Raw genomic sequence first — 50838 nt, 5'->3', positions numbered from 1 at the left:
GGTTAGGTACAAAGATACGATTCCTGCATAGGCGGAGCTTTTCAGAGCATTTGTGAATGTTGGCATGCAGATGTGAGCAAGCAGTGCAGGTTACATAAGGATTTGGATATGCATGTAAAACGTGCAAGACTGCATCCACGCACCCGTTTAGGTTGTGCTTTTCTGCACTCCTGCCCTCGTGTTTGCATCCAGCCATGTCTCCGTGCACATAGGCAGATGCCTTGTTTGTGCGTGTACCAACATACTGCGGAAAGCCAGGCGTGAATTAATTGATGTGGTTTCAGCCTCATTTCACGTGTGGTCTGAATCTTGCAGCTGGCACGGTTTGGTGGAGGTGGCTGGGGAGGCTGCATGGGCTCTGCGTGCTGGTGAGCTCATCTTACATTACAGGGCAGCGGGGGGAAACTGGGTGGCACGTCACTGCCTGGGTTCATTCGTATTTCCTGCGCACGCTTTGCAGGCAGACAGGAAGGACTGGAGGACTGGGCTTCCTCAGGCAGCACTGTGTTTAGACAGAGCTGCCTACAAGGAGGCTGGTGCCTGGGCATCTGGCAGCTGCCTGCTTGCCACAGTGGGTGAGGTTAGGAACACGCCGCCGGCTGTGGCCAAAATGGACCTGGAGCTCACCGGTTCCCTGGGTAAAACTTACCAGCGTGGCTAGTTTCATGTGGATGGATTTACCAGAAGGTGAGGAAAAGCTTAAAATAAAAAAAACCCCAACCCAAACTCCCACCCCCACAAAAAACCCCAAATCCCTGCCCCCCAAAAACCCAGCACTGGTGTGTTTAATGTCTCTGTGCTTTCAGCTCCTGAACCACTGCTGAGCGTATGTTTGTAAACGGCGTCTATGTGTGCGGGACTGCATGGGGAGAGCACTTTGCTCACAACCTCTCTGCTGTGTGCTGAAAAAAAAGTCCCCAAACACTCCCCAAAAATGCCAGCATCACCCGGAAGTGCATAAAATGCTCGCAGGGCTGCTCCTTTCTGGGAGGGGACAGCATATAGTTGCAGACTTTGCGGGGAAGCAAACACTATCTGGGGATGCTTGCTGCCAAGCAGCAGCGAAGAGCGGCCGCTGAGAAAAGCTGCTCCCTGGCTTTGAAGGCATTTTAAGCAGTGGCTAGGTTTCTGGCTGGGCAGAGGAACTCCGTCCTCGCGTGGGTGGTGGCGGCGGGTGACGCCGGGCCGGCTTGCGTGACGTTGCATGTCGGCTGACGCCCGTAATGCGCAGACGTGAAGCAGCTCCTGGCCAAAAGGCAGCGGGGCAGGGCAGAAATGTTCAAACGTTTCCCAGGGTAGGGCAGCTGTGGCCCTGCTGCTCGGCAGAGGAGGAGGAAGGTGCGCAGCCCCTGCCTTCCCCCTTCCCAGGCTTCTGCCTTCCTGACGGGGGTGAGGAGTGGGGAGCCCCACTGTGCCCAGGGGACGCTGTGCTGCTTTTCCAGCCAGGAAAGTAACATTTTGGGGTTTTTTTATATGTGGCAAAAGTAACTACAAGGAAATGAAATGCATCTAAGTCAGTGAAATAGGGTATTCATCTCCTGCTTGGGGGGTGGGCGGTGGTGGGGAGAAACCATCTTAAAGTGGTCCTTAGCTTTCCTGAGGGTAAATTCAGGTGAATTTATACTTTGGCTTTATACCTTAAGACTTCTCTGTCTCTTTTCTGATTTGCTTAGATAATTTATTCACAGTTCAGCTTATCAGATGGTGAGTCCTGAAAGAGCTGGTCACTTTGACCAGCCTTTGCAGTCAGGAAAATGGGTATTGGGGCTCCAGCTTTTCTAGATACTAGATAGATCAGGTCTTACCTGATTAACCTCTTAATGTTGTGAAAAGCTTAGGAAAGGCTTCTGGTCAGGTAGGGTCTCCTAATTGCCTATAGAGGCAGGAGGGATTAAGGTTGGCTCTCTGTCTGTTCCAGGTATTGGATCGGGGACTTTCCAGGACCGTGTGTGTGGCGCTGCCATCTCTGCCTGCCTGCTGCGTTCTCCACCTGAAAACATCACTGGGGGCCAATTTTATGGTAGGTAAACTGTACTAGATCTGAAATAACATTTACAGTAAGAACATGCTGGGTTCTCCCCCATCCCCTCACCCAGACACCTCAGCCCCCAGGGGATGCCTGCCTGGGTTGTGATTAGTGCTGAGACCAGGCAAGCGAACATGAAAGGTGCGTATGGCTGGTAAGTGCTAAAGTTGTGCTTCTCACCAGGCCTTAACTCTCAACTGGCACTGGCATTGCTGTCCTTAGTTGCCCCTCACACAGATCTGCAGGACATCAAATGTAAATGGCAAAGTTTCACAGTCTAATAAAACAAAAATGTTTTTTATTAATTAGGTGAAGACCACAAAGCCCTTAAAATAGCAGCCTATCCTACCTAGCACGTTTCGTCAGCCAAACCCAGATCATCCCCCCACAACAAAGGCACTGAGCATTGCACCTCTCCCATCCTTCAGTGGGATCCCTGGGCTCAGGCAAGGAACACCAGAGGTGCAGAGTCCTCCCTCTGACCACCATGGAGCCCACAGCTCACAGCCAGCAGGAGGCACCTACCCCTTCCAGGACAGAAGCAGCAGAAGACCTTGCCCTCAAGTTAAATGCTGCTGTGAGGGACAGGAATATGAAAGATGTGCTGAAGCTGCTGGAGAAAGGGGCAGATGTGAACTCCAAAGCAGAATGTGGCTGGACGCCACTGCAGAGTGCCGTGCAAGCTGATGAGGAGGACCTGGTCCGGCTTCTGCTGGACAAGGGTGCTTGTCCACATGCCAGGAAGGACAATGGTGGCACTGCGTTTACTGAGGCAGCAATAGCAGGAAACGTGAAGATACTGGAGCTCTTCCTTGATTGTGGGTTAAATATTAATGACCATGATGACAATGGCTTCACAGCTTTCATGGAGGCTGCATGGTATGGGAGGGAGGATGCCTTGAAATTCCTGTATAGCAAAGGAGCAAATGTGAATTTGAGGAGGGCAGTTAGTGAGGAGAAAGCGAAACTGCATAAAGGAGGTGCGACAGCACTGATGGATGCTTGTAAGGAGGGCCACTTCTCGGTTGTAAAAACTCTTGTCCAAGAGATGGGGGCTGATGTGAACATTTGTGACAACAAAGATAGGAATGCCTTGATCCATGCCCTCAAGGAGGGTTGTGCCAAGGAAAGATATGAGTCAGCTGTCTCCATAGGCCATTTCCTGCTGGATTGTGGTGTTGATGTGAACAGCAAAGATGAATGTGGGAAAACTGCCCTCATCCTAGCTGTCGAAATGAGGAGCCCAGGTTTGGTGAAAGCTTTACTGGAGAAGGGTGAAATAGATATTGATGATGCAGATGAGGAGGGCAACACAGCACTGATGGTGGCTGTAGAGAAAAATGATTACGATATAGCAGAGTTGTTGTGTGAAAAAGGAGCAAGGACTGACATTGGGAACCTTATCGCTGTTGCAAATCGGAACCGTGCTCATAACATGGTACGTCTTCTTCGCCAGTATAATGCCAGGCTTGTTTCAGATACCCTCAAAGACTGGGAGCCAAACAGCAAACGCTGGAGGGACCAGCTGAAAAAACTTTATAACATATATCGCCCTATGATTGGCAAATTGAAGATATTTCAATACACCCAGCAGAGAATTCAGAACACTTCCCAGGGTGGCATCTACCTGGGGCTCCACGGTGGAACGGAGGTAGCAGTAAGAATAAGCCGCAGTACAGAGGGTGACAAAGAGAAAAGGTTCTTCGAACAATGTGGTAACTGTGAACATCTACTGAAGCTCTTCCAGTTTGAGAAGGCAGGAGGCTACATGTACTTGTGCTTCCCCCTCTGGGAGAAAAACCTTGAAGAACATCTGCAGGAACCAGAAGACCAAATAGGTTACAAAGATGCTCTGAGGATGATCTTCCAGGCAGTGAGAGAGCTGCACTCCCTTGGATTTGCTCACCAGGATCTGCGTCCCAGCAACTTCTTCATAGGTTATCTTTTGCTTTCTCAGTGTTTTCATTTTGCTTTTCTGTTGCCTGTAGTTTAGAGAAGAAGATGCTTCATAGCTGTCTGTAAAAAACCAGATGTCTTTATGCAGAATGAGGTGTCTGTGGCATTAGCTCTCCTCTTTGAATAAGTATAGCTGTGCTCACAGACAGCCACAGAGGAGCAAACAGAACAGCTTTACATGTCTCATTAGATCTTCCCTCCTTTCCAGACAGGCTTTGCAGACAGATCAACCCACAACAGATCTCTTCAGAGATTTGTTTTCTAAAGAATGGGCCATCCAGAAGTCAGTGACAGACTGTATCAAGGTTTTCCACCATTATTTGTTAACAATTTCTCTTATTTCCTCAGACTTAGATGGCAAAATTTACTTGGCGGACTTTGATAATAAAAGAAAGTTGATTGAAGGCAAAAAAGAACTTGTAAACTCAGATTTAGAGGTAACTTCCCTGTGAATCAATGTATGGTTTCAAATTTCAGGTTGTCTCTGATATTTTCTGTTGCTGTGAACCCTAGGGGAAGCCTTTCTGCATTCTCAACTAGAAAACACCTCGATTTTTGGGAAAGCCCATGTAACAATAGGTGCTGCATAAGAATAATAGTGATTGGGATGCAAGGCTGTGGCTGGTGCTGGGATATCCATAGATACCCTGTGAGCATGATTATGGTGCCTGTCTCTGTCTTTGTGCACACAGCTTCAAAGTTTGTGTTTGTGTGTATTTGTATACTTCTGCACACCTATAGGTGCGCATGTGTGTTCACATACGCAGTCTGCTCATTTAGGAATACCAGTCCTCTTCCATTTGGTAAGGAGTTTCATGCATCTGGCATGTGAGCAGTGATGTGTTTCTTTGCAGGCCCTCAGCAAGCTCGTGCTGTATGTTTTAACAGGGGGTAGGAAACCCCTTCAGCAAGTCAGTACTGAGGATTTGGCTGCTGATTCCTCAGATTACGAGGAGGCTTTGGATCTTGTAAGTAGCCTGGTCTCTCACGATGAACGAGGCTTGGAAGGTTTGAGCAAACATCCCTATTTCTGGAGCAAACAGACGTAAGTCCTGGGAGTACAAAGGAAACGCTTTCGGTACGGCATTTGCCTGTAGTGCTGGGAACAGCGATGTCTTGTAGCTAATGAAGCTCCTTGTTCCACAGCAGGTTCAAGTTCCTGAAGAGTATATGGAATAAAATCAAAGATCTCTACAACCGAAAAGCTGTCTTTCGAGCTCCTAACGCTACTGAAAGTTTTCCTTACCCATCATGGACCAAGGAGGTAATCCTCTTCTCTTTGGATGGATACAAGGTTTGAGGTAGACTTTCGGGCAGAAGCTGTTTCTGCGTGTTTCACAGCCCCTGTTTAAGACTGTAACTGGAAAAATTAGCCCCAAAGAAATACAGATAACTGGGGGAAACAAATCTAAACCACATAGTCAAAATACACCAGACTAAAGACATTGATGCTAAAGGGAGCTTCTGTTGACTGGGGTGGTAGTAGGGGATGGTTGTTATAGAATTAGCTGGCAAATCTTCAAGGGTGTTTATTGGTAATGCCTTAAAATAAGGACCTCTGGCCCTTGTTGCCAGCAAATTTCTGCCAAAGTTTTGTTAGATTGGCTCAAAAGCAGTGAGACCAGGCCTGCTTTTGGAGGTAGCATCCTGGAAGGACATGCTGCATCATTTGAGATCTGACAGTCTCAGTTCAGTATGGCAGTCTGTGTGGCCTTCTCAACAGTGGCACAGTTGAATCAAGATTCCCAAGTCCCTCCTGCTCTCCAGGCATGCATGAAGATCTCCTGTGCCATGTTGACAGTCTTAATACGAATGCCATGCCTTGGCAAGGCAGGAGAGGAAACTTAGCAGAATCGGGGGGCTGTACGGCGCATGCCCTGCAGAGTGAACTCTTCTGCTCATACTGGGAAATAAGCTTTTAAGGGTCACAAGATTTATCCATGCAAGATGATGTCCTTGCAGAAAGGCAGCAGCTGTGGTGAGTGGAGGTAGATGCACTGCTTTTGTGGTGTGTGAAAGGCAGGGAATAATCTACGTGCTTTTTTTCAGATTGACAAGGATGTTCTGGGTATCATGGAAAATCCTAGGAAAGGAAGACCATTCAAATATAGCAACGATGTCACAGACCTACTGAGGCTCATCAGAAACCTGGATGAACACCCAGATACCAGGTACATGTTCGCATCCTTGCCCCTGCCACAGTTGCGTTGCAGGGAGCATCTGGGTATCTGCAAGTGTCAGTGAGTTTGAGAGCAAAATCTTCAGATGGTTTTCCAGAAGGGTGAACACAACCAGGATGTGGGAGATAGCCGCTTTAATGAGATGAGCTTTAATGGACTATCTCCTCTGGCAGCGCAATAGTGTGTGAAAGCTTGTGCGTCATGGCAGCAAGCAGTCTGGAGTCAGTCCTCAAAATCACCTTCCTGAGGGTAAGAAAAGAAAGCTAGCTCACAGGATTAGACCTCCGACTTTGAAGCAAAATCTGACTCCCAGATCATCTCCCACATCACTCCCAGAACATCCTCAACCAGAGTGTTCCGCTCCAGAGGGATAGCAGGAGCCTCAGAGAACTGGTGGCAGCTCCCTCTGCACCCTTGCCTTTGCAGAGCAGCCTGTGGGATGGAGAGGTGTCTGCGACAGCTAAGGCAGGTCATGGGTCTACAGCAGAGGACACCATGAATGTGTGTTCAGGGCTGTTATTTTTGCTGCAGGCTGGTGTTTCTTGCTATACCTTCAGGAAGGTTTTTAGATCACTCTTAAATATTTGTATCATCCTTTATACCTTTGAAAAGCCTCCTTTATCTACCTTGCTAGTATTTCCAAAGTGCTGATGTTTACTGTGCTGAAGTGCTTTGAGATACGGACCAGGAAGCACCGGTCCTGTTAGAAGATCCTGTTAGGAGGCCTTGACTCCTAAAGAGCTGCCAGTCTCCAACCCTCTATAGTCGTGGGCGCTTACATGTGAGGTTAGAAGTGGTGTTAGCTCCTAGTGATGGTTTCACTGAGGCTGGTGGCCAGCACTGCTCTTCAGTGAAGATGCAGGTGGGATTAGACAGATGGAGGTGCTGGAGGAATAGTGAAAAAATGGATTAAGAAACTTATGGAAGGTATAGAAAAGTTGCAGCTTAAGGATTTCTTAGGAAACCTTTCCATGTTATCAGAAAGCCTCTAGAATGGCTTTTTCTCTGCAAGGGAGGAACCAGAGCATCCTGGACACTTGACTACTTGGGCAAGCTTTAAAAATCCATTTTGGTTTTGTTCTCTTTCAGGATCAGCAACAGAATAGGAGACCATGCTGAGTATTTCTTGAAGGTTTTTCCAGCACTTACCATTTATGTCTATAACAGTTTACGCCAGAATCCTGAATACAGTAATTTTGCAGACATTCAGGACCCTTCTCTGTAGCATGTCATTGCATCATATCCCATGTCTGAATCCAGTGTTACTGTATCCTTTTATTCCCTGTTTCTTCATCTGCAAAAGAGTTGAAGAAAGTTGGTAAGGAGATGAGAGAGAGCACATGCAGGGACAGAGACTTAGACTAAGAAATGAAAGATACTTCAGAAGTGTTTGGTGTAACAGCCACAGGCTTTGAAGAGGAACCAAGCTGAGTGCCAGCCCAGGTCCCCCTTGACTACCTCTGTCCCTCTGGGTTTATCTGTCTCTGTAAGGTGGAGATCAAGGCTTTCATCCTTATAGAGAGCAGGGAGATGTGGGACAGCCCCATATACCCAGCACATCTAGGAGGCAGGAGAAGAGCTCAGCCATTGCCAGGCAACATGGGACTCTCTGATAAAGGAAAAGGAGCTCGAGCTCCCTGCTAGGGCCAATATTCCCTACAGCTTGCACTGATGAGCTGCTCATCTACCCCTAGAAAGACAGGGATTCTCTCTTTTCAGTCTTTCTGAAACACAGCAGCCAGAAAATGGGGCCTAGGCAATCGTCAGGCTGCAGAGTTGCCCTTGGCCCGTTATCCCTCTCATCTGGTAGAGGCACACTCAGGCCAGCCGGCTGGGACCTGAAGGACTTCTGAGAGACGTGGGAAATGTTTCCACGAGGAATGGCCATAAGGAGCACGATCCCACAAAACTCTGCTACTGTGAGTAGTCCTGATTCAGCTGAAAAAGGTCGCTGACATCAAAGGGACCGCAGGGACTGGTTCCTCCTGGAAAGGACAAGCTCTGCCGTGGCAGGCTGGGTCTGCAAGGCAGGGCTATGCACAAGCACTCCCTGTCTCCAAAACAGTGCTGCTGTTGGTGTATTACTGTCCTCCTGCCAGACTTGGTTCCCTTGCACAGAGCTGGTGCCCATACAGCTGTAGCATGCAGCCAGCTCAGAGCTTTGATACTGGAGGCTGGGTGGCACAAACCCATTTCTGAAATCCCATGGCATGCAATGTGTGTCTGGTTGTCCAAAGGCTTACTTGTTTCTCGGCTAACGCTCTGGTTTGCACAATGATTGTGTGTTGCTTATGGAAATATTTTTCGCTGTTGAAAAGATTTTAAATTTTTTTCAAACTGAGATTGTTATTCTTTCAGTTAGCTTATGGAGAACCAAACTTGGAATAAACTTGCCTGGAAAACTAACTCTGACTACACCCATTTATGAATGAGGTCCCCCACTCCCTCTGCACAGAAAGAGATAGTCTGCAGCACTATAAAATACCCAAAAGGCTGGGATTTTTGGCCTTCCTGTGGAAGAGCCTCTTGGTTGTTTAGGTAAGATGGTGGATAGTTTTGTCACTGCTCAAATGAATTGCTTCTGGCCCATACAGGTATCTGATGGGAAAAGATGTTGGGAAGTACTGAAGGCTTCCTGTCCTTGGAAGCCAGCTGTCTCTTGTGAAATAATGGGCTGAATGGTGGGGTTTTTTGCATTGTTTTTATGGCGTGAGGGTGAGGATTTCGTGGATGAGTTGAGGTGCAAAGATGAGCGTCAATGCTCAAAACGTGTGTGTTTGCATACATGTAAAACTCTGGGAGTGGATATGTTTGACCTATCTCCTCTACAAATGAACAGCTGCCCAGAATGCATCCTTGAGCCCCCCGCATGTGTTTAGCTGTGTGTGCTTACAGATGTATGTACCTGCAAACCAGCAGGCACTGCTGTGCATGAGCTGGGTTGCAGACTGCCACGCATGTGCTCGTGGCTCATGAGGTCCATGTGCCAGCCTGCACCAGTGGTCCTGGCTCAGAGCAAAGGTCCTTCTGATGGTCTTGGGAACCTTTTAAAATACGTAAATATAACAAAAAGAAAGCTTGACTATGCAACTGTTGATGAGGTGCCATTAGAGAAAATGCAATCAGGAGAATGTTGAATCCTCTTGTGTCAATACTTTTATTTTTTCCTCCCTGCTGTTTTTCTTTTTGTTCTCTGTCTGTCTGGTGCCCAGAAAGCAGGAGGACACCCAGACATGTGTGTCTGGGTCTCAGCAGCATGGAGAGCATGGGTGCTGTGGGGACCATAGTGGCTCTGTTGAAGCGGTACATTTCTGCTCTTGCATGAGGAGAGGTGAGGCTGTGGGCTGGCCTCCTTCAGCCTCTTGTAAAAACATCATGTTTCCAGCTTGCTTGGACTTCCGTGTCTTCTTGCATTGCTCTGCTGTTTTGCTAGAATTTCCAAGGAAGGCTGGTGTGGTCTGCAGGACCATGTCCTGCCTTTGGAGAAGCCAGAGGTGCCAGCAGGCTGGTGTCAGAGTAGAAACTTGATCCATGCATGGCATCTGCAAGGCTTATTGCTCACAGAGCATCAGGCCACTGGAAGAGGGGGCAGATGCAGTACTGGGACCAATGCTGGGGAAAACACCAGGCTGCCTCTCCTCCTCGCAGGATCAGGGGGGATGCACGAGTGCCCGAGAGAGGCCAGGCAGGATGGAAAACCAGTGGCAAGGACAGCTCTGGACAGTATTGCAACTGAGTGGTATGGCAGTGCCTTATCTTGCAGCCTGGGGGTAAAGGTGTCCTGGGGAGCCGGGGGGCAGAGGCAGCTGCCAGAGATAGTGCTGCCTGATGTGCTGCTGGCTCCCATCTGGGAGGTGCTGCCTGCCATTGCCTTGTAACAGGCGGGCTTGCAGACCATGCATGGTGCCCAAGGGCATGCTGATTTGGCCCTGCACACTTCATTCCCCTGCTGTCATGCCTGTATGTTGTGCACTTGCTGTGCCTCTGCCTTTTTCCCCTGCTTCTGCTGAGTGACCCCAGGGGCAGGTGGCTCAACCTGATGTGATGGGTTCAGGCGCTCCCCATCCTGTCACTTGCGTGCTGAGGACATGCTGTGTGCACAGGGATGGCCCCAGGTCAATGTGTCTTGTCTGCTGCACTGGGAAAAAAAAAGTCTGCAGAAGCAATGGAGTGAAGATTGCTCTTAGCTGTGGTTTTGCTGTGATGAGCTTTAGGCACATCCACGAAGCCTTCTAGGGACCAGGCTAAGCTGGGCTCAGGCTGCAGAGCCTGAAGCGTTAGTGCAAAGCATGCAAAAATGCAGCTAGCTTTTGGGGCTGAAAGCTTTTGGGGAAAAATCAAGTTACAGCACAAGGGCAATTTTGAGAAGTTGGTCACAGTCCAGGTTGTAGGAAGGTGATGCCACTCCTAAATGCCTCACTTCTAGAAATGTTGTTGGACTTTGGGTTTGTTTGGTTTTTTGATCCTCCAGAAGCAAAGCGCTGATAACCATAACTGACAAATATGAAACATATTGCCATCTGCCTTGAATGATGCTGTGTTATTCCCAGGATGCAGTCTTCTAGGATTTGAGGGTTAAAAAGTAGCTAAAAATAGCTCAGAAGTTGCAAAGCTGAGAGCTTGCAAGGGAGCTTTGGTGTGATAGAGGTCCAGGTGTGAAAAAGGTCATGATCTTTTCTTCTGAGGTCCAAAGAACATGTGGGATTTCTGCAGCTTCCTGGTAACTTGGCAAAGCCACTCTGACTCAGTTTCACCTGGGAAAAATTAAGGTCTCTGATGTGATTTGGTTAGTGCTTTGTAAATGTACTGGCTTTTAAAAAAACATGCCAAGGTCCCGAGTCAGACATAAGCGGATTTTGATTGGAAAATCAGAAAGGGTCTGGCAAGACAGGCACCATCTTACCACACAGGGACAGCTGAGTAGTAAACCAGGTGGGCTCTCTTAGCCTTGTCACCCACTGGAGGTATTTAGTTTGTGGGGAAAGCACAGGGAGGGGCAAGGAGCTGAGACAAGGCTGTAAGGTGTGCTGAGCAGAGAAAAGCAATCCTGGTCCTCAGTGAGAAGCACAGCTCTGTGTGCAGCAGGGCTCTGGGGACCGGTGGTCTTTGAGGACCCCCATCTTCAGGCAAAGTATTTGCTGTGACTGCTTTCTGGCTTTAAGCACCTTCTATATGTCTTGTAAAAAGACCCCAAAGGTGTTGTGCTGTGCACCCAGTGTGATTTATTTACACTGTTACTGGGTCCCAGTATGGGCAATGCAGTCTTCTACAGATACATGTGAGGAAAGAGACTGTGGTGTGGACAAGGGTATCTCCTTGGGTGGAAATGTGTTGTGGCATGTCCCTGCCATGGTCACAGAGATGCAAGCTGCTGTGCTGTGTTACCAGGCAGGCTTGAGGATGCTGTGAGTTAGAATCATAGAATTCTTTGGGTTGGAAGGGACCTTTAGAGGTCATCTAGCCCAACTGCCCTGGAGGGAGCAGGGACATCCTTAACTAGATGAGGTTGCTCAGAGCCCTGTCCAACCTGACCTTGAATGTTTCTAGGGATGGGGCCTGCACTACCTCTCTGGGCAACTTGTTCCAGTGCCTTCACCACCCTCATTATAAAAAATTTCTTCCTTATATCCAGTCTAAATGTTGTTGCTTTATTTTTAGGTCTTATTGCTGATTAAGTGCAAACTATGCAGTGTGTTCAGGCTGATCAGCTTTCTTGGAGCATGCCCCTGTCCTGCTTGGTGTGGATGGTAGGGTGGGAGGTCTGTTCTTCCTCGGAGGTCTCTCCTTCCCTCAGTGCCTGCAGGGAAGGGAGAGATGTTGCGTCAGTGGCCACTGCTGATGGAGGTAGGTCGTGAGTGATCAGGGATGAACAGCACTGCTGTGTGCTCCCGTGGCAGGGGGGTGTTGAGGGCACAGAGAGGTGGGGGTTTTCTGTGAATGTTACTGCAGATTGTGGGGGTGACCAGCATCCTGCACACACCCACCCAGTTGGCCTTTGGGTTTTAAGGGGAGTCGTAGCTCTGCTGCTTCATGTGCTTGTGCTGGTGTGGTTTGTGGGAGGTAGACTGCCTCTGCAACCACCTACCTGTTCTGTAGGACAGGAGGCAGACTTGCTGAACGAGAGCCTTTTTTCAAGACTTCTAGCTGAATCTGAGAAAAACAATATGCACAAACTTCCTATCATGCAGGAAGCCCTAAAGCCCAGCTCCCGTCCTGGCAGCCAGAGCTCCCCTTGAGAGCAGGAGCACTCCTTTCAGCCCTGGCTCACCTTTTTGCTCCTCCAATGGCTCCATTTTCTTCTGGGGCTGTGGCAGCAGGATCTGGACCCCTTTCAGGAGCGTGAAGACAATGATGGTGTGATTGCCTGGTGACGAGAAGAGATGAAGCAGTACTGTGTGCCAAGTGCTCTGATAGCAAATGAGGGAGGACAGCAGGATGTGTTATCCCCTTTGAGTCCCATGGGGCTTGTACAGAGGTGAAGGAAGGGTGGTTGAGCAAGGACATGAGTTACCCAGATCTCCTTGACTGCACAGCTGTTTGGGGGCTGCAGGGCAGGGGTGACGTGTCCCACCCTGGCTCTGTGGCAGGCTCGGAGGGTCCTGGGTGGCAGACAGGATGCTTGCAAGGAAATGGCATTTGGAGAGACAGGGGGACATGTGTGCACAGCTGCCCCTACGCACAGATGTGCTCTCAGCTTTGTGCCAGCAGTGGTGGCTTCTTCCAAGAGGAGCTCCGTGCTCATGCCTATGAAGTGGGGTGCAGGCAGTACGTCCAGTCTCAGCAAGACCGGCCCCTCCGCTCTGTGTAAAGGCACAGACGGTGCCACAGTGACGCCTGGTGATGGGAGATGGAGTCATGTCCGGCACCTTCCCCAGCTGTGCACGCACCACTTCTGTGCAAAGCAGCAACTCTCAAGATAAGAGAAAAGCGAGACATGGACAATAGGAGGTTTTCTCTGGAATTACTAGCAATTTTAGTGCCTTTTAAAGGCAACAGAACCAATTTTTTGCCAGCTGAAAAGCAAGCTTTTTATCTAAAAGTCAGAAAAGCAAGATCCTCAGATAAGGTCATCTGTGAAAGTGTGATAAGGTGCAGAAAAGCGTCACAAGCAAAAGGTGTCATGGGCATTAGCGCAGTCAGAAACAGCAGCTATTTTGGGGTTGCATGCTAATTTGGTTTGCTCCTTTCTGACAGTCAGGGTGCTGCAGGGAGGGCTACCTGCAGGTTGGCAGGCAATGCAGAGCAGGAGCCAGCCTGCACCGCACCCCACAGGTACAGCTCTGCCCTACCAAGGCGTGACAGCATCTGCCCTTCCTATTCAACCAGGCTGAATGTGCCAGCCACGCAGGCTAGGGCAGGAGAAATGAGACAGTTTTGAGACACCACACATCCCTTCTTCCCATGACACATGGCTGGAGCTGAGGGATTTTATCTGCCTGGTTCTGGTTATTCGTCCCTGCAAGGTGCTGCAAGGAACTGTGGCTTGGCGATGAGAGTTGTCCCAGGGACATTCACGGCAGGATTAATGCCCATGTGAGAAAGAGCACAGTCGTTTCAACACATTCCCCAGCTGTCTCTCCAGAGCAGCATCTCAGCGCACTCACTCTCTGAGGCTCTGTGTAGTTAAATATGGGCTGTACTGCTTGGGCAGCGGTGGGATTGTCCTAACCCTTGCAACAGTTTGCACTGACTGAACATCTTTCCCCACCGGTTTCCTGAAGACCTTGGCAAACATGTGTTTTTGTCCCAGATTACACAGAAGCTACCTGCTGTGTTACATGATGCTTCTGGCTTATTGCTAGCTGGGAATACACGTGTGATGGGTTTGTTTTTTCTGGTGGCAACGGGCTTTTGCATTAAAACAGCTATGTCTGAGAAGGCCCTAGAAGTGCAGTGAGGCTCTGTAGCAAGGTGGAGACTCAAGCTGAACGTTGCATGTTATTCAGGGGAATACCCAAGGTGTGGGGTTGTTTGAGCTAACAGGCATGGCTTGGCAGTCTTGGAGCACACCAGCATGGGGGTCTGTTATGACAGCTCTGCTGCGGAGCAGTAGCTCAAGCACCTGCCTGTAGGTATCAAAATCTTGTAACTGCTGATTTTTAACCAGAACTTGACAGTGATAAATGACAGGGAGCAGAACATCGGCTTGCTGACACCCACTCAACCATCAAAGCAAGATTAGTATGTGCCTATTTTGGTTTCTCCTTTAATCAAAAATCAATTAGACAATTACCAAATGAATATTCAGCCAGGAGGCCAGGTTGTCAGGCAGACTGACAGCACTTAGCACCACTTTGTGTTTTTCAGTTTAGAGTTATTCCATGTATTGAAACTAAACAAGTGGGTGAGGAAGGGGAAAAAAATAATCTTTCTCTTTCTCCAGGGATGTCCTAGTGAGTGTCACCTCAAATCCTGATGAAACTTTTTCTCCATTCCAGATGTTCAAAGCATCCTCCCTGTAATGCCACTGAGCCTGGTGTTTGGCTGCATGGTGGTTCTCCTTTTCCTGCTCCCATGTGACTTGCAATCCAAAAGATTAGTTGCTTTATTTCTGTTTTAGAATGTGTGTTGAGACTATTTTTAACTTGGTTTTTGAAGTAAACAAGAGTTATGCAACAGATCTTTGCTCATGAATCTCTGCACCCACTTCCCTATTCCCCAAAGAAATGTCTAAAAACGACCTGGGCGATTTTGACTGAATTGGAGGGGAAGGAATGTTTTCAAAGATGCTTCAGTTTCCAGTAGGCCCGTACCACGTATATCCTCAAAGCTGTGTGAAGGAAGGAGTTTGGCATTTTTAAGGGGAACCCTGTGGGACACCAAAAACCCAGGTCTGGACATCTCTGCATTGGAAGAACAAGACTGAGAACAAATGTGGAGCAGGGGGACAAGCACTCAGCTTACTTGGATTGTAGACGTCAGATGATTTGGAGGAGGCTTTTGTATTGGGCAAAGAGATTGGCACCTTGTCCTTTGCAGAGACCTGAAAGCTCCTCATCACCTTCCAGGTGCAGAACCTGTATGAGAAATACTGAAGACAGCAAACCTCCAAGCAGACATCTACAGCTGAGCTCCTGGGGAGTGTCTCATCTGCATTTTCATTATGTCAAAGGAACAGGTGGCTGGAGAAAGAGGTTGGCATCCACAGAGCCTCTGCCACCCTGGGACAGAGGGGATAGGTACCTTCTCCAGAAGTGCATCAGGATGGGGAAGATGATGACCTTGGCCCTGTGGTAGAGGACACGGTTCAGTAGACCCTTGGAAGATAAACTCCAGATTAAATCTCTCTCTTCTTCAGAGATGTTTACCTGGCCGCAGAAGAGACCTTGGTTACCCAAAGCAGTTTGTGGCACTCCTGGTGGGCCCTAGAGGCATGTTTCTCTCCCTGACCCCACCTTGCATTTCAGCAGTCTCTAGGAAGAGACACTAGTTACATCCTGGCTGACTGTCCCAGAGCCAAGTGTGGCATCTCCCCTGGATTTCTGTGGAAAGCACTGTGCTGTGCTTTCCAAAGGGAAGACAGGCAGAGCCATGGCTACTATAGAAGGGGTGCATGCAGTGATGGTGGTGACATTGACCTCTGGAGACTGAAAGGACTGAATTGGTGGAGTGCAGCATCCATCCTGGTGCTTCAGCCCTGTCATTTCTCCAGCAGGTAGGGGATTTCACCATCTCCTTGTCCATGCACTTGTTCTCAATCCCTGTGTGTCAAGTGGTAGCATGGGTCTGGTGGTGGATCAGTTTCCAACCCATGGAGCCCAAGTGTAGGTCCCAAGCTCCAGAGCATGCTCTGAAGCTTTACAGCATGCTTGCCTGGAGCAGATCCAAACCTCTGCCTGGTTCCCCTTTCCCCACAACCGCTCGCAGCTGCGATGCAATGGTCTTGAGCAATGAGCAGACAGCAACCTTCAGCCTTCCTGGGTGGGTCCCAGCATCTTACCCGCAATTTGGGGGGAATATCGGAGTTCAGAAAGAGTTTGCTGATGATGGCAACTTTCCTTTTTAGAAAGGCAACTTCCTTTTCTGGCCGCATGTTGCGGGCTGCCAGAGCTTCAACTGAATCAGCCAGCCTGGAAAACCTGCAAAGGCATGTGGGGGCTTGCTCTGAGACAAGTGCTCTGACTGCTAGGCTAGACAGTCATGGTCTGTCTTAGCTCCGTATTTATTGGGTCAGAAAAAGCAAATCATGAGGTGTGGAAAGGGAACTTACTTGTCGATCTCCAGATAAAAGTGGAGGTCGTCAACGAGGAAGTTGATGGTAATGAGCTGGTGGTTAAACAGGTGGCGTTTCACTAGTACCATCTCCTTGTCCATTGAGGTGCTGGCAGAGGTCATGTGGGAGCGGAAACTGCTCACTGTGCTGCTGCTTTGCGTTGATCTGATGGGCAAGTCTGAGAGAGGGAAAGAGCTGTTCTGTCCTGCTTCTCCCAGCACTGGGTTTGAGGCCAGCTGGGCATCTGATGCTGAGCTATACCCTGCTCCTTCACCTCGCCTGTGCTTGCTTTTCCTGCATGCAAGTAATTTGCTGAGGGTCTTTCTACCTAGGTGGACTGCAGCCAGGCTCTCCAAGGAATTCAGACCCATCCAGTCTGCAGCCTTCCTCCTAGCTTAGTAACCCCCTCCATCCATCCTCCTCTTTGCACCCACAGAGTGCTTATGTTCGTTGTTTTCATAGGGGATGGCACAGTACATTAGATCAAAAGTCTGCCTGTCTGCATCACTGTTGTCCTGTCTCTGACAGAGGCCAGAAGCAGATAACTAGTGAGAAGGAAAGGTAAAACATGTGTGTTACCTCCCCCATATACAATATTCTCCAGGTTCCAAACATTTTCATTTCCAGGGACTTCTTGATCTAGATGGACTTTCTGTGTATTAAGGAATTTCAGTGGATTTCTTTTCTATCAGCTTTTCCAGCCTCCTCTCAAACGTGTGTAAACTTTCAGGATCTACATCCTTTGGCAAAGCACTCTGTAGTTCATCTCCCTGTTGCATGGAAAGCCATCTCCGTTTGTTTATTTTTGGCCTGTGTCACCTTAGCTTCATTTACTGCCTCCTGTCTTTTGCCGAAGGGATACAAACTTGCATATACATTATTGCTTGAGAGAGATGCAGCAGCATCATGGAGCACCTGCATCAGAAAACCAGATATTGCATGAATATGTGTGTATGCGTGTCGACTGTGCAAAATTTTGGACCTCATCTCCCAACTCCAGTGCCTAAGTGTGCAGACTTGGGCACAGCAATATCTGGTATCCTGAGACACCTGCTCTTCTGGCTCTTTACATGCCTCCAGCAGAGAAAACTAAGTCAGCATATGGGGACGGGAGATGAGCCATGGGTTTCCTCTATTTACTTCTCTGCCTAAACCCAGGACTGTCTTGGGAAGGAAGGAAGAGGGGGTGGCAGGAGTCTAGCCATACTTTCCTCCTCGTTTCGTAGTTCCTGCCGGAGAAAGTCCTCAAACTCTGCACGGTGTTTGTCATTGTCCATCTCCCTCCGGAACTTGCAGATGCTCTTGATGATGTCGTGAATGGCATACCAGGCCCACTGCTGCAGAGACACGGCACAGTGTGTGTCAGCCAGCGGTACAGCCCTGGGGAGACAGCCCCTGGCTGCAGTGATAGGGCTTGCTCCCAGACACTGCCCTCCCATTTGGACCCACCGCTGTGAGCTGGAGCACCAGAGCCCAGCCTTGGCAGTGGGATTTGTGACCCAGCGATCATCTTTGCTTTCTGATATTTCTGGGTTTCACTGGTGGCTGTAGGTGATAGTGTGAATCACTTCACCAGTCCTGACTAAATCTGGTGGAGTCTGCATGGAGCAGGACTCCAGAGCCTGTAGAAGTGAGGCTTTACCTATCAACTGCCTTTTTGCAACCCTCCAAGTCTGACTCTCTCACTCCATTCATATGAGCACTGCTTGACCCACAGCATCTTCTCTCTTTCTTGCCTGGACAACATCCTCAGCCTGCCAGCAGAGAGGGTCTTTCCTTACCAGCTTATCTGTCATGAAGTTACCAATCCCATGCTGCAAACGAAGGTTAGACCTATGTGTATCACTTGGCGGGAACAGGTCCTGGTACTCTTTAAACCTGCCAAATGGGAGATCAGAGAGAGAGAGAGAGAGAGAACATCAAGGGCAGCCACATGCATGAGGAGGGCAATGGTTTGGTGGGAGGGTGGCTAAGTAGGGGGAGCAGCTGACAGGTATAGCCCTGGCGCTGGGGTCCCACAGGACTTCCTTTCCTGGAGGAGGCTGGAGAAAGGAACGGGGGACTAGATCCCCTCCCTTGGGCTCTGTTCTTGCATGTAGCAGGCTTGTGGGAGTGTCCACCCTGCTTACCTGCAGCGTGTTTCCTCCTCGAGTCCAGCACTCTGCAAGCCCAACAGTGATTTGGTCCCCATGGGACAAGCCCTGCTGGCCTTGCACAGGCAAATGCATCAGCAGCTGCAACAGCAGTTTTGCTGGGGTGAGGGTCTGGCTGGGATTTTGATGCACTGGCTGATAGTTCATAGGGAAATACGCTTGTAGCAGTTGCTGTCTGTCACCTTGGGGTTCCCATGGGAAGGATGTGTTTGTGTAACCACTGGGCTTAGGAACCAGCTCAACCCAGGTCCTCACCATCGTTTTTCCATTGCTTTCTGGATGAAGATCTGTGCTGTCATCAACATGAAGGGGCTGACTACTTCGGCCTCATTTATTTCTCTGATGATAGAAGTGTGGCAGTCCAGCTGCTCCTCTGGAAGAGAAGTGCCATCATTGCCTCCACCTGCCAACCACCCCCGAGCCACCATGACATCTCTTCCTACCCTCACATCTGCAAGTGGCACCCTGTCGCATCTCTGTCTGCTGTTTGCTGAATTTGGTTGTCTCATCACTTTTCCTTTCTGTACTGTGCTAACTGCATACTTTGGGAGTGAAGCTGTGACTCCAAGAACATCGGAAGGAGACAAGATGGGGAAGCGCTATTTCTGCCACAGCAGGAATTGTGTGTTGCAGGTCTTGGTCAGTAGATCCTGCCAAAGAAGTAGACCACCTTTCTAGAAATACAAGTGGCAGTGGAAGGCCTCAGCAAATAAATGCTCTGCTGGATGGGAAAGGAGAGTTGGCAGGTCCCTGCAAGAGGATATAAAATCTGCAACTGGAATCCAGCTCAGGGAAAAGAGGCTTTAATCATGAATGGAGTGAAGTGCAGGGTGGGAAGGTGCCTACCAGCTGGGATTTCAGCACGGAAATGATTTCTGACAATGCTGTTAATGAGGAACCTCTTTGTCTTGGGGTTGGTCTCTGCAACTAGCTTCTCCACAGCCATCCAGAAACGCAGTGGTTCATCTGCATTGCGCTCCTCAAGGAACTGCTTGAAGAACTGCAGGTGGGCAGGGTTGTGCAGTACTGTCATGAAGTGCCTGTAGAGGAGGAGACACCAGGAGATGTGATCTCTGTGCCACCAGTGACCTGGAAAATAGCCAGGACCTCAGTGCTTGCTTCTTCAGCAAGATAGAGACATCTGAAGAAGAGCTAGAAACATGTGGACGAGTGGTGCGTGGGATCTGTGAAGCAGATGGGCCAGTAAAGGTACTGGTGGAGCACAGCCTACTTTGTCTGTCTTGCCCATAGAATCATTTAGGTTGAAAAAGACCTTTAAGATCATCATCCACTGAGCCATTGGGAATCCAGGGGGAGATTCTTCTGACAAGCTGTTTCTTTTCTGCCATAGATGCACCTGCCCAACAGCTTTGCTGCCAGGTATCCAAAGGAAGTGGTCTCAGCCTGAAGAGGAGGCTTCACCCAGGGAGTTAAGGAGAAGGCAGGGCTTTGGGCCTGTGATGGAGACCTCAGAACCTGCAAATGGACTGGGCAGCCCTGCAGAGACCAGGGGAGGGAGGCAGGTAAGAATGAGGCACCTGGAAGGACTAGTGGGAGGAGGAGGTTGTGTTCCCCTCTGGCACTTGCTGAGAATAAACAATTTGCCACTGGATGGCAGATGACTTCATGCATTTGGCCATGGAGAGGGCGTTCTGGAGCGGAAAACCCTTGCCACTTGCAACTGGCAGATCAGGAGATTATTGATAAATGTAAAGCCAGAGGACAGCTACATGGAAAAGATTCAGCAGAGCTTTGGAAAACCAGAGCTGGGAGTGGACTGGGATATTTATGAGGTTAGCAAGCCCTTATTTGAAGATTGGTGGACTGGGTCAAATATTTTCTTTGTTTAAGTGTGGCTCCTGAGACTGACTTTCACAATAAACAATAAAAGCTGCTCCTACTCAGGATTTGCGTCCTGGTTACCACTTATATCCCAATGTGGAGCTGTGAGGACTCATCTCTGGAGTATTCCCAGGAGGTGAGACATGAGCCACATGGACATTCACACAGTCAACGAGTACAGAGATTTAAGTGTGGTCACAGGGTGATTTTAAATGATTTTTCTGGGAATCTGAGAGCTTCCCAGGTGTAGCACAGGTGGCATGCCAGGGAGTGATTGAGGGTGAAGTGCATGAGACATGCACAAGATGTGAGGAGTAAATCTGAACTACGAGGCTGGTGGTGTTAAAACATTTTTCTCCTTTCCCTGGTAGCTCTACAGTTCAGACCCACAGGCCACCAATGCCTACATCTGAGAGAGCCCAATGATGAAGCAAGGAGCAGTGGCACAACAGGAAAGCACTGGGAAAAATCTGCTTCCTGAAAGAGTGGAAGCAGCAAAACCCAGCAAAGTCCTGTGCTGCAAGGTGCCAGACCTGGGTCTTCCAGATGGCTTCTCTACTGCAACAGTGGTGGACTTCATTGCACTTGATTTGGTTTTTCTCAGAGGAACAGTCTTCTTTCTGTTCTCGGGTTCAACAGCTGTGGGGACAGAAAAGGGTTGGCCCCTTCCTCAGGTGACAGCCAGAGACTGCTTACGGATGTCCATAGGGCAAAGGACCCCAGAGCCACCATGCTCATGTCTGCATGGTGAGCCTTGCTCAGGAGACACTGGGTGCTGCGGCAACTTTTCACCTCCGCATGGTTTGACCTCCTTGGCATCCACTTCAGAGAGAAGCCCTCCCACTCCCACCCTCTCTGGCTGGATTAACACCCCAAAACACATGCCTTTCAGGGGTGGCTAAGCCTCTCCTTCTGGAGATGTTCTACCAGATGATGGGATGCAAGCAGGGAAGACCTCTGCTTGTCCAGTCCACTAAGGGTATGCAGGAGCACCTGCAAGGGCGTGATGGTTGGGAGCCCACCCTGCCTCTAGCCTGCTCAGACTGGACTCACCAAGTGATGGGCTTTTGAGACACAGAAGCTCATTTTCCTTGCTTGGACTATCCACAGCCAGTGGAGGTTTCGGAACAGCCAGCTCCTTTGACATAATCCTCTGGGAGTCTGCATCAGATAGAGAAGAGGGGACAGATCCAGTGTTCATTCCTTCTGGCTATGACAGCCCTTCAGCACTTGCTCTGAGTGCTGTATTGTGATTGTTACTCACCTTTCCTTTCCCCTTGTGTGACCTGTTCCCATGATGTACCCATGACACGGCATTTCTCAGGTATGACCGAGGCCCCACAAGCTACCTAAGGGTTGCTACAGGTGACTGCTCTCACTCTCATTGCACTGGCAGGTGCCCAGAAACTTGATGTAATTCTTGAAAGATGATGTGAGAAGACGAAGCTGAGGTGTCACACCAGCATGGCCAGTCCCAGCATCCACAGGAGAAGGTCAAGATGTGGAAGTGGGGTGACAGTGCCTGTCACTGGCTTTGGGTTTCAGTCACTTTGCTGCAGCCTCCATTTGATCTGGTGACCCAGGCCAGTGCAGGGATATGGCATTTGGTGCCTCTGGTACTGGCAGGAGGGAATTTGGCCCATAGGTCACTGTCAAAGTTTGGATTAGAGCTGATGGCTCCCAGATACCCTGTCCCAACCCACTCCATGGTGTCCATGCCCTGTTAGCAATACAGCAATGCATCTGTGTGCTAGGGTCATTGGTCACCAAAGGTGCACAAAATATGCTTTATCAACCTCAGCGAGCATGTGCCACAGCAGAAATTCAGAGCCTCCTCTTACCATTGCTGCACAGGAGAGGTTCCACCTCTGCCTGGATGGACCCCCTTTTCTGGAGGTCCCGAGTGGCAATTAATCGCAAGTGCTTGGAGGAGAGACCTTCCAAGTTCCTCGTGCCATGCAAAGCCTGGCTCAGCTTCAAGGACTGGTGTATCCGCTGGGACAGGAGGAAACATTCATCTTTCCCAACAGCGTGGCCTTGCATCTTGGTCATCGGGACATCTCTCTGTGGAGACTACAGGGAGAAGAGCAGAGGGTGATTGCACAGAGCACATACTCCATCTGAGGAACTGCTCCTGCACAGTGTCCAACAGGCTACTTGCACGTTTTACTGTGCTTTAGAGTACAAACCTACCCAAGTTAGATCTCTGCTTTAGCTTTAAACTGTCTGGAAGAAATCTACGTGAGCACGAAGCTCAGCATAGACCTTAAACCTACCTGTGCAGCTGCTTAAAGCTGGCTCACACCTGCCTGCAGCTGGGACATACTGGGGACATGCAGCAGGTCCCCCAGGCAGTCCAGACAATGGCTTGCCAGCAAAGTCAGCAGCTTTCCTGAAGAGGTCAACATCCACCCAGGAGAGCTGAAAACAACCCTGGAGGTGTCCCCGTCAGACAGGTAACCTTGTGTGCCTTTTTGGTTGACTGCTATCCCTGGGACTGGCTCTGGCCAGTGCCCCAGGCGTGCCTCCCTTGCCCCCCACTGAGACCCTTCTGCAGGTTTTGGCTCTCCTCACCAGCGAGCAGTTTGCACAACTCACCAAGCAGCAGGGTCAGAGTGGCTGGTTTCAGACAGAGATAAAAGCCGCTGAGAGCAAGCACCAAAAATAACCCTGCTAATCCCCTGACATCAGTGCAGTGAGACCTGGAAGGAGTTTCACTTAGGGGATGGTGCCTGCAGAGAGCACGGCCTTGACTAATGTGCTAATTGCACTCCCAGACCAGGTCTGCGTTCTGAAGGTAATTTCCTTGACAAAAGATGCTTAAAAACCTGGGCAGCTAATTAACTTACAACCAAGAGCATTTAATGAATCAGGGTCAGGAGCTGCCAGCTGACTCTTCCAAAACGCTCAGCTCTTGCTGACTGAGACGCTGGCATCTCTGTGAGCCAGGTCTTTGGGGGCACTAGCCCTGACAGCCTCTCCTTTCCATTTCCAGGATCAGCTGCTGATTTTACATTGAAGTTTGGGGAAAAGCCTAATGGTTGGTTTGAAGAACACCGTCTACAGTGAGCAAAATTGACTGCATAGGTTGTGCAGGGTTGCAGGTGGGATGCTTGGGGGTTTCAGTCTATGAGGAGGTTTCCTGGTGTAAGGCCTAGCATTTAGGGCGTTGATAAACATGAGGTATTACTGGAATTTCTGCTGCCAGGAGGGATAATAGTCTGGGAAGATGAGTGCTTGTATGACTCTGCTATCTTAAATCATTACTTTACATAGTGGAAAAAAAAATATGGAAAACTTGAGCACTGTTGAATCATAGGCTAAAAGGCTGCATGCCCTCTTCCCCCAGCATGGTGGCCAGGCACTTGTGCTGGGACAGGGACACACGCATGTGTATCTGCAAATGAGTCACATTAATAGCAGTATTTGCTGTGGGCAAGGAAAAAAGGGGGAGAGTTAAACCCAAGAAGTGGGCAACCATGAAGCAGTTACAAAGTGCACTGCCTGCTGCTGGTCTCACTGCCTCCCCCACCCCGAAAGCCTGCGTTTAAATTTCTCCCTGCTTTTGGGCCGGGTCATGGCCCATCTCAGGGGAGCTCTTGCAGGGTGTGCCTGCAGTACTGCTGACTTATGGGATGCTGTGATGGAAGATCTGAGCTGAGGGTCATTGCTCTGGGCAGCTGGAGCAGGGCAGGCTCTGCTGTATCGCTCTGTGGCAGCACTGGCCAGGGGACACCATGGGATGCTGGACCACTGCAGCTAATGCTTCGCTTCTCCTCCCTCCCTTTCTTCAACTTTTCACATCCCCACTGGTGCCTGCATGCTCCACGAGGATGCCCATGTCCCCTGTGCATCCCCTTTACCATAAACTGGAGAAATGTCCTGTCATCGTCAGCCAGAAACTCCTCGTAGAAGCAGCAGAGCACCTGAGAAGGAGCAAAGGTGGGTTGTCCTCAGTCAGTACTCCAGCAGCAGCTGCCACCCCCCAGCCCCACTGTACCCTGAGGTCACAGTGGTGATGCCGTGGGCAGGTTACACCTTGCTGAGATGCCCAGGACAGCTCTGCCAGGAGCTGTACACACAGGTTGGTCCCTTGGGCTGCTCAGAGACTGCCCAGAAAGGCTCGGGTTGTAAATGTGTTCTACTCGTGTTGTGCTGGAACCAGCGACTCAGATGCAAAAGGATGGCCCCTGCCCTGCCATCCCCTGCCCCTTGGCATGTGCATCTAACAACTGAGGTCACCAGCTGCTAAATGACTGCTCATCTCTGCTCCACTGCCCAGCAAACCAGTCAGGATGCTCCTCTCCACTGGCCTGGTGCACCTTGGTCACTGGTTCCAGTGCAAGGTGGCTTGTCACTGTAAGTTTTTCCCTTCCTAATCTCTTTTCATCTTCATTTTCCAAACACCTCTTAAACATGCCCACAGCCCTCACACCAGCCCAGGGGTGCCAATGCCAGCTGTACCTCCCAGCCTGACCACTGCCAGCACCACTCTGTACCTTGCAAATCTCCTTCTGGGCTCTGAATATCCAGGGGGAGAATTCTCCAGACATCAGATGGTTCTGCAAGCTCCTGAGAGTCCTGGTCTCCAAGGGAAGCTGCCAAGTGGCGCCTTCCTCCAGGTAGGTCTTGCATATCTTCTCCCCAATCAAATGACGCAGGAAGAAACTGTTTTCTCTGCTGGAGTCCAGCGCCACAGGCAGAAATTCCTCCAGGTCATGCCACAGGTCCAGGAGATGAGTCTCCATGGACCGGTCCTGGCGCTTCAAGAAGTCTCTGAAGGGCCGTCCCGCGCAGGTCTCAGCGCTAAGGGCCCAGGGAAGGAAACTCAAGGTCTTGACTGGCTTTTTCAGGGATGGCAGCTGGACAAGGGGTGCAGAGGCATGCAGGTTAAAGGGGACTTTCTCTTCACAGAGGTCTCCTAGATGAAGGACCTGCTCTGCATTGGGTCTAGGGCTTTTGGGAGAGGTTAGTCTTCCTTTGCCTCCAAAGGCAGTATTTGCAGGATGCTCTGACTGCTGAGGAATCGATCCCAAAGCATCCTTATCCAGATGTGATTCCTTTGTGCTCCAAGCTGGCCCCAGCTTCCTTTCTGGTTGCACATGAAAACTGGGCATCTTCATTTCTTGGGTGTCTCTTCCCCCCTTGATCAGAGTCCAGATCTCCGCTTTGGCCTTCTTGCTGCAGTAAGGCCCTGACAATCCCTGGCTCCTTTTAATATACATTGTGAAGAGATTCTCCGAAAAGCCTGAGGGCTCCTGTGAATTGGCCTGTAATAAACGCTCCCGATATTCCTGCAGCAGAGGCTGGCATGAGTTCTCTTCCTCCATGCCCATCTTGCAGTGGATGAAGAATTTAGGGAGCCAGTAACTCTGAATCATAAAAAGGACTCGTTCCTGCATCTTGCTTAGGATCTCTCTCCTGGTGCTGATGGGCTGAACGTGCCTGGCTTTCGGCAGCAACCCTGAAATGGGTGCAGGGGATTATGATGGGGAGGCTGGCTCCACCCAGACCTGTTTGTGCCTGCCAGGGCAGTTCCCCAGCCAAGCAAAGCTGGTGATGGTATCCCATTTTCCTGGGAGCATCCAGGAAAGCCCACCTCACTGGAAGTGCACTGTTCATCCCTGGCTCCCATGTTTCTTACCAGTGATGGTCCTGCAGAGAGTGATGACGCTGGAGCCTTCACGCAGGTGAGTGGCTTTCAGCCTGTGGAGCAAGGACAGGTAGAGGTCCCTCTGCCTCGCATCTGACTCGTCAAGCCCCAGGAGCCTTTCGGTGGTGAGCCAGAAATTGGTCAGTTCTTCCCCTACAGATCAGAGAAGGGATGGGAGTTGGAGGGAGTCCCTGAAAGCCCCACTGATGAGCAAAGCAGCCTGTGTTTTTTAAAAAAGAAAGAAGGAAAGATCACCTGGAGGAACCAAGGGGACAGTGTAGAGAAGAGCCAGGGCTATGCATCTCCCCAGCATCCAGCACCCACACTGGGGCTCTGCTGCTGGCTCATCTTCCAAAGCCGTGTCTGGGATTGCAGCATCTCCTGTCCCACTGGTGCTTACCTGTGCCCTCAGCTCTGTGCTGGTGTCCCGTGGGGCAGCTGGCCCACGGCTGGCTGAGAAGGGGCTGCGGAGAGCCCCATGCCCACCTGGCATTCCTTGGACAAAGGCCAGAAAGTGCCACATGCCCTGGCTCCCACTGATGCACTTCTCCAGCAGCCATTGGTCAGCACTTTGCCAGTTCAGCAGTTTTGCTGTCAGAGAGAGTGCAGAACACGGTGTTGGGGGGTGCATGCAGGAGCAGCCCCCAAGAAAGCCCTCCAGACCCCACTAGCATCCCCCCAGCCTCCCTGACACAGGCTGGCAGAGGGCAACAGTGCTGTGAGCCAGGAGAGCAGCAAATCACACTGAAATGGAAGTTTTGGACAGGACTGCAGGATGCACGTGTGGGGTTTGCAAGGATGCAGTACAAGCCACTCATGTTGGTGATAGTCTGCCCAGCTAATTGTGCCTCTTCCCCTTACAAATGTCCATCTTTTTTGCCTGCATTTGGGCTTGCCCTCAACCTCCTTCAGCTTGAGGTTAAACCCGACTGAAGAAGAGCAGCAATGCATTCAGAAATGGTATGGGAGCAAGCCTCAATTAATTGCTTATTTTTTGTGAAATTAAAATCTGCATCCCCACAGCCATAGCTTTCTTTCCAGTGGCCTTACCTTGCATTGACATGCAGGCTGACAAAGCAGTTAGCTGGGCTGAGATGGCTCACTTTAGGGGTAAACTGAGCACAATTCAGACTTCCTGCTGGTAGGACAGACCACACGGCATAGGCCTGTTTTCCCAGTGTAGGATGCATCAGACGAAGAGCATATCGCAATACAGTGCGAGAGCTCAGGGTACCCTGCATAGCAGCAAACCTGAAATGCCAGGACCTGAGGTTCCCATGCCCAAGGATGCTCTCCAGCTCCACTCCACCCACACACCGCACGGTAAACCCTGCTAAGCAGCTATTTCAGCTAAACTCCACAGAGGCTGTGAGCCTGTACTAACAAGGCTGTCAGGTAAAGCCCTGCTCATCCTACGGAAACCCTGGGATCTGCTGCATCCCTAAAAATGGGACGTCCAGTGTCTTTTTAACATGGAGCAGAGGCATGACCCGCTGGGCAAGCACCAGGAGGTGACACCCCCAGCGAGAGGAAGCCCTGCTGCAGCGGCAAAGCCGTTCCGATTTCCTCCGTGCCGTGATGACTCACCTGCTTCCCCCGACCGAATGAAACCCAGGAGCTTCTGGCAGAGGATGAGGTGGAGGCACAGGCTGGATTTGCAGAAGTGAGGCAGGCGGTGCTTCTCCAGCCAAGCCAGTAAAGCCGTGGGGCTGGGATCCTGTGTTGCACACCCCGCGCCCAAGGAGAGGATTAGGCTGTGAGCGAGGAGCCGTCTCTTGCCTGGGGATTAGGGTGAGTAACGGGCCCCTGCTATGGGGGAAGGAGGCAGGGGAAGGCACCCAGTTGCTAGACGGTGATGCAAACCATCCCCGTGCTGAGAAAGAAGGGGGATACTCGAGCTGTAGCCCCTGCCCGCATCCCCATGAGCTCTGCCTACAAAACTGGGAGACCTGGCACTGCGTGCCTGCCTGCAAGGCTGCCTCTCCTTGCAGCCTGCCTGCTTTCCCGGAGCCCAGGCAGGAAGGCACAGCAGCAGCAGCACCGAGAGGAGCAGGTTCCCTTTTGCTATGGGATCTGAGCACTGCAAACGGCACTTGTGGCTGTGGGGAAGGGGGATGTCCGTGGGGAGGGCTGAGTCAGTTTCAGGATCGACAGGACCTTGGCTCCTGGGGAATTCAGGAGGAATACAGGACACAAGGGGCTGACATTCGTGTCCTCCTTCCCTGCCACCACACATGTTCTCCTTAACTCCAGCTATCGATGTTTACTGAGTGCTGGATGGACCCCATAAGCTGCCCACGCACCAGGACTTTAAATGGCTTGTGCTTCTTCCAGGGCTCAAAAGCAAAATGATGCCTGGTTTGAAATAATCCCCCAGCTGCACAAATAGGAGATCCAGAGAGTGGCCTTGGCAATGAGAAACCGTCTCCTTCCCTCCCCTGCCCTGTGCCCTTCCTCCCTCCTCACCCTCCTTGCAAGGGGTGTTTTCTCACCAGGAGGCTCGGCAGCTCTGGCCAGAGGTCCCACTGGCCCGTGCTGCTGATGTAAACGGGTGTCTGGCCAAAAACCTGTATCAAAAGGGAAGGGGAGAGCTGAAAGAGATGGAGGGTGGCAGGGGAGCCCAGAGTCCAGCTGCTCTTGTTAGTCCTCACTATGGAAAAAGTCATAGTCTTTCCTTTCAGACCTCTACCTCCAAGCTGAGGTCCTCAAGTTTCCCTCATTTTCTAGCCTGAGTGTAGTGTATTCCAAATTTTCCTGGGGCCTCTAACACCACAGAAGCTGAAAGTTCACCTGAAAAGAGCTCAGAAAGGTCCTGGGCTTTATGGTGTGGAGTGGACTTACGGGAAGATTCAGAAACGTGTTGAAAAAGTCGACAAAAACATCATCTCTCAGCAGAAGCCCCATGTCCGTGGAGGCTATGGTTGCTACAAGGGGGAGAAGAGAAAGTTACCTGGCTTTGCATTGCCAAGTGTGATGTAAATGTGAACCAAAAGATGAGTTTTGAGAGGCTGGACCAGAACAGCTCTAGGGAATGTGCAGTATGGGCTCGAACTGTGCACACACAGGAGGATTTGGACCTGGGACAGTCCATGGAATTTGGGTCCCAGCGCACCCATGTGCTCTGGGTGGGTGGCATAGGGTAATTGTAAAGCACCAGGTTCAGCTGCATGCAGGAGCTGGAAAGTTTGAATGGCAGCTTCCTAAATAGCAAAGATACATGGTTCATGGAGGCTGGGCACTGATGTGGTGGCATCCGTGGGGTGGGAGAAAGGAGGTGCTGTGGCTGAAGGGGACAACCAGCTGTGCTCCTCCACGTTACCCAGACAGCAGGCATAACCCCGCTATCATGGAGATGAAATGTGCTCTGTGCTCTGGTGCTGCTGCTTCAGCCCCACTGCCTTGGTGCCCTCTGAGTCTTCTTGCTCAGGTTCCGGTAGCAAATTCCCCCAAATTAGCAGTCACCATCAGGCTGAGGGCAGGTTGTGACTCTGGGTAGTGTGACAGTTGCTGCAGACCCTCACCCCATACACCCAGGACATCTAGGTAGTGTGCCAGTAGTGCCCAACACCTTCTACTGTCCTGTGAAGTTTTATTCGTGTCTGAAAGATATGGACACAAGGGGGTGGGCTGGCATCAACCTACTGATGGGTGGATGCCCTTGGAAATGTCCACTAGTGTGAAGGCACAGCTGTGTCACAGGGAGGACCTATGTTTCAGAAGCCTAATGTTGCTTTTTCCCCTCTGTCCCCTTCGGGGTGTGCTTGGAGGGGATGAAGCCTCCAGCAAAGGTAACTCACCGATGGCCGTCATGCTGCCATGTCCCAGGGATGTGTTCTAGAGTGCCACACTGTTTGTGACACACTTGTCCTGGTGGGTCCTTGGGGACCACAGGGTTCTCAGCACCTCTCTCTTTGCTGTCCTTCAGGGAAATGTGACTTTTCTAATCCCCAGCCCTGCAGATGGACTTGGGCAGTCCTGAAATGAAACCCTTCCCCTCTCCCCACTTGGGCAAACTTCTTGCCTTCAAACCAGGCTCTTGGTAGCACCTTGGTACAGCGCATGGTTGCTGTCAGCATGTCTGCTCAGGTGGTGATGGAAATTTCCCAGGAGACCCTGCTACGTCTGCCCCAGACGGAGCAACCCCAGATTCCTTCTTAGCTGTCCTGCTTCATCAGATTTGGGACTGAGACCCAACCTTGGAGACCCTCCAGTGGGAAGAGGCGAAAGAAAGAAGGAAGCACAACTCTCTTGCAGTAGCAGTGACCTGTTCCCCTGATAGGAGGAGGAACCTGCTCCCAAGGTGGGTTTTTGATCCCCCAGTCCGTAATGCTGTGGTGTCAGACCTTGCAGGGCTACTAGTGCCCTCCAGGTTTTGGGCACCATCATGCCTGGGGTCTCTGTGCCTTGTAGCAGGGAAGTGGGTCTGCTGGTCTGTGGTTCTGTGCTGTCAGTGGGTGTGGGAAGGGTTTTGTGGCCTCTCCTGCACTGGATATCTCTTCTGTGCTTGCTTAAGGGAGGGCTGCAGGACTCTGCCAACCTCATGTTTCTAAGAAGCCCTGAGCTTTCTTGGTCTGGCCATTAACAAAACACACTTGCGTTATGTTGAGTGTCATGTCCCCTTCTGTCGCTGTGGCTGCAGTCCCCGTTACTGTCACCTGCGTGGGCAGGGGCAGGTTAAAACACACAGAATGGTGTGCAGCCTCCATGAAAACACCTCTGTGCAGAGCGGGTGCAGGCACCAGCGGGTGCAGGCAGCGGTGGGGCAGGACGGCTGCCTGCACCCCCACAGGCTCCCCAGGAGCGGGGCCACCTCACGAGGTGGCGCTGTCAAATCAGGAATGCGAAGCTGTCCCCAGCAGCAACAGGGCTCTGCACCTCAGCAACGGGCTTGCGACTCTGCAGCGGCAAATAGTACAGGGACGACTCCTAGTTAACTGTGCGGCTGGTGCTGGGGACCCCAGGGTGACAGTCCCGGGACTGGCTTGCTCTGTCACCCCAAGCAAGTGAGCTCATTTCTTTGTGAATTGCTGCTGCGCTGCCCTGTGCAAGGAGGATAACTGTGGCGCTGTACCAGGCCAGGAGGGACATGGCAGAGACTCATGAAAGCATGCTAGAGATCACGCCTATACTGTCCGTGCACACGTGTATGCTCCGGGGAGGTCACATCCCGCCACGCTGCAAGGCACCAGCTACACTGCATTAATTCAAATGCCTGAAGCTGTTGGTCTTCACAGTGGTGGGTGGCGTGCACGTCCTCGTGGTGCACATGGGATGCGTGTCCTCGTGGTGACAATGAAGCCATGAGCCGCAAAGTATCTGCTTATTCTAGTGGTGCCAGGCAGAGCTGCAGGAAGGAGTTGCAGGAGACCCTGGGGAGGAGTAGCTCCAATCACAAATTCGTAAGGATTTTTGCTGCCGAGCCCAAGAGATGAGAGCAGAGGGGGTAGGGATGAGCTGGCATGGTGGCTGTCTTACACATGAAAGACTCAAAAGTCCTCAGGGAAAGGTTGCAAGTGTCAAAAAAATATATTTTCCAGTTGGCAACTGAGCAGATGTCCAGTGAGCCCCTCAGGGGCTGGTGTAGCTCCACTGGTGCCTGTCCTGCTCTGGGCTGACCTCAGCAGGACTGTGCCAGTTTCTGCTGGGAAAGGACCAAGGCTGTGAGCAGGAACAGGCCAGCACAGTTACTGCGGGAATGCACGGGGCCATTTCCATGGAGTCTTTCCCCAGGAGGACTGGCAGGATGGACCCCCGCTCAGCCCAGCTGCAGCTTCCTGGGGTTTGCTCGGTGCATGCATGGGCACATCTGCCCTGTTTGTCTTGCCACAATGGCTCCTTGCAAAAGGAGCTGTGTGGCTATTAAGAAAAAAAAAACCCAAAAGGCTTAAAGAAAGAGGCTTAAAAAAATAGATGGATGCATGAGCACAGCCCAGATTTAGAAGGGGGCTCAGAGAGAAGCCCAGAGTGGCTGGACTCTTTGTACAAAGGTAAGGGCAGGGTTGCAACACCAAACACGTCAGTACGGCTTTGTTCTCTCTCTGTCCGAGCCCGAATTACCCACGTCCTCCATTCCCCGGTGCAGGAAGCAGCCCACCCTCTGCAGACCTAAGGCCACCTTCACCAGCAGCAGAGCCTCACGCTCCTGGGGTGGTAGAGGGGACGGGGCTGGGTTTCTTATCCTTGCCCAATGTAAACTGGCACAGCTCGCTGCAGCAGCGAAGTCCAAGGCTGCCTGACCACGGGGTCAGCCTCAATGCCTGCAGTCGCTGGCCGCTTGCAGCCTCCGCAGGCAGCCCAGCCTGCCCCTTTTGGTGCCACCGGGAGGTGGGTGTTGTTTCTGCCCAGCTGCGGTCAGTACCCACCGACCCACAGCAGCCCCAAACACCTCTGCATTGCTGTTGGTCTCAGGTGATGGTCTACAGCCCCTGCCAGGTGGGAAACTCCAGCACAAGGGAGTGGTGCAAGCACCTTGCTGCACAAACCTGCTCTCCCTCTAGCACAAGTATCATATGCCCAGAGTGAGCTTTTGGGGCAAGACCGGGCTTTTTTTTGCCCCTGTACAGCCCTAGCCTGTTGTCATATAAATAGTTTAGGACACCTCAAAGACTGCATCAGCAATGGGTTTGATCCTTTTGGGCCCACAGCACCTTAAAACTGGAATTGTCTGAAGTCTCAGGTATGGCAGTTCAGCTTTAAATATTCATTCCTTTCTTGAATATATTAGGATTATTTTTTTTTTAATGTGACTTTCATGCTCAGTCTCCTGGGTGCATAAGACTTGTTTGCTCAGCGAGGACATCTCTGGTATTTCCTTACATTAATTAGAAGTATTTTTAAGCTTATTGCCATCTGTCTGTAGTCTCCTCGCTTAGGATTTACGGCGAAGGCTGGGCTCTGACCCGTTACACCTGACAGCCCCTGCAGCAAGCTCTGCGTTTGCGTGCCTCTTCTCCAGCTCAAGCGAAATCACTCGTGTAACCTTATACGTGTGACTGGGTCTGTTGACTTCACCAGCCCAGGTTAAGCATGTGCTGTGGCAGGACAGGGACCTAATTCAGCCATGAGGAAGGGAAACAGACAACAGTGCTTTGCAGTTACCTTGTATAATTTACAATGTCGGGCCTGGATCCTACCATTGAATCCACTTGGACAGCGCTTTGAGGATTTCTGCACTCTCACTTATGGAGCTGTGAAGTGTATTAGGCTGAAATTAATCTGCCAGCCACAGCTAACACGGCCCTGACCTAGCTGGCAATGCATTTAGCAGCATAAACAGCACTAATAAAAAAAGACCAAAAAAAAAAACCAAAACCCAACCCTGCCAATGCACACTGTGACCGATTTCCAACTGCAGGGAAAGGCATGTGCTGAGCGCTCCCTGGGATATTCTCCACCCTTGTACAGAGCAAACTGAGCCAAGCAATTTCTAGGTCTCAAATCCCGCCTGCCCCTGATGTTCTCATCTTCCAGCTTCCCCTGGTCGCTTTTGAAGGCAAGCACGTGCTTCTCGGCGGTGGCCCCTGCTCGCTGAAGACGCTCGGCCTCTGTGCAAGGTCTGCACGCATGCAGGGCAGAGCTGGCAAGAGGTAAGTGCTGCCCACTGGGGTTGCTGCCAGACCGGCCCGGAGCTGGCAGCGGCGATGCCCCTTCTGCGAAGAGCCCTCCCTGGGGGGAGCCGGGGAAGGGGGCTGCTCAGGGACGATGCAATGCCATGGTTTCCTGCAAGGGGTGGCAGGGTGGGCGTCGGGCACACCTACTGGCACCAAGGTGGCTGAGAAAGGGGTGGGGAGGCAGGTGCAAGCAACCAGGGGGGGTTTGCACAAGGCCTTCCTGGCTGCTGCGGTCCAAGGCCCCTCTTCCCTAAATGCGTCATGGGTGGGTATTGCAGCTGAGCTGCACAGGGAGGGAGCTTTGTTTTCTTTGCGTGTGCCTCTGCACGTTTTTATTTATTAATTGGCTTTCCTATATTGCCCTTCTGTGCAGCCCAGGTAATCTGCTCTGCCTCTGAAAGCCCTCTGGTCACCACCCCTCGGCTACCCTTGACCCTGGCAGCATCTTCAAAGGGAGCATGGGCCTGCTGCGGAGCGTGCAATGTTTGCTCACTTACCCAGCGAGCAGCTACCGCCTCCCTGCCTTGGGGGGTTTCATCAGCCTCCCGCAGCGCTCCAGGGGAGACCGGTTGGCCACCGCTGCTTGCACAAGGTCAGTTCCCCCAGTGCAGACATTTCCCCGGCCCTGCGGTGAGCTCCCTGTCCTCGGTCGGTGACTGCTGTTCGAGTCTTACCGGGGCAACTCGTTAATTAAGTGCTGGCTTGTCTCACCTAAGGCATTAGGTTCATTTTTCCAGCCCTTTCTAATCATGGGTAAAAAGGGCTGCATCTCCAGTTCCTCCGTCCCCGTGAGTCCCTCCGGATCCCAGGTCCCAGCGGTGGCGGGCACACCGTGGTGGGTCCACGCAGAGGCAGCTGTGCCCAGCGGTGGACAGAGATGGTGGTGATGCACCATCAGGACATCCAGCCCGTGTTTGGTCTCACTCGGGTGCATTTCAGTTCCTTATGCGGGACCTCACAGCCCAAAGCGCTTTCCTAGATGGGTCTGAAAATGGTGTATCTGAATTTGAGAATGTCTTAGCTGTTGGGCATGGGGAGAGGAGAGATGCTCCTCCCTCCTCCCTCCCAGCTGTGCCATTGCTGGAAGCTGGGGCATTTTGGGTGTGTTGGGCCTCCTCCTAGGATCTAACTGCTCAGAACAAAATGGACCATTCCTCCTCCCTGTGTGATACCTCTGTTTAAAAAAGAAATCATTAATTTCTATTTAAGAAATTTTTTTTTAGTGCTGGTGAAAGGCACCTGGGTACCTGGAAAGGGTACCTGGGCTTAGTGGACCAGGTCTGCACCCTGTTGGGGTTGAGATCCCTGGGGTGGCCAGCTCTCCAGCTGCATGGTCTGCGAGTTGGCCCCAGGGAGCTGGGAAAGAGTCCTAGTACTGCAGGAGCAAAGCCAGTGGCCACCTGCCCCAGGGCCTGAGCCACTGAGAAGTTTCATATCCTGCCTTTTTAACCCTTGAATTCCACTCCCCCTTCTCCCTGCCCCTCCCTGTGGTGTGACATTTCTGCATTTGAAGGCATTTTGAAATTCATGAGTCTGAACTTTCAAGGGGTCCCAGCAGCCAGGTGGAGGTGCAAAGCCCCTGTGGCAAGAGCAAACTGCCCAGGGCAGTTGGGGACATGAGGACAGGGATGAGGGGGACATGAGGACAGGGATGGGTCACAGCAGCCCCAGCAAGGCATGGTGGGAGGGAAGCCATGGTGCCTTACTGCTGCTTGGCTCCTGGCTGAGGTCGGAAAAAGACGCAAGGGTGGTATTGGACTGGGCACACCTAAGAGTGGGCACGTCCCATGCTAAGTGTGAGAGACTCAACCGTCCTGGCCCCCAGACCTCTCCTGCAGAGGTCGGGGACCTCGCTGTGTGCTGTTCCTGCTGGGTTTGCATTGTTGCCTTGGAGGCAGAAGGCTGCAAAGTCCAGCCCTGACCAGGTGCTTTCCAACCCTGGCAATTCTTGCAGGATATAAACCGCGCCGGAGGGAAATGCCGGGGCAGGCGAATAAAGGTGTTCCCACAAATTAATAGGAGGAAGAAAGAAAAACATGTGCCAGTTGGGACTTGCCCCTGGAGCGGCGCATTGTCTCTGGCGGGCTCGCTGCCCATTTAGAGCAGAGCCCTTTGAAGGCTGATTTAAATCCACTCCTGGGAGGTGTCACCTGTTGGCATCGTGCCTTCCCCAGCTCCCCGATGAGGTTTTTGTCTCGTTGAACGCTGGCGACAATAAGGGTCACTGGAGCACGCAGCTGGGCGACAGCACAGGCTGAGCCGTGTTTCCCAAAAAAAACCCGGCACCCTGCAAGGGGAGGAGGGGAAGGCAGGCGGTAAACAAGCTGCCGTGAGCCCTGCGAGACGGCACAGGGACGCTTCTCCCCCCCGCCGGCTTCCCGGGAGAGGGCGCTGGCCCCGCGGCGGCGGCGCCCGGCTCTTCTCCGCTGGCTCGTAAACATGTTGTGCGGGGAGAAGGCACGGGGCATGGGACTGCCACCAAAACTCCCCCGGGGCAGGGAGCGGCATCCTCCTGCCCCAGCCATGAAACCCTTGCCCGCGCTGGGGCTCTCTCCCAGGCAGGCAGGGGTTTGCTAGCCAGCATGCATTTATTGGATGGAGAGGAGATGTTTACATTGCAAGCTGCCTTTGCTCCCCACTTCCCTTCGGGGTCTCTTGGAGCTCAGCAGGTGAAAAGAGGAGCTGCCTGGCCCCGAGGCTCGGATGGCATGAGGGTCACCCCATGCCGCAGGGATTTCGACTCATAAACGCCCTGGGCTTGTTGGCAGCCACTTCTGGTGGCCAAAGTTTCTGGGGAAATTTGCAGGTAGCAAGCACATTTCCAAGAATTTGGAGCTATTGGAGCTGTCAGTTTCCCAATTAAATGAACCCTCCCTGCAAACCTAGGTAAAAGGGTTGGGCATGGCTTTACATTGCCTGTGGCCCTGTAGCTTGACAGCTCCCCTACCTGGGAGCTATTTTGGGTCTTTCCTGGCCTGACTGGGTCTCAGCACCAGGTCCTGGTTCCTTTTTTTTCAGCTGAGCCATTAGACTCAGGTGACCACAGCTGCACTTGGTCTGAACATGGGATTCTGAGCTAAGTTCTATAGGTAAAACAGCATTTGTTTCTGTGTTGAAACCTTTGCTCTATACATGAGTGCAGGAACTGGGCTATTGGGGGGAAAGCAGTTTCTGTTGTAATGCTTGGTGGCTTTGCTTTGCCCGAGCAATGTGGGGAGGTGAAAAGCACCTGAATTCCACCTTCGTCCTGGACAGCCTGGGGGGCTTAACACACACTTATAGCTGCTGCAAGGTTGTGGTAAAGAACTAGCCAGGTTGTCCCCAGGGGGAAGGGGAGGACCCGGCTCTTGAGAGGGCAATAAATCAAGGCAAGGCCTCAGCCAGCACTTCTACCTCTTCCCTGCTAAGGATCCAGCTCTCCCTGGCCACTTTCCGCTGAGATTCTGGCTGTCAGGAGGCTGTGTCTTCAGTAGGGTGGCTGTGATGGTCAGGAGGGTCCAGCTTCTCGGAGGGATAGCAATTTTGCTGCCACGCCCCCGAGGCTGGCTGGGGGCAGCCCAGGATCCTGTCACCCTGAGGCAGGCGTGTGGGTGGCATGTGCTTGGCCTGGTACCTGCGAGTGCACGCAGGTGCGCGCACGCAGGCAGCAGCTCTTTCTGCTAGTGCTGGCATTGCTCTCCGGCCCCTTGGGTCTGGGCTGGAAGGTACACAGGGCTGAGCAGGAATGGGGATGGGTCACCAAGTGAGCTGCCGGGGTGGAAAAATACTGGGCAGTGCCTGCGGTTTGCTGGGTGCCCCTCGCCACCCGGGTGCCTCTGAAGTGGGTGCTCCCACGCCCATGGCGGGGCTGGCGGATTTCTCCTTCCTCGTGTGACAGTGACCGATCTTGTGCCCTGGAGCGAGGGTCTTGGCTGCAAATCCAGGTGCTGGAGCCTGTTACCTGCTCCAAGGGGGGAAGCGGGGCACTGAGCAGGCACTGCCTGTTCCCCCACCCCCAACCTGTGCACCAAGCCAGAGCGTGGGCCCAGGGCTTGGCGGGGGCTCCAAGTTCCTCCCTCCCTTTCCCCGCTGCCCTGTTTACCCAGGGCGGCTGATTTCTATCCCTGCGAGTTATGCAAACGCAGCCGCTAATGTAAACGCCGCAGAAAGCCCTGGATCTGCTCCCGCCGCCGCTTTCCTAGAACTATGCGAAATGAGGGGTTATTTTTCCGGGCCGGGAGGGTTGCAAAAAAGGACCCCACCCCCACCTTCCCTCCGCTTTCTGCCCCCCCCCCCCCCCCCCCCCCCGGTGCGGGGCGAAGCGGGGGACTTCCCCACCACCACCTTCCCCGGGACGGGGGGCAGGGGTAGCCCGGCCGCGGTGCTGCCGCCGGAGGAGGCGGAGGCGGGGCGATGGCGGCCCCTTGTCCCCCCCGTCCTGCCCCCGGCCCCGTCCTGCCCCCGGCCCGGCCGCCGCTGCCCAATCGGTGCGGCGGGGCCGGCGCTGCGGCGCCATAAAGCGGCGGCGGGCGCGGCCCCGGGAGCCGAGCGTGGGAGCGCAGCGCCCGCCGCCGCCGAGCCCAGGTAAGGGCCCCGCGGGGGAGGGGGTGCCCGCCGCAGCCCCGCCCTGTGCCGCCACCGGGGCTCCCCGGCGGCTGTTTGGGCAGCCGGCGGACAGACTTCTCGGAGAAAAGTCTTGTTTCGCTTTTTTTTTTTTTTTTTTTGGGGGGGGGCGGGGTGGAGGGGCAGCTCGAGTTTTCTCTTGAAAACAGCTGCTTTGTGCAGTTTTTTCTTCACAAGGCTCTTTAGCTGCTTGCTTAAATGCGGGTGCCTTCCTCCCTGCCAGGAGATGTACGCGTGGGTGACGCTTCTCGCAGTGGAGTGGGGCCGGTGGGGAGCCCCCCCGGGGCGAGCAGAGCCCCGCGGCCAGCGCACAGGAGCCCCATCGTAGCAGGGTGGGCTGGGGAGGGCTGGGCTGGGCAGCCCGAGCCTCCCTGCAGAGGGGTAGGGTGTTGGAGTGACTTTCCAAGTCACTTCAAATTTGCAAATCGTTTGCGTTTCCAAGCTCCTGCAAAGGTGCGTGGACCCCAGCTGCTGTGGTCCTGACACACGTGGGCTGGCTGTCCCTGGGAGCCCAGCTGCAGGCTGTGCTGGGCTTGGCGGGGATGCTGCAGCCCTCGCCGTCTGGGACCAGAGCCGCTTCAGCCTCCCCATCGCTGCCTGGAGGCTGCTTCCCGGATTGCTCAAGGGTTGCTTGCGCTGCCTGTTGCTTTCTTTTGCGCTGCCTCCTGCCCTAGACGAGGCTTGTATAACTTAAGACCAGCTGATCTGAGAAGGCAGCTGGGGCTGGCAAGGCCCTCCTCGCTGAAGCAAGTATGTTAAGAAAGCCGCAGCTAAGCTTTCCTGTGCATTAGCATTGCTCCGGAGCGGTGGTGAGTGCAGGGGTGAAAAGTTCACACAGAGCTCAGGAGCACTTTTGAAGGCTGTTGCTTGCTGGGTAAGACCTCGTATATTGGCAGGACATGGGCAGGAGTTTGGGTGTTAATGGGACACTTTGAAGGCATCACTTCTGGAGCAGGGCTTTCCTAGCTGTCTGCTTCTGTCTGAGTTGGCTGTGTTTTCTGCCTCCAGAATGGCATGGGACTGCTGGAGACGGCAGCTGGCCCCGCGGCCTAGCTGTCTCGTGCTCCTCCCTGGCTGGGGAGTGAAAAATCTGGGAACGCAGGGAAGGGCTCATGGTTGGGGATGGTTTTTGTATCCTCCCTGCAGGAACCCCCTCGTCCGGTCTGTAGCCATGGCCACCTCGGCGAGCTCCCACCTGAGCAAAGCCATCAAGCACATGTACATGAAGCTGCCGCAGGGGGAGAAGGTCCAGGCCATGTACATCTGGATTGATGGGACTGGGGAGCACCTCCGCTGCAAAACCCGCACGCTGGACCATGAACCCAAGAGCCTTGAAGGTGAGAGGGCAGGTGCAGGATTCACAGCCCCTCGCCAGGTGGAGGAAGCAACCATGCCTGGCTGCTCTGGAGAAAGGATGCCATTTCTCCCTTCTTGTGGCAGAAGGATGATGTTTGGGGAAGTCGCTGCTCCTCACCCCCTCCCAGTTACCTCCTTCCCCAGATACCCCGGGGGGAACGTTCCCAGCTCTCCAGATGTGGAGTTTCAGTGAGATGCCTGGGGTTGGGAGCCAGTCCTTGGCGCTGCCCCCACTGCGGAGGGGGCTCTTGGCGGGGGCTGGGGGCTGTTGGCAGGGGCTCGGTGGCCCATTGACTCTGAAGTACTCATTTTGGCCGGAAGTAGTTTGGCAGAAGAAAGTGGAGGGGAAAGAATGGAGCTATCCGGTGTAATTAAGAGCTTGTGTCCCTCAGAACAAACAGTCCCAGCTTACACAATAATAGCATTAGGATTTTCCCCAGGTTGCCATGGTGCTGGCTGGAGACAGTTATGAAATGAAAATACTCTGTGTGACTGAGCAGAATTATCTCTTTTTTTTTTTTTTCCCTTTTTTTTTTTTTAAATTCTCCTTTCCCCTTTTCCCTCTAAGGAAGTGGTTGGCACAGCTCCTTTAAAATCTTTGTGCTTCCCATCCTCCCACTTTCTCCCCAGGACATGGGGAAGATAACATTGCCTGGGTGGAGTTCACTGCTGCTCCTGCTGTGCTTTGACTGGGAGGGCAGTGCACAGCCAGGAGGGGTGTGCGAGGGGGCCAAGCTGGCCATACTCCTTCTCCTCCATATGAGACTCCACCTATATGTGATTTGCTTTCCTACCTTCTCTGGGCCATGCCACAGCAATGAGGGTATTTCATGGCTCCCCTCATTCCTACAAGAGATTCCGTGAAGATACCTCATGCTCTGCCTGCTCTGAGCTTGCCTAGCCACCCCTTTGAGGAGGCTGGGTGCTCTGCTCATCCCGGTGGTTGTTGTGACATGGGAAACATCCTCATGCTGCCTGGTTCACTTGGTCTTGGCCAGCAGCCCAGCTTCTTGTGTTTCCCAGGGTGGCTGGGGAGTTGTACTCCCCTGTTTTTTTGCTTTTTTGGGGGTTGTTTGGTTTTTTTGCTTCCCCCATTTGGAACAAAACCAGCAGAGCTGGGATTAAACCTGTTGTAGGCCTGTTCTCTATAAACATCTTCACCTCTATAATACTGGAGGGTGGCAGGGAGCCCATCCTCCTGACGACTAGGGACCCTGCGTCACTGTGGCTTGTTCCTCTCTCTGCTCCAGATCTCCCTGAGTGGAATTTTGACGGCTCCAGCACTTTCCAGGCTGAAGGCTCCAACAGTGACATGTACCTGCGACCTGCTGCCATGTTTCGGGACCCTTTTCGCAAGGATCCCAATAAACTAGTTCTCTGCGAGGTCTTCAAATACAACCGCCAGTCTGCAGGTGAATAGACCTTCTCCCGGTGGAGGTGGTGTTTCTGGGGAGAGGAAAGGGACACCTATTCAAATGCCATTAGTGCCCTTAGCATCATGCATGACACACAAATAATCCCTGCCCTGAAAGTAAAGGGCAAAATGCTGGGGTTGAGAAAGAGCTGGTTGTGGATTCTTCACCAACGCTTCTGGGACACAAATGTGTAAATAAAGTGGAAATGGGGAATGGAAGTGGAGATGCTAATAAGCCTCGTGTTGCTTTTCTGTTCTAGAGACAAATCTGCGACACACCTGCAGGCGGATTATGGATATGGTGTCCAACCAGCACCCCTGGTTTGGGATGGAGCAAGAGTACACTCTTCTGGGGACGGATGGACATCCATTTGGCTGGCCTTCCAATGGCTTCCCTGGACCCCAAGGTAACCTCAGGAGTCTGTGCTGGACCAAGTCATGAGTCCTTAACACCGCATTTGAACTGTAATCTGTGTGACACAGCTTAAGTGCTTCAGGCAAGCCGAAAGATTCGAGGTGTTTTTGGAACTGAAGGTGGACAATAGCAAGCAGGATATTGGCAAAAACTAAGCCATGAAATTAAGATGATTACAGAAAGGCTAAGATGAAGATTGGCCACATCTAAATTTGCTGCTTGGTTTGTTACTCTGCAGGTGACTTAAACTCTTGTCCAGCCTGACGTAGCACAAGCTGAGACTTTCAGAAGGACTTGCTTTGTGTCAGTGTTCTGCTCTGCTAGTGCTTCCATGAAAAACAGATTTTGGGGCTTTTCCACACATCCTAAGCCTTTGGAGAGTTCTTCCCTGTGTGTGCTGAGTTTTCACTGAATTTAAGCCTTTTTCGTCCTGGAAATTCATGTTTCCCGTGCTCTTCACCTGTGCTGTTGCAGGTCCGTACTACTGCGGGGTAGGGGCAGACAAAGCCTATGGCAGAGACATTGTGGAGGCCCACTACCGAGCGTGCCTTTATGCTGGTGTGAAGATTGGAGGAACCAATGCAGAAGTGATGCCAGCCCAGGTAAATTGTTTTAGGTGCCTCATAGAATGAGATAGTACAGAAAAATCCCAGGCAGCGTGAGCTTTTTGGTTCTGAGCTGTGTAGTTTCATCAATGATCAGAGCATAACAGGGTGGGAAGTGTCTCACCGTGAAGAGTGTCGGCACCACTGAGCCAGTGACCCTTCCTTCTTGTAGTGGGAGTTCCAGGTGGGACCATGTGAAGGGATTGAGATGGGGGATCACCTCTGGATTGCACGCTTCATCCTCCATCGGGTGTGTGAAGACTTTGGTGTCATTGTGTCCTTTGATCCCAAACCCATCCCTGGGAACTGGAACGGTGCTGGCTGTCACACCAACTTCAGCACCAAGAACATGAGGGAAGATGGAGGTCTCAAGTAAGTTTTTTGAGATGTGCCAGTAGTATCTGTTTGCTAGGCAGCAGGCTGGACTTGATTGGTAGCAGCAAGCTTTTTGCAGAGCTTTTGACCACATGGAAGATGTCACTCTGGTGCTTGGCGTTATGTTTGAACCTTTCTTCTGGATTTTGGGGGTTTTTTGGTGGTTTGTTTTTTTTTTGTTTTGTAATGATAGACTCCCTTCTTGATGCTGGGTGGGGAATTCAGCCAGCAGTACAGCTCCATCAGTGCTGACAGAAGCACAGGTGGCCAGGATGCAGCTATTTGTAACAGGGTGTCCAGCATTTGATCTGCCAATGCTGCGAACAAACTCACTCAGCATAGGCCTTTTTTTGTTTATAACCATGATAAAAGAGAAAGACCATTTGCTTCTGTCTAGGCCAGGCTGTGGAAGCAAATGCCATGTTTTCTTAAACAAGAAGATATATAAAGCCAGAATTCCCCTATGGGACTGATGTGCTAATGTGCAGGGTGGGACCTTATAGCACTGAGTTGCAGTGGAGCTCTGTGAAGGGATTCTTCCCGGCAGCTGCGTTTTCTTGCCTTAATCTTAGCGATACCCTGGGATAATGAGCCAACCTGTGACTGTGTGAGCTTCCCAAATAGAAACATCTGTGTTAAGGAATCTTCCCTCTGTGAGCAGGTTCCCCAGGGCAGTGTGTCTGTGGGATTTGGTCATGGGTCAAACTGGTGGCGTTCCACACACAGCACTGCTGAGGGACCTTTTGAGGCCATGGGGATCCTTTTGAAAGGATCAGCCTGGGTCAGAAGTAGGAGTGGAAAGAAGCACTGTGTTGAGATGATCAGAAGAGTGGGCTGTAGGGCGTAGGCTTCATCATCAAGTGGCTTGGGGACAGCAGCGAATCTACTGTCACTTGGATGCTCGTACCATCCATCAGACACTCACTGTCTTCCCCTCTTCCTTGCTCCCTTCACAGGCACATTGAAGAGGCCATCGAGAAGCTGAGCAAGCGTCACCAGTACCACATCCGTGCCTACGACCCCAAAGGGGGGCTGGACAATGCCAGGCGCCTGACAGGTTTCCATGAGACATCCAACATCCATGAGTTCTCCGCTGGTGTGGCCAACCGTGGTGCCAGCATCCGCATCCCCAGGAACGTGGGCCATGAGAAGAAAGGCTACTTCGAGGACCGCCGGCCCTCTGCCAACTGTGATCCTTACGCTGTGACAGAGGCCCTTGTCCGCACATGTCTCCTCAATGAAACTGGAGACGAGCCTTTTGAGTACAAGAACTAAGCAGACTGCGCCCACAAACACTGCCTTCCCCCCACACTTCCTGCACCCCTAAACTTCCCTTCTAGATGTAATCCCGAGGATACAAGATAACATGTTTTGTGTCTCAGTAACTCTTGTTGTCTTGAGGTGGGGAGGTGGGCAAATTTAGTTTTATTGTTGTCTGTTTGTCATTGACTCTTGAGAAGACAAGAGGAGGAGAGGTTGTTAGAGAACGTTTAACCACTGGTTTATTTTTTGTCTAATTCATGTGTACATCTGATGGGGATCCAGTGGCTTCCAGGGACAGACTGAACACACAAAAAGCGAGTAGGCAAGTGGAAAGCTTAGAACTATAGCTGACTCCCCTGAGTGTCAAATTTGGGGTGTTAGCCACACCACTGGCTCTCTGCAGGGTAATGGTTCTCTAAGGTTGGCGTCCTTCTGCAGAGAAGGGATGGGAGGTGTGATGGACCCCCACGTGCTCCTGCCTGTATGGTGTGATGGGGAGATCTTCACCCTCTGGCCACTCTGAGGCTTCTGGACATCTTCTGGCATTGAGCTCAGTGTAGGAGCGTTGAGGAGAACTCCTGGTTCTGTCACTGGAAGTCAACTGGTCTCTGGCTCATAACACAGAGTGAAGTAGTATTTTTCTATTTAAATATAAAAACAACAACAAAAAAAAAATGAAAGTGTTCTTTTTAAAAAAAAAAAAAAAAATTATGTTCCAATGACTCACCCGGCTAGAGCAGGCAGAGCTCCTGAGGATAGTGTCGGAGGGCCTCCAGGTGGGACTGAGGGTGAGCTTGGAGGGCTTGGTAGAGGACACTCAGATAAGATTTATTGCAGTGTGGAGTGGAGTTTGCAGGAGGTGGTTCCCAGGCCTGGGAAACCCACAGAAGCATTTATCACTGTGACTTGAGCAGCTGCAACACACTTAACGAGCGTGTTGGATCAACAGGAGGAAGGTGTCCTGAACTAGGAGTTGACTGGTCAACTTAACCATGTTCTGGACAGAGCTGTGGGTGTTTTACCTTTCCAGTGGGGCTAGCATGTCACTAAAGCAGGGCTTTTGATAAAGGAAAAAAAAAGTTTTAGATTTCTTTTTTTCATAATGTTTTTAGTTTCTAAAAATGAATGGTTTTACAGAGACCGTTGATGTCACTGTTGTGTCCTGGCTCTTGGGCTGCTTGCTGTGATGGGGCTAGGAGAAGGGAGAGGCCACCTTTCCCTCCCGGCCAGTCCTGGCACCTCCCAGCTCATGCCGGGGGGTTCAGACGTTCCGGGATTTTACACTTGGGTATCTTAGATGGTGCCAGTTATATTCTGTTGCATTTGGACTTCTTGCGAATAGTTGGGGGTTTCTTTTATAATAAAAAAAAAAGGAAAAAAAGAACAAAACCTTCATTCTGACTTCTGCCTCCTTTCTGTGATTCATCCTGGCAGCTTCTTTTGTATGTGTGTTGCCTTCACCCCTTGATAGTATGTAGGCTTTGGCTTTTCGCTTTTGGGGTGAGGGTCTTGCAATCCATGTATGCTTTCCAGAAAATGGGGTTTTGTAGTTGGCTGTAGATTCTTTGGTGGGTGATGGTCTAGCTGTGACTGGAGTGGGGTTCTCTTGGTATGAAAAAGGGACTGGGCTTGTGAGTGTCCATAGGGAGGGTTATGGGGTAGGCACAGGTATTTGTGCATCTCCCCAGCCTCCTCCACACAAGTTCTACAGGATGCAGAAATCCCCCAGAAAATAAAATTCCAGCAAACTTCATGAGAAATTGGGCTTTGTGGAAGAGGACCCTTTCCTACTCTCCCTATGGAAAAAATGCTGCTCACCCACCCTTGGTATAAAACATTCAGAAAAGTGAGGTATAGAAATGTGTCATGTTGCTCCCCAAGTCCTTTATTTAGCTTGTGGTGCTATTTCCCACCTAACCAAGAGGTACTTTCTTCAGGGGTGGATGCTTTAACCATTCCCATCTTTATGGATTAACCACACATGAGCATCCTGCTGGACTGATGAGGCCATTCCTGCCATTGCATTTTTATGGACCAAGTGGTCTTTTGCATGTCCCTTCTGGGGAATGTTCAAGGCAGCACCTTCCTCACCATGGTCTGAAAATTACCCTATCTCCCTGTGCGGGGTGGAGTGTCACCGGAGCAGAAGCGAGGTGGACACCACGTCCTTTCCTCTGATTGTGACATGACCGTGAGGATTTTGGCCTCTGTCTGGGCTGGAGCAGGGGTACTGCAGCCAGAAGAAACCCATGCTGCTCTGGAGTAACTCACGAGCCAAGAGATGTTGGGGTTTTCTGCTGATCTGGGTGCAGGGGGGGTGGCTACTATTCTTTCTGCCTTCCATAAAAATGTTACAGAGGAAAAAATGGATTGCACCTAAATTAAGGAAACTTCTGTAAGGGCATTTGCACATAAGGAGGGACAAGACATGGTAATGCTTTTTTGAGATTCCTGTACCTCTGAACACTCTGCATCCTCAAGGCTGGAGCCCTGTCCCTCCAGAGAACCTTTTCTCCTGGGCAGTGAAGGAATGGGGAAAAGTGGGCATGGCTTAGTTTTGGCCACCAAGCATCACCAGCAGCCAAGGCCGTAGCTGATGGGCAGCCAGGTTTTGACCTAGGGCTAAACACCATCTCCCTGTGCCTCACAGAACCTCATAGATGCAGAGATGCGGACTCCCATTTGTGTCCCCCTGCAGAGGATGCTGAGAGGATGCCATCTCCAGGCTGGCCATCAGGGTGGTAATAGGAGTAGGCTTCAGTCCTTTGCTTCTCCAGCTGCCTCAAACATAAATTTAGGACAGGAATTTGATGCTTTATGGTTCCTCTTGTTCTCAGCTGAGAAAGCATTTATCCACTCACTTCACAATTACCCAACTGAAAACACGGTCAAAACAACAAACATGGTGCTGCAAAATGGCTTTTCAGATGATTATTAAAAATATATGTTAAAAAAAGATTATAATGAGTTAGAAAGGAAAATCCTTCCTTTCCTCTAGACACTGTTTTCTGACTTTTTGCCTAAAGTCTCCTTTGCGCTTACCTAAACACTATTTCCAAACTATGTAGGGTAGAAAGGCCTCCTCTTAAGACTGTGGAGCTCTTGCAAATTGAGCCTGAAACCTTCAGAAGCAATATTTACTGCTTATGTATTTATAGAAAACATTTTGACTTTTAGCCTCTCAGAAGAAAGTGAATCCCTTTTCTGTTTACTCACATATCCTTAAAATGTGAACAGCAATATAGAAATGGTCACTGAATACAAGAAAATGCAAGTATTGGTCCCAAAGGGTTTGCCAGGCACATCGGAGCATCAGGAACTGTTCCGAATGAGGCAATCAAAAATAGCACCAGCTTTTTGAAGTGCCTGTTGGTTGTGCTCCCTTTTAATCAAACATCAGCTTCAGGGACAAGACTGCTCCAAAACGACTAATATATATGTTCACACACCAGGCTTTTCCCCATAACTGAATTTTAAGGCCATCAAAACAAGATTAGCCACAGCTCCCTTCAAATGTAGCCTGCAGCAGATGAACTAATCAAGATCACACTTACAGTGTCTTTTATCACTGGGCTGTATCAGCTCAGCTACCATGAGGACATGGGGGATTTCTCTTCCTGAAAAGCCTGATGAATCAGGTGTGTCCGGTTGGGTTTCTTCTACCCTGTCATACTTTAAGAGTGCCCTGATGCAGCTCCAGTATCCACATACCACTTCCCTTTTTTGTGTGTGTGTGGTTTCTATTGCTAGTTGATCTTCCTAGATTACCTTTTTTTTGTAGATCAGCCTTTGCATCGTTATGCAGCTTCTGGCTGTGACCACCTCTCCCTTCTTGAACACAGCTTCTGGAGGAGAAATCAGCCAGTCTTAGGTGAGTAAGGTTTTGCTGAGCTGTCTTTTGGATGCCATTACCGGGGGGAGGAGAGAGAGGCACTTCTTGTTGCTAGGCGAAATTGGTTTTATTTCTCCGAGTCTGTTTTTCCCTTTTCCTGGGATGTTGATATTGGCCTGTGTGACTGTCCTGCATCTCTTTCTGCCCATGGAGGATGGGAAGGGATGGCCCCAGGAAGGGAGCCAGACAGACTGCTGAGGGGGTGATTTGCAGAGCTCCGCAAGAGCCTGTGTTTGTGCTTGAACCTCATGTTATCAGAGCAGCCCTGCTTTGCTCTCTCAAAATGTCTCCTGGAGGTCCAGCACCTCCTCTGGTGTGGTGTTCAGAGAAGTTCCGGCTGAGATCTACACTTGCTGTTCATTTGGCTGCATTGTGAGCTGGTGCAGAGCCATGGAAGAGGGGCTGGAGGTCATTTGCCCTCTTGAAGGAGGCCAGGGCAAGCTCTGGAAAGGTGCTGGAACCCAGCCCACTGGGACCAGGTCTCAAGTGTGGCCAGTTGGTAGTTTCTTGTGTGACCCAGATGAGAAAGGTGGTGGAGCCAGGAGGGGAATCCTGCTGTTATGGATGTCAGTAATTCGGATTCAGCTGAGCCAGGATTTCATCCCACTTGTTCAGTTACTGATTAAACTGAGGACAGCTGCTTAGGAAACAAGTGGGAGCTCTTGAAAGGGGATGTCTCCTTAAGTCTGCCTGGCTTCCCCAGCCAGCCAGATGCAGGTTCAGACCTGGGGCAGCTCATGAGCAGGTCATCCTGGCTCTTCAGCTGGGACTGACCGCCTATGTGCAGTGGCCAGTTTCCCTGTGCTGACTCTTGTGGTTTTTGAATTGAGTCCTGACTGCTTGCTTGCTGATAAAGGGGACAGTCCATCTGTAGGATTTGTGGTATGGAGACATGAAGGTCACATGGATTATGGGGGATAGTAGTCACTGACTAATGGCTCATCTGGATGTCCAAAGGTATCACTTGTTAATTGCCTGGTTCATGAAGAAATGGTGATCTTGGTTTGCTCCTTGTGACTCTGCTCCAAGCCAGTGCCGGGTGTTTTGGTACTGTCCCCCTTTCTTATGCAGTGACCTTTGATGAAAACGTGCCCCAGCCCTGCTGCTTGCTGTCTGCACTGAAGCGTCTCCAGAGTCTCCATCCCCAAGTGGGAGATGGTGTGGACCAGAGCCTCTCTCAGCTGCTCCTGGAGGTGTCTGGCCTCTGTTTGGAAGGAACGAGATCTGAGGCTGGGTGCTTCTTGTGGGTTAGCCTCCAAAACCTGCAGTGGCCTTGCACGCAGAGCATGCATGGGTTGACCTCAGTGGGAGCCTGCCTGGCTGGGGAGAAACCCAGGGTCAGAGGGAGAATTTGGGGGGGGGGGGGGGGGGGCGGAATCCATGTTCTGTGGCTCCAGAATGACCACCGGGGCTGCAGCTCTTCACAGTCTTGTAGGAGGACCCGGTCATTTGGTCATTTGCCTCTCCTAAGCTTTGTCCCTCACTGCTCCTTTCCTCCCTTCCCTGGTGAGATGGTGCAAAACTGCTGCATGTGCTGGGGTAGCAGTGCAGGGGTGCAGCTCAGGCTTTACCTCAGCCAAAAAAAATTTTTTTTTTTCCTTTTTTTTTTTTCCCTCTCCCTCCTGGCCTGCCCACAGGCTGGCATGGCCAGGCTATTTTGCTTTCATAAGCTGCATTATGTAACCCATGTCTTGAGTGGGGATGTGGTGCCAACTTGGACTCTGCAGCGGGAAGGAGCCGCGTTTTTCTGCCGATGGGTTTAATCCCTGCCTCTAGCCACAGTTGGTTTGCTGGGAGGAATTGGAGGGCTGTGCTGAGGTTTCTAATCCTTTGCCCCAGGTGCAGCCAGCTTGTTTGTGCGGCAGCACTGCTTTACTTTGTCAACATATTGTGCCCACGTCGTGGGTACATGACTCCTCAAGCCCTTTCCTTGGCTGCTAGGAGGGTTAGCCCAGGCATGCACACCACACCTGGGGACCTTCTTCTCCTCCCCTTGTTTGTTGAACTCTCTGTGCTCCGCGGCTTAGGCTGCACTTGCTCAGAAAGGCTGGTGGGGAGAAAAATGGAAGCAGAGACTTCTGCAATTCTAGCCCAAAAAACGGTGGCAAAGGTGTGTTGCCAGGCTGGCATGGAAAGCAGGTAGGCTGCAGAGCCTGAGGAAGACCACGTCGGTGCCAACAGCTTCTCCATCTGTCCCACCACTGAATGCCCTCCCACGGTGCCACATCTGTAGGACGTGACCCTTGTCCCACCAAGGATCTGGGGGAGCACTAGAGATCCTGCACCCAGGGGTCCTGTGGCATCAGCCTGGCTGGGTGTAAGGTGCAGGACACCAATGGGTGCTTGGCAGCGTGTCTGTTGGCTCCCTAGCAGCCGGAGCAAGCTGCTTTCAGCCCCTGTGCTCAGGATTGGTGATCTCCAGGACCCCATTTGGCTGCATATGGGCCATATGGGTTCAGAAGGAAAGGTCCTCTTCCTCCACTCGGGTTTTAGATGAAGCTGACAGCAGCAATGCCTTGCTGTGTGTTTTCACGTTCTGTGGGTGGATGAGGCACTAGACTCCACAGTTTTTGCTGGCAGCTTTCCCCAGTGCTAAATATGCCTTTAAAATGAGAATTATTAATCGGATACAGGTTTGGGCTGCTTTTTCTCATCACAAAGCCGGATGGCTCAAGCCCATCTGTATGGCTCATGGAGATGCTGAGCAGCTGGCTGAATTGCCCAGCTGCTTCTGTCCTGAGCCAGAGCTTGGCCAAAATGTCTAAAATACTGGGAAAACAAGTGAATAGGATCCTCCTCCCCTACTGAGTTGAACCTGTAGGATTGTGGAAAGCACGCTGGCCAGCAGGTATTTGGTAAAATGCTAGGATCGACATTTGCTTCAACCACAAAAAGCAATCTGCTCAACGCCTCTCCATGTTTAGGGGTTCCTGAGCAAGCTACCAAGTTTGAGGTGGGAATAGCTGTGCCCAAAGCTATGTTGTCCGGATGCCGTTTCCATTTAGGAAGCTGCCTGGGAACAGCTGGGCTTAGAGATGGGCTTAGCCTGTCTCTCTCAAACTTGGAGGCCAGGGCTTCAGCCGGCTGACTCACTGAAAACTATGCACTTGCTCTGAAATACAAGATATTTTCAGACTATTTTCCACCCAGACAGATAACACATGCAGGGTGATTAACTGGCTCCGTTTTTTCCACCTCTCTTTGTGGCTGGCTCTTCTGGCAAGATCTCTATCTGCTCTTTAAAATGCTTTTCACTGTAACATGGTTGCCTTCCCTTCTGGCA

At 51.6% G+C, this 50838-nt stretch overlaps 3 protein-coding genes across 6 annotated transcripts; 2 read left to right on the top strand and 1 right to left on the bottom strand.

The window, feature by feature from the left end:
* Positions 1 to 648: 648 nt before the first annotated feature.
* RNASEL (ribonuclease L) lies at positions 649 to 14862 on the top strand. Of its 4 annotated transcripts, none has more exons than XR_012831082.1 (9): positions 649 to 687; positions 1919 to 2020; positions 2336 to 3963; positions 4331 to 4419; positions 4837 to 5027; positions 5129 to 5246; positions 6032 to 6153; positions 7252 to 8081; positions 14601 to 14862. XR_012831082.1 is itself a non-coding variant. In XM_075711644.1 (9 exons), the coding sequence occupies exons 3-9, from the start codon at positions 2514 to 2516 to the stop codon at positions 7385 to 7387; spliced, it is 1446 nt and encodes a 481-aa protein (XP_075567759.1). In that variant the 5' UTR covers positions 649 to 687; positions 1919 to 2020; positions 2336 to 2513; the 3' UTR covers positions 7388 to 8639. The 4 variants fall into 4 exon arrangements, 2 of the variants coding, with proteins under 2 accessions (XP_075567759.1, XP_009491240.1); XR_012831083.1 differs by lacking the exon at positions 14601 to 14862 and adding an exon at positions 8521 to 8639; XM_075711644.1 differs by lacking the exon at positions 14601 to 14862 and having other exon boundaries at positions 2336 to 2844; positions 3505 to 3963; positions 7252 to 8639.
* Positions 11867 to 29833, bottom strand: RGSL1 (regulator of G protein signaling like 1). Its single transcript, XM_075711202.1, has 22 exons — positions 29821 to 29833; positions 28865 to 28953; positions 28516 to 28590; positions 27611 to 27740; positions 26510 to 26614; positions 26015 to 26176; positions 24870 to 25834; positions 24234 to 24296; positions 22215 to 22443; positions 21424 to 21540; positions 20904 to 21009; positions 19375 to 19568; positions 18784 to 18901; positions 18157 to 18253; positions 17583 to 17712; positions 16373 to 16553; positions 16103 to 16241; positions 15346 to 15470; positions 15067 to 15179; positions 12431 to 12526; positions 12248 to 12312; positions 11867 to 11959 (listed from the first exon to the last, which is right to left on the bottom strand). Exons 1-22 carry the CDS (start codon positions 29831 to 29833, stop codon positions 11867 to 11869), a joined length of 3405 nt encoding a protein of 1134 aa, XP_075567317.1.
* Positions 29834 to 39381: 9548 nt separating this feature from the next.
* Positions 39382 to 44313, top strand: GLUL (glutamate-ammonia ligase). The gene is made up of 6 exons (XM_009488210.2): positions 39382 to 39572; positions 40842 to 41003; positions 41266 to 41412; positions 41895 to 42022; positions 42198 to 42397; positions 43357 to 44313. The coding sequence occupies exons 1-6, from the start codon at positions 39407 to 39409 to the stop codon at positions 43673 to 43675; spliced, it is 1122 nt and encodes a 373-aa protein (XP_009486485.1). The 5' UTR covers positions 39382 to 39406; the 3' UTR covers positions 43676 to 44313.
* The last annotated feature ends 6525 nt before the right edge of the window (positions 44314 to 50838 follow it).

Source organism: Pelecanus crispus, chromosome 5, assembly GCF_030463565.1.
Source record: "Pelecanus crispus isolate bPelCri1 chromosome 5, bPelCri1.pri, whole genome shotgun sequence".
In the NCBI taxonomy this organism is placed as follows: Eukaryota; Metazoa; Chordata; class Aves; order Pelecaniformes; family Pelecanidae; genus Pelecanus; species Pelecanus crispus.
Note: the sequence above shows the minus strand (reverse complement) of the source record. Positions and strands in the feature narration are given on the sequence as shown.

Excerpts from the sequence above, each read along its gene's own strand:
- GLUL (XM_009488210.2), top strand. The coding sequence starts at position 39,407 with ATGGCCACCTCGGCGAGCTCCCACCTGAGCAAAGCCATCAAGCACATG. Across the intron at positions 39,573-40,841 it reads TGAACCCAAGAGCCTTGAAG|ATCTCCCTGAGTGGAATTTT; the intron begins GTGAGAGGGCAG and ends TCTCTGCTCCAG. Across the intron at positions 41,413-41,894 it reads TGGCTTCCCTGGACCCCAAG|GTCCGTACTACTGCGGGGTA; the intron begins GTAACCTCAGGA and ends GTGCTGTTGCAG.
- RGSL1 (XM_075711202.1), bottom strand. Across the intron at positions 28,591-28,864 it reads ACACGTTTCTGAATCTTCCC|GTTTTTGGCCAGACACCCGT; the intron begins GTAAGTCCACTC and ends CTTTTGATACAG. Across the intron at positions 17,713-18,156 it reads ACTTCATGACAGATAAGCTG|CAGTGGGCCTGGTATGCCAT; the intron begins GTAAGGAAAGAC and ends GTGTCTCTGCAG.
- RNASEL (XM_009492965.2), top strand. The coding sequence starts at position 2,514 with ATGGAGCCCACAGCTCACAGCCAGCAGGAGGCACCTACCCCTTCCAGG. Across the intron at positions 5,028-5,128 it reads TATTTCTGGAGCAAACAGAC|CAGGTTCAAGTTCCTGAAGA; the intron begins GTAAGTCCTGGG and ends CTTGTTCCACAG. Across the intron at positions 5,247-6,031 it reads ACCCATCATGGACCAAGGAG|ATTGACAAGGATGTTCTGGG; the intron begins GTAATCCTCTTC and ends GCTTTTTTTCAG.